Below are 72,089 nucleotides of genomic sequence, written 5' to 3'. Positions count from 1 at the left end.
CTATGGGTTGACCCACAATGCCATTGGGAGGAAATTCCAGGATTTTGACCCAGCGATAGTGAAGGAACGCCAATATATTCCAAGTAAGGATGATGAGTGGCTTGGAGGGGAACCTGAAGGTGGTGGTGTTCCCATACATCTGCTGCCCTTGCCATTCTAGATGGAAATGGTCATGGTTTTAGAAGGTGCTATCTGAAGATCTTTGGTGATTTTCTGCAGCGCATCTTGTAGAAAGTAGCAGCAGTGTGTACTGAGCGTCAGTGGTAGAGGGACTGGATGATTGTGGATGTCGTGTCAATCAAGCAGGTTGCTTTGTCCTGGATAGCGTCAAGCTTCTTGATTGTTGTACAGCTGCACTCATCCAGGCAAGTCGGGAGTATTCCATCACACTCCTGACTTGTGCTTTGTACAAGGCAGACAGGCTTTGAGGAGTTAGGAGGCGAGTTACACTCCACAGTACTCCTAGCTTCTGACCTGCTCTTGTAGCCACTGTGTTTATATGATGAGACCAGCTGAGTTTCTGGTCAATGACAACCCCAGGATGACTACAGTGAGGAATTCAGTGATGGTAACATTATTGAATGTCAAGGAGTGGTGGTTAGATTGTCTCTTACTGGTGATGGTCATAGCCTGGCAATTGTATGACGCAAATGTTATTTCCACTTGTCAGCGCAAGCCTGGATATTGTCCAGATCTTGTTGCATTTGAACATGGACTGCTTCAGTATCTCAGAAATCGCAAATGGTGCTGAACATTGTACAATCATCGGCAAACATCCCCACTTCTGACCTTATGATGGAGGGAAGGTCATTGATGAAGCAGCTGAAGATGACTGGGCTGAGGACATTACCCTGAGGAACTCCTGCAGAGACGTTCTGGAGTGAGATGATTGACCTCCAACAACCTCGACCATCTTCCTATGAGTCAGGTACGACTCCAACCACCAGAGAGTTTGCCCCTAATACCCATTAATTCCAGTTTTGCTAAGGCTGCTTGCTGCCAGACTCAGTCAAATGCAGCCTTGATATCAAGGGCTGTCATTCTCACCTCACTTCTGGAATTCAGCTCTTTTGTCCATGTTTGAACAAAGGCTGTATTGAGGTCCAAAGCTGAGTGGCCCTGACAGAACCCAAAGTGGGCATCACTAAGCAAGTTATTGTTCAGCAGGTGCTGCTTGGTAGCACTGTTGTTGACACCTTCCATCAGTAGACTGATGAGGTGGTAGTTGTCCAAGTTGGATTTGTACTGCTTTTTATGTACAGGACATACTTGGGCAACTTTCCACATTGTCAGGTAGATACCAGTGTTGTAGCTATACTGGAACAGCTTGGCTAGGGGACCGACATGTTCTGGAGCACACGTCTTCAGTACTATTGCCAGTACGTTGTCAGGGCCTGTAGCCTTTGCAGCATTCAGTGTCTCCAACTGTTTCTTGATGTCATGTGGAATGAACTGAATTGGCTGAATACTAGTATCTGTAATGCTGGGGACCACTGGAGGGGGTCAAGATGGATAATCCGTTCGGTACTTCTGGCTGAAGACTGCTGCGAAAACTTCAGCCTTATCTTTTACAATGATGTGCTGGGCTCTTCCATCATTGAGGATGCAAATCTTTGTGGAGTCTCCTCCTCCAGTGAGTTGTTTAATTGCCCACCACCATTCATGGCTGAATGTGGCAGGATTGCAGAGCTGATCCATTTATTATGTGATCATGTAGCTCTGTCTATCACTTGCTTTTTGGCATGCAAGTAGGCCTGCTTCACCAGGTTGACACTTCATTTGCAGGTGTGCCTGGTACTGCTTCTGGCATGCCTTCTTGTGCTCTGCATTGATCCATTCATTCACGGGATGAGGACGTCACTGAAGACGCAGCATTTATTACCCATTCCTAATTGCCCAGAGGCCATTTAAGAGTCAACCACGTTGCTGTGGGTCTGGAGTCACATGTAGGCCAGACCAGGTAAGGATGGCATTTTCCTTCCCTAAAGGACATTAGTGAACCAGATGGGTTTTTCCGACAAATGACGTGGGCATACCCGGTCTAACAACTATGCCCTTTAGGACCCAACCAACTTGATCTGTAGTATTGCTCCCATTAATTGTTAGCGTACTCTATGCTTCTGCAGTTGGGGTGGTTTGAGCAGGCTCAGCAGCTGAGCCCATTTCGTCCTGGAGGTTTGGTCAGGTGACTCTGAAAGGTCTTGTGTTCTAGGCAGCACAGAAATTCTTACGGTTTACTTGCCAGGGGCAAGTTGACCCTCCTCAGCTTGAAGTTCCTTGAATAACTGCCATCGTAGTTGATTTTTGCATTACTGATTCATTGTCTGGAACCTGGCAGTGGTGTTGGGCTGCAAGGATGTTAGTTTGACGCTGTTGAGGATGTTGTTGATGCAGGTGGCTGAAATAATAATAATCTTCTTTTCCTTTACTGATACACTTTGCAGCATTACTGATCCATGATTTAAAAATGCTGGAAGAAAACTTGCACTGAATCTCTGAACAAAATCACCCCTAAGTGGCTGACTCATGTGGCCAATCCTCTCGACTGATATCAGAGTCTCCCCCTGACTTATTGTGCTGGGGTCCCTGTGGATATCGATGAGTTCTACTGCTGCAAGGCTTTGCAATATGGCTGCTTGCCTGCAGCACATGCAATGTGTTTGCTGCATAACTCAGATGCACAGGCTCCATAGCTTAGGGGTTACAACGCTGGTCTTGTAAACCAGAGTCACAAGTTCAAATATCATAGTCTGTCAAGGAGTTTTATCATCAAAATCTGATGTGATCATAATTCGCTAAGTTTTAAGATGGTTATTGCTCAGAATAAGACTGGTCCTCAAGTGAAGTGCTACACTGCAGTAAGGCTAATTACACCATATTAAGCAAGAACTGGAGAAATTAGATTGGGAGCAGCTGTTTAAGAGAAATCAGTAGCTAACATTTGGGTCAGAGATAGTAGGAACTGCAGATGCTGGAGAATCTGAGATTTGGGTGTCTTTTTAAAGGCCAATTGATCAGCATGTTCTCCTGAGGATGAAAGATAAAGATGGTAAGATTCAGGAACCCTAATGACAAGATATTGTAAGTGTAATCAAAAAGCAAAAGGAAGCATATGTAAGGTTTGGGAAACTGTAATCAGATAAGGCACTTGAGGAATATAAAGGAAACATGAAATAACTTAAACAAGGAATTAGGAGCATGAGAAGGGGCCAAGAAATGTCCTTGGCAAGTAGGATTAAGAAGAATCCCAAGGTATTTTACATGTTTATTAGGAGCAAGAGGGTAACTAAGGAAAGGTGGGTCCAATCAAGGACAAAGGAGAGAACTTATGGGTGGATCCAGTGGAAGTGGGCGAGGTCCTTAATGAGTACTTTGATTCAGTGTTCATCAAGGCGGACATGGATGATGGCATTAGGAAGGGGTATGTTAATATTCTGGGGCAAGTTGATATTAAAGAGGTGGTGGTGGTGTCTTTAAAAATATTAAGGTAGATAAGTCCGCAGGGCCTGATGGGATCTACCTCAGGATTCTGAAGGAGGAAAGGGAGGAGATTGCTGGGGTCCTGACAGAGATCTTTGAGTCCTTTTTAGCCACAGGTGAATAGCTAATGCTGTTCCTTAGTTTAAAAAGGGCAAGAGGGATAATCCAGGAAAGTACAGGCCAGAGTGCCTTACATCAGTGGTATGGAAATTATTGGAGAAAGTTCTTAGTATTAGGATTTACTCGTATTTGGAAAGAAATGGACTTATTAGGGATAGTCAACATGGCTGTTCGCAGGGTAACCCTTGTCTCACAAACTTAATTGGATACAAAACTGACTTGGTCATAGAAGGCAGTGTGTAGATGTGGAGGAGTGTTTTTCTGACTTGAGGTCTATGACCAGTGGAGTTCCACAAGGATCAGTGCTGGGACCTCTGTTGTTCATAATATATATGAATGATTTAGACAAAAAAGTAGTTGGTCTGATTAGTACGTTTGCAGACTACCAAAATTAATGAAGTAGTTAATAGTGAGGAAGGTTATCGAAGGACAGCACCACAAAGATCAATTGGAAAGTTGGGCAACGAAATGACAGATGTGAGATGAATCCAGACAAGTGAGAGTTGATGAGTTTGGGAGGTCTAAAGTACACAGTAAATGGCAAGACCTTAGGAGTATTGATACTGGATCTTGGGGTGAAAGTCCATAGCAAATGAAAGCTGCAACACAAGTGGGTAAAGTGGTAATGAAGGCAAACAACATGTGGTGAGTATAAAAATTTGAAAAGTCATGTTGTAGCTGTATCAAATTATGGTTCAGCCACACTTGGAGTATTATGTGCAGTTCTGGTCACCACACTACAAGAAGGATGCGGAGGCTTACCAGGATGTTGTCTGGAATGCACAGCAGTATCTATTGTTCAATAAACTTGGATTGTTTTCAATACAGCATAGAAGGCTGAAGGGCAACCTGACAGAAGTACATAAAATTATGATTGGCACAGAACAGTGGATAGTCAGAGACATTTTCCAAGGTGGTAACGTCAAATGCTAGGGGGTAAACATTTAAAATGAGAGGGGCAAGTTTAAAAGAGATTACCTTATACAAGTTTATAAAATAATGAGGGGTATAGAAAGGGTTAATAGTCACTGCCTTTTCCCTAGGATGGGGAAGACTAGGGGGCATATTTTTAAGGTGAGAGGAGTGGGATTTAAAAAAGATATGAGGGGGAAATTTTTTTTACACAGAGGAAGATTCACGAGTGGAATGAATTTCCTGAAAAAGTGGTGGATGTGGGTACAATTACAATGTTTAAAAGGCATTTGGATAAGTACATGAATAGGAAAGGTTTGGAGGGAAAGAGTGCGGGAGCAGGCAGGTGGGACTAGTTTAGTTTGGGATTATGTTCGGCATGGACTGGTTAAACCAAAGGGTCTGTTTCTGTGCTGTATAACTCTACAAGAGAGGGAAGTTTTTATACAAAGCATGGTAAGTGCCTGGACGTGCTGCCAGGGAAGGTGATAGAAGCAGATATGATAGCAACAGTTAAGAGGCATTTAGACTGTAGGGGTGACCTGTACCTAGCTATGTACACTAAGCTTACAGGATGGCAGACAGAAGCTAAGCAAAACTAAGCAGCCTACTCATACAGTGAAATACGATGGTACCTTTGAACAGAACTGCTAGAAGGTCAGTAAAAGAACACTGTATGTTCCCATCCGAGACAGTTCTGATGAAAGGATGCCTCAGGACAGATAAATGACCAATTCCAGCCTTATTAATGAAAAGATGATTGTCCCAGTAAATAACATCAGGTACTAGATTAGGTCCTTAAGGAGCTGCAAGGATAACAGCTAAAGTTATTTCGTAGAAAATAGCTGCCTCTTTGAAACTACCTGCAATATTAAAAATAGTTTCGAGCTAAAAATGCTCTAAACATGAAAGTTGGTTTCAATACATAACCAGGATGTAACACAAGCCTTAAAGAACATTTAAGCTTAGATGTGAAGGTTAACTAGCCTTAGGAGACGCTTTCTCTTATGCCGTGGACAAGATAGATTGCTCACAATCCATAAATTACAAACGGCTAACAGTAGTAGTAGTTGTATAACGCTACACTTTATAGTTAACTTTATAACAGAAGTTAACCTTTTAGCAGTTAGTTAAAACTAACTGACTTTTTATTTTTACATTATGTAATAGGGACAGTAGAAAAATAAAAGGAATAACCAAATTTGATAAAAGACAGCACCAAAATACAATGGATAATAGAATTTGAGCTGTCCTAACAGATAAACAAGCCTGAGAAAAACCCAAAGGCGTGTGGCCATTAAACTTTTGGAATGCGAATGAATAGGATGCATGGAAAGATCCCAAGGCCTACAGATTACAATGTCTAGATAACACCATAAGATCATGTGAACCTGGGGCTGTCCATAAAGTGCCTGCCACTGTTTAGGTGTTTAGATTAAGGGGAAGGACAGCGGATACACTGCATTTGATTATTGTAACACACAATGTATAAAAGTGCTGTATTTCTTTGTAAAAGCAGAGGGTCTGTCATTGATCTATCTTCCGAAGCCAGATTCGGGGAAGATCCTTTGGTCCCCTCCCTACATAAACCAGTTTCTGCTTGAATAAACATCTTCCACTTGCTTGAATCCTGCCTACTTTCTATGTCTTTGTCTCAGGTCGAGAAAAACGCTCCTACGTAGACATACATGAACAGGCAGGGAACAGAGGGATAAGAATCATGTGCAGGAAGATGGGATTAGTTTAGAATGCATCATGGTTGACACAAAGGGTAAGCCGAAGAGCCTGTTCCTGTACTGTACTGTTCTACTTAATAGTTGTGAAGGCACTGCTGCAGACAAAATGTCAAGTTAATAAACTTTAGATGTGACGTTTTCCTTTAAATCACATCTGTTGTCCTGAAAGCAGCTGCAGGAGCACAGCTTCTTATTCCTCACTGTTCAACCTCCTAGCAGTGAGCTAATTTTGCACTTACTGTATATTCAAAATAAAGACTTCATTGCACAGTGTTTCCTACATCTGCAGTCAAGCCAGACATTCTGGCAAAGAAACTGCATGATCAAAATAAACACAAACCGGAGCAATCCAAACAGGATGTGATTTAGTGAGATGTTACTCAGCAGGACGGGTGGAAACAAAGGCAAAAAATAAACAGTAAAGTTTGAAAGCATGAGTGAAATCTGTAATAACCAGATCCTGTTGTGTAAACAGTTCTAAGCAGCTAAAGGTTAAAAGGGAAAATAGATAACATTTCCATTTTTGATTACTATCATCACCAATTATATTATGCCACCCAAGGAAAGGATTTTGATTGATTATGATGCTCCCCATGGTAATCACCATCAAGGCTCACAATGAAAAATGGCTTTGTGAGTACCTATATTCAACACCAAAGAGTAGCAAGAAGAATTTATGCCAGATTGAATTCTATTCCAGTCTTGAATGACAGTTTGTCTGTGCGGAGTTTGCATGTTTTCCCCATGTCTGGGTGGGTTTCCACCAGATGCTCTGGTTTCCTCCCACGGTCCAAAGATGTGTAGGTTAGGTGGATTGGCCTTGGTAAATTGCCTGTAGTATCTAGGATATGCAGCTAGGGGGAATTAGCCATATTAAATGCAAGGGGATAGAGTGGGATGTTTCTCGGAGAGTCGATGCTCCTTTCTGCACTGCAGGGATTCTATGATTCCACTGTATATACTTTAAGAAAAACCTTTCCCTGATGTAGGAAATCATCTAACCATTAGGGTGCTAACTTCTTAAAATCTGTGTTGCAACAAAATTAACTATACCAGAACAGAAAAAAAATTGAGGTTGTTGGCTTGCTCACCGAGCTGGCTTGTTTTCATTCAGACGTTTCATCACCATGCTAGGTGACATCATCAGTGAGGCCTCCAAGGAAGCGATGTTGTTCTAAACCGCTTGGAATTTATACTGTCTGGTCCATTATGATGAGTAGTGTCATTTCCAGTTTTGATCTGTATGGGTTTGTATATGGGTGCAATTCTATATTTTTGTTGATTGCATTACAGGTTGAGAACCATGCCTCTAGGAATTCCCATGCGTGTCTATATTTGGTATTGGCTCCTATGGTTACCTTGTCCCAGTTAAACTGATGGCCTTCATTGTCCGAATGTACTAATATTAAGGAAAGTTTGTCGTGCTGTTTTGCTGCTAGCTGATGTTCATGTATTCTGAAGGTTAGTTTCCTTCCTGTCTGTCTGATGTAATGTTTGTGACAGTCGTTGCATGGTATTTTGTAAACCTTGTTGGTTTTGCATGTTGTGGGAATGGGGTCTTTAATCATTGTGAGTGTTTGTCACAGAGCGGCTGCATATATAAAGAGATCAACGGTACACCAATAGGGTCACCCATCTCAGGACTCATTGCAGAAGCAGTCATGCAAAGACTAGAACACACTGCCCTCACCCGCATTCAACTTAAACTATGGATTCGGTACATCGACGACACATTTGTCATTATTAAATGCAACAAATTAGAACAGACACACCACCACATCAACAATGTATTTGCTGGGATTCAATTCACAAGGGAAGAAGAAAACAACAATCAACTTCCGTTTCTGGACATTAGAGTTGAGCGTATGACCAACAGGGAGTTCCAAACCTCAGTATACAGAAAAGTAACCCATACTGATCAAATCCTCAACTTCCACAGCAACCACGCCAACGTCCACAAACAAGTTGTTTGTAGCCCATGCCAAACATAGACACACACGGGCATTCCTAGAGGCCTGGTTCGCCACCTGCAATGCAATCAACAAATATATAGAATTGGACCTCAATATACAAACCCATACAGATCAAAACTGGAAATGACACTACTCATCATAACAGACCAGACAGTATAAATTCCAAGCGGAGTAGAACAACATCACTTCATCGGAGGCCTCACTGATGATGTCACCTAGCATGGTGACGAAATGTCTGAATGAAAACAAGCCAGCTCAGCGAGCAAGTCAACAACCTGACCCACAACTCGAGCTACAAATCTCTGCTAAAACTTTAGAAAAAAAGAGTAAAGATGGAAATCTTTCAACAAGTACCTTTCAAATAAAAAAAGGTTTTCAATTAATTAGTGAGCAGACCAGTTGCAAATATTTTCTAATTAAATTGTCCAGGTTCTGGAGCAGATGGGACTTGAACTCAGGCCTTCTAGTCAGAGGTATTGTCACTATCACTGCACTACAACAGCCCTTGGGTGTATTATCCTAAAGCATATAAGCAACACCTTCTGTGTTAACATAACAAATACACAGAAAACAAGAGCAGGAGTAGGACATTCAAACAGTTGTGCTCACTCCACTATTGAACATGATAATGACTAATCCTGTATCTCAACAACGTACACCCACACTATTCCCATATCCCGTGATACCTTTGCCCTCGAGAAACCCATTTATTTCTTAAATAACCTCATTGTCAGCCTCCACAGCTTTCTGTGGTAGAAAATTCCACAGGATCATTACACTCCAAATGCAACAATTTCTCCTCACCTCAGTCCCCAAAACAGCCTACCCAACATCCAGAGACCATGATTCCTTGTTGTGGAACCCCAGCTCTTCATCTAGTCTGTTCAGCCTTATCAAAATATATTTCAATGAGATCTCCCCTCCAATACTTGAAAGCTCCAGAGAGTACAGGTCTAGTCGACTTAATCTCTGCTCATATGAAAAATGTGCCATTCCAGGAACAGTCCAGTGAAGCCACACTGCACTCCAATTATGACAAGTATATTTTTTCTGAAGTAAACTGCACACCATACTCCAGGTGTGATTTAAACAAGGTCCGGCTCAGGGGCAACAACACTCTCTTTCTCCAATACTCAAACCTTTTTGAAATGAATACAATTTGCTTTCCTAACAATGTTGCACCTGCATGCTTCCTTTCAGTGATGGTGTACAAGACATCCATGTACCTTTGCACATCAACATTTTCCATTGGAAATAAGAATATCACTTTTTAATAATATTCTGCCATTCTGTCTTTCCTGCCAAAATGGACAATATCACAGATAGCCACATTACATATTTCTGTCATGGATTTGTCCATTCACTCATCTTGTCTAGATAGATCTGAAGGCTTTTTCTATCCTCCTCACCATTCAAATTCCTACTATTTTTGTGTCAAAGGAAAATATAAGTCATATATTACTTATCTTCTGAACAAGTCCTTGCTTTATCATTGCTGCCAACCCATCTTCTCCTTGTATGCTCATACGTTTTCCATATTTGTGCATGCAATTAAACAACAAAGTGGTGTTCTTAACTTCCTTTTTATTTAGCTCCTAAAATAAAATAAAACTTAAAGTTAACGTTTGCAATAATAGTATAGCAAGAAACAGAAATTCTCTCTATATTATTGTTGATACACATAGTATGGAACACCATATTACATCAAGAAATCAATCATTTTTCCCCATTCATTCAATCTTTGAAATTAAAATTTTCTTAAAAATACTGCAAAAAGCAGGAAGCAAATTATATTTTCAGATTAGATTTAATCACTGCCTGGAAACCTATTACTCAACTCATGGCCAGTCTACTTGTCATTTTCAAGGCTTTTTATTTCAACTACGGTGAACGCCCAGCATTAGAAGCACCTGAGTATTTGGTATTCAAGTTTAGAGGTAGAAAACAAAAATTGCTGTGGGAGGAAACCCACGCAGAAACATGGAGAATGTGCAGACTTCATACAATCGCCCATAGGTGGAATCAAAGCCAGGTCCCTGGCTCTGTAAGGCAGCAGTGCTAACTACTGAGTCACCATGCTGTCCTAGATCTAGAGTAATCTGAGCAGTTTTGGTTCCCTATAAAGGGCATAGAACAGTACAGCACAGGATCGGGCTCTTTAGCCACCATGTCTGCAGTGACAATGATACTATTCTAAACTAATTCCATCTGTCTGCACATGGTCCCTAGCTCTCTGTTCCCTGCCTGTTCTTTTGTTTGTCCAAATGTCTCCTTTAAAAACTATTTTTCCTCTCACCTAAGACCCTTGTCCCCTAGTCCTTAACATTTCCACTGGGAATAAGACTTCGAATATCTACCCTACCCACGTCTCTCATAACTTTATATACATCTAACAGTTCACCCCTCAGTGTCTGATACAAAGTGAAAACAATCCAAATTTGTCCAACCTGTCCTTATAGCTCATACACTCCAATCCAGTCAACATCTGGTAAACCTCTTCTGCACCCTATCCAAAGCCTCTGCATCTTCCTATAGTTTCCATTTTCAGGGAACTATGGATTTGCACCCTAAGACCCTTTCTATCAATACTCCTAATGGCCCTGCCATTTACTACATGCTTTCCTCTTGCATTTGACCTCCTGAATGGTATCACCTCATACTTGTCAAGATTAAAGTCAATTTGCGATTTGGCTGCTCAACTTTCCAACTGATCTATACCCGGCTGCATCCTTTTGAAAACCCTCCTCACAATCTACAACTCCAATTTTGTGCTGTCTACAAACTTACTCATCAGACTGCTTACATTTTCATCCTGTCTTTTTTTTATGTACTCACAGATGTGCGCAGCTCTGGCTGGTCCAGCATTTATGGCCCATCCCTAAGTGCCTGAAGGCAGTTAAGAGTCAACCGCATTGCTGAGGGTTTGGAGTCATGTGTAGGCCAGACCAGGTAAAAACAGATTTCCTTCCCTAAATGACATGAGTGAACCAGATGGTTTTCTTCCCCAATTATCAACAATGGTTTCACGGTCATCATTAGACCCTTAATTTCAGATTCTTCATTGAATTTAAATCCCACCATCTGCCATGGCAGGATTTTATATATAAAAAGAGAGATGTACAGAGGTCCCAGCACTCATACTTGTGGAACATTACTGGTCACAGGCATCCAATCAGAAAAACACCACACCAACTACCCTCTGTCTTCTATGACCATGCCAATTTTGTATCCAAATTGCTAGCTCACCATGGATGCCATCTGACTTAATCTTCTGGACCAGCTTACCATCTCCCACACAAAGCCATCCTTCCTAAGTCCATTCTTTCCGGATGCAAGTAAATCCTGTCCCTAAGAATGTTCTCCAATAATTTCCCAACCACTGATGTGAGGCTCATCAGCTTACAATTTCCTGGATTATCCTTGTCGCCTTTCTTAAACAGAGGAACAACACTGGCCATTCGCCAGTCCTTCGTGATCTTGCCTGTGGCTAAAAGGAATACAAAAATGTCTAAGGGCCCAGCAATTATCTTCCTTGTTTCCTCCAGTGTCCTGGGATAGATCCCATCAGGCTCTGGGGATTTGTCTATCTTAATATTTTTCAAGACAGCCAACAACAGCTCCTTCTTAACATCAACATACCCTAGAATACCAACATATGCCTCCCTAATCTTACCATCACTCATGTCCTTCTCCTTGGTGAATACCAATGCAAAATACACATTAAGGACCTCATCCACTTTGGCTCAATTCATAAATTCTCTTCTTTGTCCTTGAGGGGTCCCAGCATTTCCTCTAATATAAGTATAAAATAACTTGGAATTCTTCTTAATCTGACTTGGCCTCTTTTAGCCCTCCTAATTCCCTTTTTAAAGTTATTCCCTGCTTCCTTTCTATTCCTCAAGGGTCTTGTCTGATTTCAGTTTCCTGATACCATACATATGTCTCTTTTTTCTCGATGACTAAAATTTCAATAGCCCATCATCAGGGTTCCCAAATCTTGTCATCCTTATCGTTCAAAAGGAAACGAGCAACAGTACAAGCCCAACATGCAGGCTTGAGGATGAAATATAGAAGCGACAAGCCCAAAGAACCCTATCTAGGTATATTCAGGACTGAATAACAATGACTGAATAACAATTTTAATAGGGCCGAAGGGAGCAAGTCAATACAGGTCCTAGTAGAATACAGAAAGTACAAGGGGAAACTTAAGAAAGTAATTAGGAGTGTTAGGAGGGGGCATGAAAAAACACCAAATGGTAAAATTTAAGGAAAATCAAAATACTCTGTAAGTAAATCTAGGAGATGAGGGTAACCATTAGGGACAAAGGATACAATCTGTGTGTGGAGGTAGAGGTTATCGGTTTGGGTGTTAAATGAGTACTTCATACCTGTTCGTACTCAGGGGGAGAAAGACGTAGATACAGAATTTGGGAAGACAGACTGTGAGGTTCTTGAGCAGATTAACAAAAGGTGAGAGGAAAAGGTTTTGGTGGGCTCAAAAATGGACAGATAGAACACAGAACTGTACAGCATGGGAGCAGACCTTTCGGCCTAAGATGTTGGGCCGAACATGATGCCAAATTAACCTAATCCCTTCTACTTGCCCTTGGTCCACATCCCTCTATTCCTTGCATATTCACATGTTTATCTAAAAATCCCTTAAATGCCCTTATCGTATCTGCCTCCACCACCACCCTGGCAGCAAGTTCCAGACTCCTACCACTCCCTGTGTTAAAAAACTTGTCCCTCGCATCTCCTTTGAACTTTCCCCCTCTCACGTTAAATGCATGGACTTCACAAGCTTCAAAATCTCCCCTCCCCCTACCGCATCCCAAAACCAGCCCAGCTTGTCCCCGCCTCCCTAACCTGTCCTTCCTCCCACCTATCCCCTCCTCCCACCTCAAGCCCCACCCCCATCTCCTACCTACTAACCTCATCCTGCCCCCTTGACCTGTCCGTCCTCCTTGGACTGACCTATCTCCTCCCTAACTCCCCACCTACACTCACCTTTACTGGCTCCATCCCCGCCTCTTTGACCTGTCTGTCTCCTCTCCACCTATCTTCTCCTCTATCCATCTTCTATCTGCCTCCCCGTCTCTCCCTATTTATTTCAAAACACCCTTCCCCTCCCCCATTTCTGAAAGAGGGTCTAGGCCCGAAATGTCAGCCTTCCTGCTCCTCTGATGCTGCTTGGCCTGCTGTGTTCATTCAGCTCTACACCTTGTTATCTTAAATGCATGCCCCCTAGTTTTAGGCATTTCAGATCTAGGAAAAAGATTCCGACTGTCAATCCTATCTATGTATTTCATAATTTTATAAGCTTCTATCAAATATCCCCCCAATCTCTGCCACTCAAGAGAAAATAATCTGAGTTTTTCTAGCCTCTCCTTACAGCTCATAACCTCTCATCCAGGCAGCATCCTGGTAAAACTCTTCTGCACCCTCTCCAAAGCCTCCACATCCTTCCTGTAATGTGGTGACCAGAACTGAATGTAATACTCTAAGTGTGGCCTAACCTAAGTCTTATAAAGCTGCAAAACGACATTCCGACTCTTGTGCTCAATTCCATGACCAATATGGAAAAGCTTGCCGTACACTTTCTTTACCACCATACTTGTGTGGCCACTTTCAGGGAGCTACAGACTTGAACCACAATATCCTTCTGTATATAAATGCTGTTCAGGGTTCTACCATTAATTGTATATCTTTCCTTAACATTTGATCTCCTAAAGTGCAGCACCTCTCACTTGCCCAGCTTAAACTCCATCTGCCATTTCTCTGCCATATCTGCAACTGATCTATATCCTGCTATATCCTTTGACAACCTTCTACACTATCCACAACTTCACTGATCTTTGTATTGTCTGCAAACTTACTCACCCACCCATCCACATTTTCATTCATTTATATATATCTCAAACAGCAGAGGTCCCAGTACAGATCCGGGCGGAACACCACTAGTCATAGACATCCAACCAGAAAAATGTCATTCCACTACTACCCTCTGCTTTCTACAAGCAAGCCAATTCTGAATCCACGTGGCAAAGTCACTGTGGATCCCATGCATTTAATTTTCTGGATGAGCCTGCCATGAGGGACATTGTCGAAAGCCTTAGTAAAATCCACATAGACAACATCGAATGCTCTACCCTCATTGATCACCTTTGTCATTTAGTACATAAGCTGCCTTGCACAAAGTCATGACTGCCCCAAATTAGCCTATGCTTTTCCAAACGCATGTAAATACCATCCCTAAAAATTCTCTCCAATAGCTTCCCAACCACCGATGTGAGACTCAGCTGTCGAGAGTTTGCTGGATTATCCCCATTTCCCTTCTTGAACAACATTAGCTACTCGCCAGTCCTCCAGGATCTCTCCAGTGGCTAGCGAGGACACAATGATCGTGGTCAAGGCTCCAGCAATCTCCTCTCTTGCCTCTCTCAATAACTTGGGGTAGATACCATTGGGCTCTGGGGACTTATCCACCGTCATGCTCTTCACGAGACCCAACACCACTTCTTTCTTGATCTCAAAATGCCCTCGCATATCAGCATGCTCCCAACTAATCTCACCATCCTTCATATCCTTCTCCTGAGTGAATACTGATGCAATGTACTCATTTAGGATCTCTGCCTCCAAACACAAGTTCCCTCCTTTATCCTTCAGTGGTCCTAACCTTCTCCCTAATTATCCTCTTATTTTTAATGTATGTATAAAATGCCTTGGGATTCTCTGAAACCCTACTTGCCAAAGTCATTTCATAGCTCCTTCTAGCTCTCCTTTCCTGCTTTATATTCCTCACGGGCCTTGTCTGATTTTAGCTTCCTGAACCTTACATATACTTTTTTCCCTTTTGACTAAATTTACAACCCAAGGGTGTCTTACTTTGCCATCCTTGTCCTTCTTCCTTACTGGAACATGCCGGTCCTGAATGCTGATCAGGTTTTTAAACAACTCTCACGTCAAACTTGCCCAATAACAGTTTCTCCCAATTAACAATCTCTAGCATCTGTATAATACAGATGCAATTTGCCCTTTTCCAATTTCGTACCTTCCTGCACGGTCCTGACCAAGTCCAGATGAGATGTATCCCAGACTGCTGCAGGAGATGAAGGATGAAATTACAAGGGCCCTGGCCCAAACTTTTTAATCCTCTCTGGCCACAGAGGAGGTACCAGAGGGCTGGAGGACAGCTAATTGGTACCAATCTTTCATGCCACACTTACTATTACTTGCATAATCTATCCTTCAGTGTAACTACTATTAGGTCACCAAAAACCTACTCCCTCTTATCTTCCAAAGTAATTCTACATCTAGTTCATTTCAATTCTCACCATCATAACAAAGTTATCCTGAATCAATGGAGTTAAATTGCTCCTTTTCCTGTAACCTTTTGAAATGTCAAATATGTTTCAATATCTAAGTCACAACCTCAGTCACCTTGCAGCCACATCTTGAGACGTGGCTTTGAGATCACACATACATTTCTATACAATTCATCTCTTCTTCTAATGAATGCTCTAAACATAACCTTTGGCAAATTATTTGAGTCTTTTTGCATCTCTTGCTTTATTTGCTATTGCACTCAAGTTTTGGCATGCTGTCACTCTGGTTATCGTCATCCAAATCAGTACCTGCTCACTGTAATTTCCCTCAAATCTATCACATCTCTCTTTACAGGATCCCGCCACCTCCCATGTGTATAAAGTCCTCTTTACTGCCTTAGTTCTATTATTTCATCAGAAGCAACAAGAGTCTTATGGTACAGTATCTACCTTTCAGCCACAAGATCCAGGTTTAAATCACATCTGCCAGAGAAGCATATTGTAACCTGTCCAAACAGGTCACTTCAAAAACAAGTACGACAGTACAGCTCCCACTTTCCCCACTAAAGCTGCCAGTGTCCCATTAATAAAAAACCATTTCTTTCACGTCATTTTTTGTCATACCATTCAAGGATATGGACATAGTGCTAGAAAAGTAGGGTAAGCATAGATTTAGTGTAGCTTTGGCATTACAGACTTGATGGGCCAAAAGGGCCCTTTCTGTTCTGTATGATTCTATGAGCCACACAGTCATCTTCCTTGTCTTATTTATCCTATGTCAATTTGCTTGAAGGGCAGGTAATAATTCAGAAATTATCTTTGAGGTTCTGTCTTTTATTTATACTCTGAGCTATTTATACTCCCTATGCTGGATACAAAAAACAGGCTGTCCAATAGAAGACAGAGGGGCCTGTACTGTGCTGTACTGTTCTATATTCTATGTTCTATGTTCACTGGTACTTGTGCTGGGAAATGGTAGGTCAAATGGACTAAGAGTCTATGCAAGGATATTTTGTAAGAGTGTACATTACATCATAAGGTTTAGACTAGTTATAAAGAGCAGACAGCAAACTAAAGTAAAACTTCCACAAGAAGAAGAAACCAGCTTCAACAGCATGAGGGGGAATTGAACCAAAGACTGACAAGAAGAATTGTACTGCAACAAAGTTGATCTTCAAAGAGAAGATAGTTCACATACAGGGTAGGTACATTCCAACAAGAATGAAAGTAAGGGTTACCAGAGCCAGGGATTCTGGGTGATAACGAAAATGGAGAATATGATGAAACAAAATCAAAGGACATTTGGTGCATGTCTGGTGAATATTTTGCGGAAAAACCAAATTAAATACAAGTCAACAGAGGACGTGAAGAGGAAGCCAAGATTAACAAACAGAAATATGATGAGAGAATGGAAATTTACATAACAGCAAACCCATAGATCTTTGAATGACATTGAGATGTTTGCTTACAGGGACAGGACAGGATAGAACACTTAATGAATACCTCATATCAGTGTTTGCTGAGGAAGAGGATGCTGACAAATCATCAAGTGAAATAGTAGAGACAGTGGATGGCGTAAAACTGAAAAACAGCATATAAAGGCTATTATACTCAGCAGATAATTCACCTGGTACACATGAATTGCATTCCAGGTTTACCAAGGAAGTGAAAGACTGATAGAAAGACTGATTCATAAATAAGTTGGAGTAAGGGTGTGTGGAGAGAAGGTGCCGGACGATTAAAGAGCAGCAAGGAAGGGTGACACACACCTTCCAAGAAATGGGAATATTTACAAAACAGCAATTAAGGACTAAGTTAAAGGCGCTTGGAGAAGTTTCAGTTAAAGACAATCAGCTTGGATTTGTGTTAATCCAAATGAACATTTTGATGCTATAACTCCAAACTCTGATGAGAAGAATGTGCTGCACATTTTTATTTATTCATTTGTGAGATGTGGGCATCTCTGGCTGGCCAGATTTATTGTCTGTCCCTTGTTGCACTTGAGAAGGGGAGCTGTCTTCTTGAACAACTGCAGACCACCTGCTATCGGTTGACCCACAATGCCCTTAGGGAGGGAATTCCTGGATTTTGATCCAGGCACAGAGAAGGAACAGTGATACATTTCCAAGTTGGGATCATGGCTCGCTTGGACAGCAACTTGCAGGTGGTGATGTTCCCATGCATATGTCGCCCTTGTCCTTCCAGATGGATGTGGTCATGGGTTCGGAAAGCGCTGTCTGAAGGTCTTTGGTGAATTTCTGCAGTGCATCTCTGCAGATAGTAAACAGTGCTGCCACTGAGGGTCGGTGGTGGAGGGAGCAGATGCTTGTGGACATAGTGCCAATCAAGCAGTCTGCTTTGTCCTGGATGGTGTGGAGCTTCTTCAATGTTGTTGCAGCTACATCCAGGCAAGTGGGGAGTATTCCATCACACTCCTGGGTTGTGCCTTGTAGATGATGGAAAGGCTTTGGGGAGTCAGGAAGTGAAATACTTGCCACAGTATTCTGAGACTCTGACCTGTTCTTGTAGCCACTGTGTTTACGTGGCAATCCAGCTGAGTTTCTGATCAAATATAAACCCCAAGCTGTTGACACAGTGGGAGATTCTTTGATGGTAACACCACTGATATTCAAGGGGTGGTGGTTAGATTGTCTCTTACTGGTAATGGTCATATCCTGGCATTTGTGTGGTATGAATGTCACTTGCCACTTGTCAGCCCAAGCTTATTTCATTTGAACATGGGCTGCTTTAGTATGTGAGGAGTCGCGAATTGTGCTGAACATTGCATAGTGAACATCCGCACTTCTGACCTTAAGATGGAGGGAAGGTCATTGATGAAGCAGCTCAAGATGGATGGGCCTAGGACATTACTCTGGGGAACTACTCCGAGGAACTTCTCCTGCAGAGATGTCCTAGAGTTGAGATGACTGGCGTCCACAACCACGACATCTTCTTACCTGCCAGGTATGACTCTAATCAGATTCCCACTGATTCCAATTTAGCTAGGACTCCTTGATGCCACACTGAGTCAAATGCAGCCTTCAATGTCAAGGGCTGTCACTCTCACCTCAAGAATTCAGCTCTTGTCCATGTTTGAACCAAGGCTGTAATGAGTTCTGGAGCTGAGTGGCCCTGGCGGAACTCAAACTGGGCATCCCTAAACAGGTGTTGCTTGATAGCACAGTTTGTGACACCTTCCATCACTTTATTGACGATCGAGAATAGATTTATGGAGCAGTAATTGGCTGGGTTGGATTTGTCCTGCTTTTTATGTACAGGACAGAACTGGGCAATTTTCCACATTGTCGGGTAGATGCCACTGTTGTAACCATACTGGAACAGCTTGGCTAGGGGAGCGGTAACTTCTGGAGTAGAAGCCTTCTGCACTATTGCCAGAAGGTTGTCAGGGCCTGTAGCCGTTGAAGTATCCAGTATCTCCAACCATTTCTGGATATCATGAGGAGTGAATTAAATTGACAGAAGACTGGTATCTGGAATGCTGGGGACCACTGGAGGAAGCTGAGAATGATCAATTACTCAGCACTTCTGGCTGAAGCTGGCTGCAAAACTTTCAGTCTTATCTTTTGCACTGATGTGCTAGGCTCTCCCATCATTGAGGATGCAGATATGTCTGGAGCCTCCTCCTCCAGTGAGTTGTTCAATTGTCTACACCATTCACAACTGGATGTGGCAGGATCTGATCCACAGGTTTAGGGATCACTTAGTTTGTCACTTACTGTTGTTAGGCACACAAGTAGTCATAGATTTATACAGCATGGAAACAGACCCTTCAGTCCAATTTCACCAACTGGACATCCCAATCTGACCTAATCCCACGTGCTAGCATTTGGCCCATATCCCTCTAAACCATTCCTATTCATTTACCCATAGTGGTTTATAGACCTTAAAGTTTGCTTTCGACTTAATTCCTCTTTAATGCCAGAAACTCCTTCTAAAGCAGAAAGGATAGAAAATTGGGACAGGGAGGGGAAGTCAGGCCAGAGGAGGGGAGAGACATGTTGCCCAGGCCTCTGAGACTTTGCTTATCTCTTACAATCTGTAGAGGTGGCTCTTTTTGAAATGCTCAAAAAAACTTCTGAGAGTTGCAATTCTGATGGATAAAAAGAAATATTTGTCCTTGTGACCTGATAACTCTTGACATGGAAGCAACAGGAAGGTTAAAAAAAATGTGCAGCCAGACACAAAGATAACAAAGAATGTACTGCAGCAAGGAACAAAGCAGATCAGCAGCAGATGGGACAAACAGAAAGCACATCAAGAAGAGGATGTGTTTAACACAGTTAAACTGGACAGAGTACTGAAGAATGGTTTGAGCATCGAACGGAATTGGTTAATCCCACTGTTGCTGCTTTAGTTCTGTCCAGACCACTTAGTGGGATGTGTTAGAGGAGATAGATAATGCAGCCTCAGTGGAATTTGTGTCACTAAAACTGTTGCAAACCCAGCTAAGATTATTGTGCAGGTGTATGCCATTTGATGATGCCTATTTCTGAAGAACTCAGATAGAATGCGACTTAAAGACTGAATCGATTGAATGGAAATGTGAGAGATTCTATAAATCAGAGATCATATTAGAGGACTCTGGAACTGCACATAATGCCACTAGTCTATGGGGATCGATGCAGGTGTCTACGGCTTTGTAAGATGTATCTTTGTTGTATCAACCACATTAAAGTGCAATTTATCTACTGATTTTAAGTATCACGTGACTGTTAGTTCAAATTTAATTTACATGGATTCCAATTCATTTTTATGTAAAAATAACAAAGCAAAATTTGGTTGTTAAATCTTCATTTGAGGTGGTGGATGATTGTTACTGCAGAACAACCCATAAGCCATATGATTTCGGAGTATGATTCTTACCTGTCTGTACCATAGTGTTGGATCCATTCCTGAGTGTTTACTTGACTCTAGACTAGGTTTTGTTTTACATAACCCCATGCAGACGTGGCTCCCCTCAGTCAACTGCCTCTTTAGTCCAAGACAACAAGGTGTAGAGCTGGATGAACACAGCAGGCCAAGCAGCATCAGAGGAGCAGGCAAGCTGACGTTTCAGGCCTAGACCCTTCTTCAGAAATTCTCTTTAGTCCCTCAGCTTGCTGGGATTACATCTTGGAGACTTGGTCTGTGTTTGCCATAATAGCATATTTCATAGAGTCCATTGAATCTTTGGGCTTGTTGGGCACCAGCTTTGCAAGGTCTGTCAAGCCATGGGCTTTTGACAGTGTGGCTGAGGCAGGAAACTTCTGTTCCCATTCCTCCCTGTCTTGTTCTTTAATCCTGTTTGGTAGCTTCACCAAAGTGACACCTTACTTTCAGGTATACCCTCCTGCACTCTCCACTGAATCACTGTTGATCCTCTGGATTGATGGTAACGGTTGAGTGGGGGATGTGCTGGGCCATGAGGTGGTAGATTGTGTTTGAGTACAATTCTGCTACTGTTGATGGCCCACGGCACCCCATGGATACCCAATCTTAAGTTGCCAGATCTGTTCTTTAATTTGGATAAACATGGGGTATTGTATTTTGGTAAAACGACAAAGGCTGTTGTTAGACCGCATGATGGCTCTGGAGCCACGGTTGGACTCACTTTGGAGCATCCGCGATGATGAGGAAGTCATGGATAGCACGTTTAGCAAATTGGTCACACCGCAGATTAGGATTGCTAAGGGAGAAAGGGAATGGGTGACCAAAAGGCAGAGAAAAAGCAGGAAGGCAGTGCAGGTGTCCCCTGCAGTCATCTCCCTCCAAAACAGGTATACTGTTTTGGATATTGTTGGGGGAGATGGCTCACCAGGGGAAGGCAGCAGTAGCCAGGTTCACGGCACCGTAGCTAGCTCTGCTGTACAGAAGGGAGGGAAAAAGAGTGGAAGGCTATAGTCATAGGGGATTCAATTGTAAGGGGAGCAGGTAGGTGGTTCTGTGGTCAAAAACGAGACTCCCAAATGGTATGTTGCCTCCCAGGTGCACGGGTCAGGGATGTCTCAGATCGATTGCAGGACATTCTGAAGGGGGAGGGTGAACAGCCAGCTGTCATGGTGCATATAGGCACCAATGATATAGGTAATAAACGGGATGAGGTCCTACAAGCAGAATTTAGGGAGTTAGGAGCCAAGTTAAAAAGTAGGACTTCAGAGGTAGTAATCTCAGGATTGCTACCAGTGCCATGTGCTAGTCAGAGTAGAAATGAAAGAATAGACACGATAAGTGAGTGGATTGAGAGATGGTGCAGGAGGGAGGGGTTCAGATTTTTGGGACACTGGGACCGGTTCTGGGGGAGGTGGGTCTATTACAAATAGGACGGTCTACACCTGGGCAGGACTGGAACCAATGTCCTAGGGGCTGCTTTTGCTAACGCTGTTGGGGAGGGTTTAAACTAATGTGGCAGGGGGATGGGAACCAAATGAGGAGGTTAGTGGACAGTAAGGAGGCAGTAACTAAAGCCTGTAAGGAAGTAGATAATGAAGTCAGTGTGACTAAGGGGAAGAGTAGGCAGACAGCAGGTGATGAAAGCAAAGGGACAGGTGGTCTGAGGTGCATTTGTTTTAATGCGAGAAGTGTAGTAGGTAAGGCAGATGAACTTAGGGCTTGGATTAGTACCTGGGAGTATGTTATTGCTACTACTGAGACTTGGTTGAGGGAAGGGCAAGATTGGCAACTAAATATCCCAGGATATAGATGCTTCAGGCGGGATAGAGAGGGATGTAAAAGGGGTGGAGGAGTTGCATTACCAGTCAAAGAGGATATCACAGCTGTGCTGAAGGAGGGCACTATGGAGGATTCGAGCAGTGAGGCAATATGGGCAGAGCTCAGAAATTGGAAGGGTGCGGAAACAATGTTGGGGCTGTACTACAGGCCTCCCAACAGCGAGCGTGAGATAGAGGTACAAATATGTAGACAGATTACGGAAAGATGTTGGAGCAACAGGGTGGTGGTGATGGGAGATTTTAATTTTCCCAACATTGACTGGGATTCACTTAGTGTTAGGGGTTTAGCTGGAGCAGAATTTGTAAGGAGCATCCAGGAAGGTTTTATAGAGCAGTATGTAAATAGTCCAACTCGGGAAGGGGGCATACTGAACCTGGTGTTGGGAAGTGAGCCTGGCCAGGTGGATGAAGTTTCAGTAGGGGATTACTTTGGGAATACTGATCACAATTCCGTAAGTTTTACAATACTCACGGACAAAGATGAGAGTGGTCCTAAAGGAAGAGTGCTAAATTGGGGGTAGGCCAACTATAGCAAAATTTGGCAAGAGCTGGGGAATGTGGATTGGGAGCAGCTGTTTGAGGGTAAATCCACATTTGATATGTGGGAGGCTTTTAAAGAGAGAGTTGATTACAGTGCAGGACAGACATGTCCCTGTGAAAATGAGGGATAGAAAGGGCAAGATTAGGGAACCATGGCTGACAAGCAAAATTGTGAGACTAGCAAGGAGGGAAAAGGAAGCATACATAAAGTCTAGGCGACTGAAAACAGACGAAGCTTTGGAAGAACATCGGGAAAGTAGGACCAATCTGAAACGAGGAATTAAGAGGGCTAAAAGGGGTCATGAAATATCTTTAGCAAACAGGGTTAAGGAAAAGCCCAAAACCTTTTATTCATACATAAGGAGCAAGAGGGTAACCAGAAAAAGGGTTGGCCTACTCAAGGACAAAGGAGGAAGTTACGCGAGGAGTCAGAGAGAATGAGTGAAATTCTTAATGAGTACTTTGCGACGGTATTCACCGAGGAGAGGGCCATGACGGATGTTGAGGTTAGGGATAGATGTTTAATTACTCTAGGTCAAGTCAGCCTAAGGAGGGGAGAAGTGTTGGGTATTCTAAAAGGCATTAGGGTAGACAAGTCCCCAGGTCCGGATGGGATCTATCTCAGGTTACTGAGGGAAGCGAGAGAGGAAATAGCTGGGGTTTTAACAGATATCTTTGCAGCAACCTTCAGCACAGCTGAGGTCGCGGACAACTGGAGAATTGCTAATATGTTGTCCCCTTGTTTAAGAAGGGTAGCAAGGATAATCCAGGTAATTATAGACTGGTGAGCCTAATGTCAGTGGTGGGGAAGCTGCTGGAGAAGATACTGAGGGATACGATCTATTTACATTTGGAAGAAAATGGGCTTATTAGTGATAGGCAGCGTGGTTTTGTGCAGGGAAGGTCATGTCTTACCAACTTGATAGAATTCTTTGAGGAAGTGACAAAGTTGATAGATGAGGGAAGGGCTGTAGATGTCATATACATGGACTTCAGTAAGGCATTTAATAAGGTTCCCCATGGTAGGCTGATGGAGAAAGTGAAGTTGCATGGGGTCCAGGGTGTACTAGCTAGATGGATAGAGAACTGGCTGGGCAACAGGAGACAGAGAGTTGTAGTGGAAGGGAGTTTCTCAAAATAGAGAACTGTGACCACTGGTGTTCCACAGGGATCCGTGTTGGGACCACTGTTGTTTGTGAAATACATAAATGATCTGGCGAAAGGTATAGCTGGTCTGATTAGCAAGTTTGCAGATGACACTAAGATTGGTGGAATAGCAGATAGTGAAGGGGACTGTCAGAGAATGCAGCAGAATAAAGATAGATTGGAGAGTTGGGTGGAGAAATGGCAGATGGAGTTCAATCCAGGCAAATGCGAGGTGATGCATTTTGGAAGATCCAATTCAAGAGCAAACTATACGGTAAATGGAAAAGCCCTGGGGAAAATTGACGCACAGAGAGATCTGGGTGTTCAGGTCCATTGTACCCTGAAGGTGGCAACGCAGGTCGATAGAGTGATCAAGAAGGCATATGGCATGCTTTCATTCATCAGACGGAATATTGAGTACAAGAGTTGGCAGGTCACGTTACAGTTGTATTGGACTTTGGTTTGACCACATTTGGAATACTGCATACAGTTCTGGTCGCCCCATTACCAAAAGGATGTGGATGCTTTGGAGAGGGTGCAGAGGAGGTTCACCAGGATGTTGCCTGGTATGGAGGCGCTAGCTATGAAGAGAGGTTGAGTAGATTAGGATTATTTACATTAGAAAGACGGAGGTTGAGGGGGGACCTGATTGAGATCTACAATATCATGAGAGGTATAGACAGGGTGGATAGCAAGAAGCTTTTTCCCAGAGTGGGGGACTCAATTATTAGGGGTCACGATTTCAAGGTGAGAGGGGAAAAGTTTAAGGGAGATATGCGTGGAAAGTTCTTTACGCAGAGGGTGGTGGATGCCTGGAACGCATTGCCAGCGGAGGTGATAGAGGCAGGCACGATAGCTTCATTTAAGGTGTATCTGGACAGATACATGAATGGGCAGGGAGCAGAGGGATACAGATCCTTGGAAAATAGGCAACAGGTTTAGATAGAGGATCTGGCTCGGCGCTGGCTTGCAGGGCTGAAGGGCCTGTTCCTGTGCTGTAATTTTCTTTGTTCTTTGTTCTTGTTCTAGGAAAGACTGATACAATTAAAAGTAAGGCCTTGAGCTGTGTCGTAGAACAGAGACCTGGATGTTCAGGTACATAATTCTTTGAAGTTTGCATCACATATACATAAGGTGGTTAAGAAAGTATTTAGCATGCTTGCCTTCATTGCTCAGACCTGAGTATACAAGATGGGACATTATTTTGAGGTTGTACAGGACATTGGTGAGGCATTTTCTGGAGTACTATGTCCAGTTCTGACGCCCTGTTATAGGAAGTGTAATATTAAGCAGGAGAGAGTTCAATGGAGATTTACCAGGATGTTGCTAGGAATGAAGGGTTTGAGTTATAAAGACAGGAGGGGTAGACTGGGCCTTTTTTCCACTACAGCGTAGGAGGATGAGGGATGAGGGATGACCTTATTCAGGCTTATAAATGAATGAGGGGTATAGATTAAGTGATTGGCAGGTATCTTTTCCCTCAGGTGAGGAATTTCAAGACTCAGAGTCAAATTTTTAGGGTGAGAGGAGAAAGATTTTGTAAACACGAGGGGCAATCTTTTTACATAGAGTGGTTCATGTATGGAATGAACTCCCAGGAGAAGTGGTGGATGTGGGCACAGTCACAACATTTAAAACACGTTTAGATAAGTGCATGAATAAGAAATATTTGGAGGGATATGAGCCAAGCACTGGCAGGTGGGACTAGTTTACTTTGGGATTATTGTCGGCATGGACTGGTTGGACTGAAGGGTCTGTCTCCTTGTTGTATGACTGTGTTCAAAGTCTGTCCAATTCAGCACGGTGATAGTGCCACACAACACAATGGAGGTTTTTCTTAATGTGAAGGCAGGACTTCATCTCCACTGGCAATACACAGTGGTCAATCTTACCGACACTGTTATGGACAAATGCATCTGTGGCTGGCAAACTGGCATAGAGGTGGTCAAGTATGTTTTTCCTTCTTGTTGACGCTCTTGTTGGTTCCCCCCACCACCTGCTGCATACCCAGTCTAGCAGCTATGCCTTTTAAGATCTGAGCAGCTCAATCAGCAGTACTGTTGCCGAGCCACTCTTGGCAGTGGACATTTAAATTCCCCACCCAAGGAACATTTTGTGCCCTTGCCATCCTCAATGCTTCCTCAAAGTGTTGTTCTACATGGAGGAGCACAGATCCATCAGCTGAAGGAGGATCCCACATGATAATCAGCAGGAGGTTTCCTTGCCCATTTTTAACCTGAAGCCACGAGACTTAGCTTGCTCTGGAATCAATGTTGAGGACTCCCAGGGCAACTCCCTCTCAATGGTATACCACTGTGCCACCACCTCTGCTGGGACTCTCCTGCCAGTGGACAGGATATATCCAGGGATGGTGATGGGGTGTCTGGGACATTGTCTGTAAGATATGATTCTATGAGTATGCCTATGTCAGCATCTTGCCTGACTAGTCTGTCAGAAAGCTCTCCCAATTTTGGCACTAACCCTCAGATGTTAGTAAGGAAGACTTTTCCGAGTCAACAGGGCTGTTTCTGCCATTGTCTTTTCTGGTGCCTAGCTTGATGGGAGCTGATGCATCAGTTTCATTTAGTCATAGAGTCCTACAGCACGGAGACAGGCCCTTCAGCCCAAACTGTCCATGCTGACCAAAATACCCATCCACGCTAACTAACCCCATTTCCGTGCACTTGGCCCATATCCTTCTAAACCTTTCTGATCCATGTATTTGTCTAAGCGCCTTTTAAACGTTGTTAATGTACCTGCCTCAACCACTTCCGCTGGCAGCTCATTCCATATGTGTACCACTCTCTGTGTAAAAAAGTTACCCCTCAGATTCCAATGTATTCTCTCCCCTCTTACCTTAAACTGATGCCGTCTATTCCTCAATTAGTGCATCCACCCTATTCAGGCCTCTCATGATCTTATGCACTTCTATATAAGATCCCTTCTCAGTCTCCTACACTCTAACGAAAAACGTCCTAGTTTGTCCAATCTCTCCCTTTAACTCAGTCGCTTGAGTTCTGGCAACATCCTTGTAAATTCCAGTTTAATAACATCCTTCCTCCTGCAAGGTGACCAAAACTGAACACAACACTCCAAGTGCAGCCTCAGCAACATCCTGTACAACTGCAACTTGACTTCGCAACTTCTGTACTCAATGCCCTGACTGATGAAGACCAGTGTGCCAAAAGCCTTCTTCATTGCCCTGTCTACCTGCGACTCCACTTACAGAGAACCATGCACGTGCACTCCAAGGTCCCTCTCTTCCTCTACACTCCTTAAGGCCCTACCATTCAGAATTAAACTCTTACGCTGATTTGACTTTCCAAAATGCAACACCTCACACTTATCTATATTAAACTCCATTTGCCATTTCTTGGCCCGCTTCCCCAGCTGGTCAAGATCCTGCTGCAATTTCTGATAATCTTCCTCACTGCCCACTGTACTACTTATTTTACTATCATCCGCAAACTTACTAATAATGCCTACATTCACATCCAAATCATTGATATAGATAACAAATAGCAATGGGCCCAGCACCAACCCCTGAGGCACACCACTAGTCACAGACCTCCAGTCCAACAAGCATCCTTTCACTGTTACTCTCTGCTTCCTACCATCAAGCCAATTGTGTATCCAATTTACCAACTCTCCCTGGATTCCACGCAATCTAACCTTCCAGAGCAGGCTACCATGTGGAATCTTATCAAAGGACTTACTGAAATCCATATAGAGTTTGTCCAGCACCCTGCCTTCTGCAACCTTGCTGGTCACTCTATCAAAGTACTGTAAGAGTTTGTGAGGCATGATCTCCCACGCACGAAGTCATGCTGACTACTCCTAATCAAATCCTACCTTTCCAAATGCATGTATATCTTATCCCTCAGAATCTTCTCAAGTAACTTACCTGCTATGGATGTTAAACTTAATGGTCTATAATTCCCAGGTTTTCTTTGCAGCCTTTCCTGAGCCGGGCACAACATTCGTCACTGTCCAGTCTTCTGGGACCTCACCCATGGCTAACGATGTTGAAAATATATCAGCCAGGGCCCCCGCAATTTCTTTTCTGGCCTCTTGCAGAGTTCTTGGATATATCTGATCACAGCCAGGAAATTTATCCACCTTCATACATTCTAATACTTCCAACACCTCCTCTACTGTGATATGGACAGTCCCCAAGATATCGCCACTAACTTCCCCAAGTTCCCAAGTCTTCATATCTTTCTCCATGGTAAACACAGAGCAGAAATATTCATTGAGGACCTCGCCCATCTCTGTGGTTCCACACAGACGTGTCCTCTTCGGTCCTTGAGAGCTCCTATTCTCTCTTTAGTTATTCTTTTTCCTTTAATATTCTTAAAGAATTTCTTTGGATTCACCCTAATCTTCTCAGCCAAAGCTATCTCATGCCCCATTTTTACCCTACTCATTTCCTTCTTCAGTAAACTCCTGTATCCCCTATGTACCTCCAGGGATTGCCCTGACCCCATGCCTGTGCCTGAACCACGCCTCTTTCTTTTTTCTGGTCAAAGCCTCAATATTGCTTGTCATCCAGGGTTCCCTACTCCTGCCAACCTTGCCCTTCACTCTCACAGGAACATACAGACCTTGAACTCTAGCTATCACAAGTTTAAAGGCCTCCTACTTGCCAGAGGTCCCTTTGCCTGCGAACAAACAACCCCTACAAGATCCTGTCTAATTCCACCAAAATTTGCCTTGGCCCATTTAGAAACTGAACCGGCAGACCTGTTCTGTCCTTCTCCATTGCTATTTTAAAATTAATAAAATGATAATTTATTTGAGACTTTGTATTAACTGGTACAACTGAATGGCTTGCTAGGCCATTTCAGATGGCAACTGAGAGTCAACCACATTGCTGTGGGTCTGGAGTCACACATCGGCCAGACTAAGTGAGGATGGCAGATTTACTTCACTGAAAAAGATTGGTGAACCAGATGAGTTTTTCTGACACTCTGCAATGGTTTCATGGCCATCAGTAGATTCTTAATTCCAAATTTCTTTTTTAAAAATTAAATTCCAATTACACCATGCGCTGTGACAGGATTCGAACCCAGTCCCCAGAACATTACCTGAGTTTCTGGATTAATAGTTTAGGCCATCACCTATATAATTTGAAGAAATCATTTGACAATGTACCAGGTAGGTGTGTCAAATTTCCAAAATAAAAGACTTCTTAACTGGGGTTCATGAAAAAAAGACGATCAGGGTCAGTGGTCTAAATAATTGGTTTATCAACAGAAGGTGGTAAATCAGACTGAAGGATGAAAGACAGTGAAGTTCTCTAAAAGCCAGTGCCAGAACCACTGTTTTTTTTGCTACGCATTTGAGTATTGAAACCCAGAACAAAATTTCAGAGTTTGCCGAAAACAGGCTAGCTAAATGGACACACATGACAGATGGAATTTAAAGGAGAAGCATGAGGTGATGCATTTTGTCAAAAGGGATAGAGAGAGAGACAAGATATAGTTAATGGCACAGTTCCAAACAGTGTGCAAGAACTCAAGAACTTCAGAGTTCAAGTTTGTAAAGGTTACCATCCACATTCGACAATAGTCAGCAAAGCAAACGGCAGAACTTAGATTTCAGTTGGAAAGCAGGGAAGTTGTGCTGAATCTTCATAAAGCTCTGTTTAGACCACGTTAGAGTACTGTATACCTTCTGCTCACTGTACTTGAAGGAGGATGTCAGGGTCCTTGACATGTTATAGAGGAGATTTATCAGACTGGTTCCAGGAATAAGAGATTTTAGCTATAAAGTTAGTGTGGAGAAGCTAAAGTTGCTGTCATTGGAGCAAAGAAAATTGAGGGGAGATTTGTTCACAGTGCAATGGGGCGGCACAGTGGCTAGCACTGCTGCCTCACAGTGCCAGAGACCCGGGTTCGATTCCACCCTTGGGTAACTGTGTGGAGTCTGTACATCCTCGGCATGTCTGCGTGGGTTTCCACCAGGTGCTGCTGCTTCTTCCCGCAGTCCAAAGGTGTGCAGGCTAGGTGAATTGGCCATGCTAAATTGCCTGTAGCGTTCAGGGATGCCTTGATTAGGGGGGGATGGGTCTGGGTGGGATGCTCTGAGGGTCAGTGTGACATGTTGGGCCGAAGGGCCTGTTTCCACATTGTAGGGATTCTATGAATAATGCTATGACAGATTTCTGCAGACAAGAGAAAAATAGTTATAGAATTTTACAGTAAAGGAGGCTATTCAGCCCATCGTGTCTGTACCAGCTACTCAGAGGTACCCAGCTAGTCCCAGGTGTTCCCATGAATTAATGGCACTTGGAGACAAAGAGTTAAGATTCTGGAGAAGATAGAGAAAATGTGAAGAAGAAACTTTTTTTTAAAAAAACACAGCAAAGGGTAATGACTTAGAACTCTTTGCCTACACAAATAGTGGAAGTGGAGATTATCTATGATTTCTAAAGGAAATTGAACGAGCACTTGAGGGAAATGAACTTGCAGAGCTATAAGGTTAGAGTAGACAAATGGAACTGACTAGGCTGCTCTAGGGAGCCAGCATGAACCTTCTGCTACTCTTCAATAAGCCAAACGATAATCTCCTCCATCATAATGATTCTAACTCCAAACACGCAGCAAAACTCTGTCTACAAGATCTACTCACCTGGACATGTCGATCCATTACTGAAACTAAAGATTAATTTTCAAACTCTCTTACCCTTAGGATGAGTTTGTTCAGTTTGTTTATCATTTGCTTGCTGCATCTGCAAGTAACAGCCTCATCACTTTCTTCTTGTAATTCTTCCAGTGACTTAAAAGTACCTTTTTTAATAGCTTCATCTATTAACTGTTCCAGCTAAATACAAAGAAACAACTTTTATAAACAGAAGTCAAGATTGTTCAGTCTATCTTAACAATCGACTTAAAATTAAGACAATACTAACATACAAAACCACAACAGCGCAGGAGATCAATTAGCACATCATATACCTGATAGATCATGATCCAACCTTAAAACCCTGTATATCTTTCTCTTCAGGTATGTACACAATTCCCTTTAGGAAATTTTCGCTGAATCTGTTTTTCTCCACTCTTAAATGCAGTGCAATCCAAACCATAACAAGAAAGTATCAAAATTAGGATTTCATAATATATAGGAATATACAGATACTGATTTCTCTTCTAAACGAGTGAATGTTAAGAAGTTGAAGGGATATATTCAAAATTATAAAGGCTTCCATCGACTAAATAGGGAAGAAATTCCAGCACAGGAAAGTAGTAGTTGGGCCACAACCTACTGCATCAAGGCCTTTCTCTTGGTTATTTTGCTGATTATACAAAATATGAGATGGTAGAAGACTAGGCAGGAAGGCTTCACTAAGGGAAAATACCTAAACCCCACTTTATGGAATCTCACTTTATTCCATCCACACTATTTCTCTTGCTCATTCTGTACCCCGTAAGGTAAAGAGATAAGGCCATTTCAGATAATTTTATCATAACATAGTAAATTTTGTGCTATCAGAAAGGAGAGGTCAAATCCGAGTGAGGCACACAGCTAAGTGTTTATTTCTGACATTTTGCAGCAGCATAGGAATTGGTGCAGAGAGGAAGAGATGCTTTCTGGGTTTTTTCTTTAGTTAATAGTTCCTTAAGGTTTTTCAACATCACAGCAAAGTGACAAGAGGATTGGCTTGTGATTTTTTTTAAAAAGTGGGAAAAGGGGATTAACTGAAAAACAACAGGAATAAGTGAAGGTCAGGGCTAATATAATAAAGAATTATATGTAAGCAAAGTAGGGGAATAGGAAGTACAGTCAGAGTAAGTGAAGCAAGTTAATTGTATTCTTACATAGGCAGAATTTTTCTCCTAGAAAAGAGTTACTACGGGGGCTTATAAGAAATCATGAAAACATAGTTGAGTGGGTTAGTAAGTTTGCAAATGATACAAAGATCAGTGGAGTTGTGGATAGTGTAGAAGGTTGTCAAAGGATACGGGACATCAATTAGTTGCGGATATGGCAGAGAAATGACAAATGGAGTTTAATCTGGGCAAGTGAGAGGTGGTGCACTTTGGGAGATCAAACATTAAGGAAAAAGTATACAGTTAACGCCAGGACCCTGAACAGCACAGATGTAAAGTGATCTTGGGGTTCAAGTCCACAGTTCCCTGAAAGTTGCCACACAAAGAAGGCATATGGCACACTTGCCTTTATTGTTCAGGGAACTGAGTACAAGAGTCAGGATATCACATTGGAGCTTTATAAGACTTTGGTTAGGCCACACTTAAGAGTTTTGCATTCAATTCTGGTCGCCACATTACAGGAAGGATGTGGAGGCTTTGAAAAGGGTGCAGAAGAGGTTTACCAGATGCTGCCTGAAGTAGACAGTACAAGCTATAAGGAGAGGCTAGAAAAGCTCCGGTTGTTTTCTCTGGAGTGGCAGAGGCTGAGGGGAGGCTTGGTAGAAGTCTATAAAATTATGAGATGCATAGATCGGATTGACAGTCAGAATCTTTTTCCCTGAGTTTAAATGTCTAATACTAGGGGGCATGCATTTAAGGTGAGAGCAGGAAAGTTTAAAGGAAATGTAAAGGGCAAGTTTCTTTTTAACACAGAGTGTGGTAGGTGTCTGGAACGCACTGTCAGGGGTGGTGGTGGGAGGCAGATATGGTAAGGGCATTTAAGGGACTTTTAGATAAGCGCATGAATATAGGAAGAATGGAGGGATATGGACTAAGGGCAGGCAGTAGGGATTACACTAATTTGGCAGCCATGTTTGGCACAATATCATGGGCTGAAGGGCCTATCCCTGTGCTGTACTGTTCTATTTTTTAAGTGTGTCCAACTGCAGTTACTGGCAAATCACATTTTGGAGGTGAATTCACTGTGCAGCATGATAATGCTGAGCAAGTCGTGTATAGCACTTTAAGTGAGGTGGTCACGCAATGCAAATTGAACAGGCAAAAAGGGTATGGGTGACCACCAGGTAGAAGAAGTACAGCAGGGCACAGAGTGGTGAAGTTCCCTGTGCTCGTCCCACTTTCTAGCAGAAATACCATTTTGAATACTGGTAGGGGAGATGACTGTGCAGGAGAACGCAGCAACAGCCAAATTCATGGCACCATAGGTGAGTCTGCTGCACAAGAGAGGAGAAAAAGAACAGCAGAGCTACAATAGTAGGGGATTCAACTGTAAGGGGAATAGACAAGCGTTTCTGAGGTTGCATAGGAGACTCCAGGATGGTATGCTGCCTCCCTGGTACCAGAGTCAGGGATGTCACGAAGGGCTGCAGGGCATTCTGAAGGAGAACCCCAAGGCATTTTACAATATATTCGGAGACAGAGGATAACTTTGGAAATGCAGGCCAGTTCAAGGGCAAATAAGGGAATGTGTGTGTGCAGCCAGAGGAAGTGGGTGAGGTCCTTAATGAGTACTTTGCATCAGATGATGCTAAGTTTGGAAAGGGGTTGTTGATACTCTAAGGCAATTCGAGATTGAGGAGGTTGTGTCGGGTATCTTAAAACATTAACGTACGTAAGTCCCAGGGCCAGATGGGATCTATCCCATGATACTGAAGGAGGCAAGGGAGGAGATTGCTGGGGCCATGAGAGACTTTTTTATTCTCTTTAGCCACAGATGAGGTCTCAGAAGACTGGAAAATAGCCAATGCTGTTCCTTTGTTCAAGAAGGTCAACACGGATAATCCAGAAAATTATAGGACTATGAGTCTTATGTCAGTGGACGTGAAATTATAGGAGAAAATTCTTAAGGACAGGATTTATTTGTATTTGGGGAAGACTTATTGGGGAGAATCAATATGGCTTTATGCAGGGAAGGTCTTGTTTCACAAACTTGATTGAGTGCGTTGAGGAAGCAACAAAGATGATTGATCACAGTAGTGGGAGAGGATGTTGTCAACATGGACTTTCAGTAAAGCATTTGACAAGGTCCCTCATGGTAAGCTGGTTCAGCAAATCAAAACGCAAGGGATCCGTGATGTTGGCACATTAGATACAAATTTGGCTGGGGCACAGAAGACAGGGGGTACTTTTGGAGGGTGTTTTACTGACAGGAAGTCTGTGACCAGTGATATTCTACAATGATCAGTGCTGGAAACCCTGTTGTTCATAACTTATAGAAATAATCTGGATGAAAATGTAGGTAGTCCGATAAGCAAGTTGTAGATGACGCAAAAATTGTGGAGTGTGGATTGCGAGGAAGGTTGTCACAGGATATAGATCAATTAGAAATTTAAGCAGAGAAATGGCAGATGGAGTTCAATCCAGACAAGTGGGCAAGATGGTAGAAAAGGCACAGGGCATTGAGTATAAAAGTTGAAAAGTCATACCGTACTATAGGAAAGATGCAGAGGCTTCGGAGAGGGTGCAGAAGAGGTCAACTAGCATATGCCTGGTTTAGAGTGTATTAGCTTTAAGGAGAAGGTGGACAAACTTAGATTGTATTCACTGGAGCATTGAAGGCTGAGGAGCAAACTGATAGAAGTTTATAAAAATTACAGAAGGCATAGATAGGTTGGATAGCTGGAGTCTTTTTACCAGGGTGGAAATGTCAAACACTAGGGGGATTTGGTTCTAAGGTGAGGGAAAGAAAGTTTAAAGGAGATGTGCAAGGAAAGGTTTTTTTTGAAACAGAGCCTGAAACACGCTGCCAGGTGCGGTGGTAGAAGATACAATAGCAAGTTTAAGAGGCATTTAGACAGACACATTAACAGGCAGAGATTAGAGGGATATAGACCATGTATAGGCAGATGGGATTAGTTTAGAACAGTAGCACATTCGGCACAGACACGGTAGGCTGAAGGGCTGTTACTTTGCTGTACTGTTCTATGTTCTATTAGAATCATATAGCACAGAAACCCTTCAGTCCAACTCATCCATGCCAACCAGACATCTGAATGTGACCTAGTCCCATTTACCAGCATTTGGCCCATATCCCTCTAAACCCTTCCTATTCATATATCCATTCAGATGTCTTTTAAATGTTGTTATTGTGCCTCCCTCCACGACTTCCTCTGGCACTTTGTTCCATACACACACCACCCTCTGCATGAAAAAGTTACCCCTAAGGTCCTTTTTAAATATTTCCACTCTCATCTTAAACCTATGCCCTCTAATTGTGGACTCCCCCACCCTAGGAAAAGGATCTTGACTATTCACCCTTTCCATGCCCGTCATCATTTTATAAACTTCTACAAGATCACCCCTCAGTTTCCAATGCTCCAGAGAAAAAAACCCCAGCCTATTCAGCCTCTCCCCATAACTCAAGCCCTCCAGTTCTGGCAACATCCTCGTAAATCTTTTCTGCACCCTCTCAAGTTTAACAACATCTTTCCTGCACTTGGTATTCGTGCAACTAGGCTTGCTAGTGCTTTGTAGAGGGTATAAACTAACTTGGAGAATTAGTAGAACCCAGAAAGAATGCTTGCAGCTGTTTTACAGGCACATCAAGGGTAAAAAGATAATTGGAGAAAGAATTAAGGACCACATTGGTAATTTGGGCTTGGTGCCAGAGGACTTAGGGCAGGTTATAATGAATATTTTGGGTTAGTGTTCACTAGTGAGAGGGACAATATGGGTATAGAAATTAGGAAGAAGATCTGTGATACAATTTAAGAAATTAGCGTAGAGAGAGAAAAGGTTCTGAGTGGTCAGGCATGCTTAAAAGTAGATAACTCTCCAGGTCTAGATGAAATGTATCTCAGGTTGTAGAAGGAGGCAAGGGATGAAATAGCAGTGGATTTGCAAAATCTTTCAATTCCTCTCTGGCCATAGGAGAGGTGCTAAAGGACTGGAGCACATCCAGAATATTACCATTAAAGAAAGGAGGAACAGATAAACCCAGAAACTACAAGCTGATCAGTCTAACCTCAGTGGTGGTGAAACTATTGGAAGCAATTCTGAGGGACAGCATTAATTTGCATACAGAAAGGCAACGATTAACTGACTAACTTGATTAAACTATTCAAAGAGGTGAGCAAGTGTGCAGATGAAGACAATGATTTATACACAGTGCACCTGGACTTCAGCGAGGCTTTTAATTCAGTCCCATGTGGGAAACAGATAGCAAACTGCCCATGAGTTAGAAGGAAATAGCACAGGTGCTTGCAAAACTTTTCAATTTCTCTCTGGCCACAAGAGAGGTGCCAGATGAATGGAGGATAGCCAATATGGTACTATTACTCAAGAAGATAGCAAGAGATAAAACGAGGCGACATAGGCCTGTCAGTCTAACGACAATGGTGAGGAAACTATTTGAAGCAATTCTGAGGAACAGAATTAATCTGCATTTGGAAAGGCAGGCATTAATCAAGGACAGTCAGCATGGTTTTGTTCAGGGGAGTTCATGTCTGACCACTTATTTGAATTTTTCAAAGAAGTGAACAGGTCATCCTTTGAGTATGATTGCCCACCTAGGAAATTCCCACATTTGGCAGGTGTTTCCAGAGGCAGAATTGGTCGTTGGTCTTTCGATTGTTGGCATTCCTTTCTCTGGTTCCTTTTCAATATTTCCTCTTCTGACAGATTTGCTCAAAGAATAGTGTCCCTTCATATAGGATTTTCCTCCAAGTCAGTTTCTTCCTCTTTCAGGCATTGACATCTATGTTGCATTTCTTCAGGGAAGTTTTCAGGGATTGTGTGTAGCACTTTCTGACTCCTCTTCTCATCGAGTTCCTTGAGCAAGGTTAAGATGATTTACTTTTGTAGTCAGAACTGTGGCATCCTAAACACATGGCCGAGTTGGTTTTGGATGATCATGGCCTTGATGCTGGTGCTGTTAGCTATTTCAAGGACACTGATAGTAGTACACCTGTCCTCCCAGGTAATGTTAGGAATTGTCTCAAACAACATTGATGGCACTTCAGACATAGTCCAAACTTTGAAGCCACATAGAAGAGACAGAAGGCTGATTGCCTTACACACAAGGATCTTGGTATCAGCACGATGTCACAGTCAAAGATTCTCATCCCTAGGCATCTGAAGGCAGCGCTCACAGACTTAATGTTACATTGAATCTCTGCATTGATGTCGGCCTTAGATGAAAGGTAGCTTCCCAGATACAGGAAATGTTCTAAATTTGGGAGAATTTCTCTGTTGATGTTAACGGAAGGGTGAACGGGAGCTTGACCTGGGATGTGTTGGTAAAGGATTAGTGGCTTCTTGAGGTTGAGGCTGAGACTAATTTTTTTGGTATGCTTCTGTAAAGGCATTAAGTGAGACTTAAAGATTCGTTTCCCAGGGAGCAGAGATCACATTGTCAAACGCACACAAGTGAAGTCAGTATCATTTTCTTCTTCAACCAGTTGAGAGTGAAAAGTTTTCTGTCCATCCTGCAGACAATGTCCACACCACTGGGAATTTTGTCTCCAAGAAGACAAAGAATGATTTGGTAATGCAGGTGGAGAAAGGGTGGGAATGATGACATCCCTGCTTCACCTCAAAGGATTCTGTCACATTACCATCGGCGAGGGCTGCTGCCAACATATTGTCATGGAGGAGACAGAGGATGTTGAAGAAGTTCACCGGACAGTCTGTCTTCAACAGGGTCTTCCATAGCACTTCCTAATTGACTGAGTCAAAAGCCTTGACCTGATTGACGAAGGCCATCAAGAGTGGCTGATGTTGTTCCTGGCATTTCTCTTGAGGTGCTGATCAGTGAAAATCATGTCCATTGTTCCATGGTTTTGACAGAAGCTGTACTGGCTTTCAGGACAGATTCCTCTGAGACTAGGAAAAGGTGCCTAGTAAGGATTCAGGAGATGATCTCCCTGGCAATGGAGGGTGGGAAAATTCTCAGTAATACTCGGAGTCCATTTTGTCTACGTTCTTGAAGATTGTGGCAATGGCAGCATCCCTGAGGTAGGCAGAGATTTCTTCTTTGTCCCAGATTTTCACAACAGTTTATGGAGATGACAGAAAAGCTCCGCTCCTCCAAGTTCTCTTTATAGGAGGCTGATCTTTTATCTGTCTTTCAGAAGTGTGCCATCCTTACTCTGCACTGGTTTGAGACCAAGGGTGTTGGATCTGCATATTGCCTCGGTGGAACTGAAGAAGTGTCAGATGTCATGCTTGTCACGAGTTGCAGATCCTTAGCTTTCTCATTCCACCATTGGTTTTGATTTCCCTAGGGTCTTCTTTGTAACTCTGCCTTTACTGTTTAATGAGTTCTCCTCTTTGCCTCACTGGAGATGTTGTTTTGCCAGCCACAAAGAATTTTTTAATCAGCTCGTCAGTGAGGTCTTGCATGATGTCATTCTCCCCAAACCAGTATCGATATTTCTTGATCTTATAGCCAATGGTTTCTTCACAGCCTGAGATAATCGTCATCCTCAGGTCTTTTCAGATTCTGTCCCCACCCTTCCCCATGCCCAGCAAAATGAACTCTGGGGATTTTGGTGAACAGTTGGACATTCGCTAATCTGCCTGGTTCTTGAAGCTGTTTCCGCTGGTATTAGATGAAAATCAAGGAGCGGAAGCTTTGGTAATGACATCTTTTTGTTCTTGGGACTGAACAATGACATAGTCAACCATCCGCCAGTGCTTTAACCATTGATGCTTCCAAGTTTTGAACTTGTCTTTTTTGTGGAACAATGTATTGATGATGACTAACTGGTGTTTCACACATTTGGTGTGAAACAGGAGAATTCCATTGTTGTTGCAATTTCCAACTCATTTATTTCCAATGGCTCTTTTCCAGAGTTGAGAGTCCTTTCCAACGCTGGCATTGAAGTCTCCAAGGAGGATAATTTTATCTTCCTTAGGGATGTTGGTGAATGTGGTCTTTAGGGTGGAGAATCCTTGTTTGTACTCATCTGTGACGTAAAGATTTGGAACAGAGACACTCACAACTGTTGTCTGTTGGTTTATGGCAAGTTGTAAAAGGAGAGTCAGGAGGCAATCTTTGATGCCAACAAGGAACTCCAAAAGTCAAATGGTAACAAGTCCAATTCCATGCATTCCAGGTTGATCCTTGTTTTCCTCTCAACCATATTCTTCCCTCAGCTGCCCATGCCTGCTCTTCCAAGTGTCCTGCAGGGCAGCGATATCAAGGTAGAAGTACCTGAGTTCATGGGAGCAAGGGAAGTTCTTTGTACCAGATAACTGTTTTGCTCATTGGCCATGAGGGTTCGTGCATTCCAGGTTACAAGACTGAATTTCACTTTGGTTTTCAGACTGCAGGCAGATGAGCCCAGTAGATGCAGTTTTCCAGCCAAGTTGGTGACAGAACAGACTATTTTTAAGGCACCTTTCTAGCCCTTTCCCCAAGCGGGGTGAACAGAGTAGATCCTGAAGAGGGCTGTTCAGCCATGAAGAAAGCTGCCGAAATACTCTCTTGGTTCTATTCAAAGAGCAAAACAATTGAGTTCAAACTCCACAGCATAAGTGCTGGTCCAAAGCTAGGGACACATTCCTGTTTCCACAAACTCACACCATTTGCTGCAGGACTTGTGTTGTGTGCATGTGTGGGGAAGTTGAATTCCTCCAGGTAGATGCTTTATGCAGGATATCTTTTGAAGTGGGAATGCTGTTGTACATCAGCAGACCAACACGATCTTGACAGAAAAGATAGATCCAGTTCCAGTATCAAGGCAGCCAGGTATGTAGATGAGGGGAATGCTTTTGATGTAGTCTACTTGGCTTTAGATAAAATCCCACATGAGATACTGATAGCAAAGCCAAGAGCCAATGAGATACAAGGAAATCAGCTAAGTGGCAGGAAGCAGAATGTGATGGTTGTGGAGTGTTTCTCTGACTAAAGTCTGTGTCCAATAAGGTCCCACAGTGGTAAGCGTTTGAGCTCTTACTGTTTGCATTTTAAATAAATTATTTATATAATTATTTAGATATAGGAGTGTACACTAGTAAACTTGAAGGCGATACAAAAATTAATGGGGTGATACAATAGTCAGGAGAATAGGCTTAGACCACGAGAGCATTGGAGTAACACAGAAAATAGGTGTAGGAGTAGGCCATTCTGCCACTCAAGCCTGCACCACCAATCAACATGATCTTGGCTGATCATGCAATTTCAGTATCCCACTTCTACTTCTTCTCTATACCCCTTGATCCCTTTGGCCGCAAGGGCCATGTCCAGCTCCCTCTTGAATATATCGACACGGTGGCTCAGTGGTTAGCACTGCTACCTCACAGCACCAGGGACCTGGGTTCAATTCCACCCTTGGGCTGTGTGGAGTTTGCACATTCTCCCAGTGTCTGCGTGGGTTTCCTCCGGGCACTCCAGTTTCCTCCCACAGTCCAAAGATGGTTCTGCTCCACAGGAGGGCAGGAAAAAGAGTGGCAGAGTGATAGCATATTCAATTGTACGGGGCATGGATAGGCATTTCTGCAGCCACATACAAGAGTCTAGGATGGTATTTTGTTATCCTGGTGCAAGGGCCAAGGATGTCTTGGAGGCGCTGCAGGACAATCTGGAGGGGTAGGTGAACAGCCAGCTGTCGTGGTACATATAGGGACCAACGATATAGGTTAAAAAAAAAGGGTGAGGTCCTACAAGCTGAATACAGAGTTAGGAATTAAACTAAAAAGTAGAACTTCAAAGTTAGTAATCTCAGGATTCCTACTAGTGCAATGTGCAAGTCAGAGTAGGAATGACAGATTAGCTAAAATGAATGCGTGGCTTGAAGGATGGTGCAAGAGGGAGGGATTCAAATTCCTGGGACATTGGAACTGGTTCTGGGGGAGGTGGGATCAGCACAAACTGGACGGTCTGCACCTGGGAAAGACTGGAACCAATGTCCTAGGGGGAGTGTTTAGTAGTGCTGTTGGGAAAGGTTTAAACTAATACGGCAATGCAGGAAGTCAGAAGGAAGTAGGGACAGAAACAAAGGACAGTCAAGGGAAAGGTGAACGTGGAAGGCAGAGAAACCAAAGTCAAATATCAAAAAGGGTCACATTTCACAATGATTCTAAAAGGACAAATGTAAAAAAAAATGAGCCTGAAGGCTCTGTGTCTCAATGCAAGCAGCATTTGTAATAACGTGGATGAATTAGCTGCGTATGGTATGCTGTAATTGGGATCACAGAGACCTGGCTCCAGGGTGACCAAGGATGGGAACTCAATGTCCAGAGTTATTCAATTTTCAGACAATATAGACAGAAAGGAAGGGAAGTGGGGTAGTGCTGCTGGTTAAGGAGGAGATTAACACAATAGTAAGAGAGGACATTAACCTAGACGATGTGGAATCTGTATGGGTGGAATTGCGGAACACCGAAGGGAAAAAGACGTTAGTGGAAGTTGGGTACAGGCCACATAACAGTAGTTGTGATGTTGGGGACAGTATCAAGCTGGAAATTAGAGATGCATACAGTAAGCATACAGCAGTTATTAAGGGTGGCTTCAATCTACACATTGATTGGACTAACAAAACTGGTATCAATGTGATGGAGGAGGATTTCCTAGAATGTATAACGGATGGTTTCCTCGACCAATATGTTGAGGAACCAACTAGAGAGCAAGCCATCCTAGACTGCGTACGTTGTAATGACAGAGGATTAATTAGGAACCTTGTGGTGCGAGACCTTTCATGGTAGAGCGACCATAAAATGGTACAATTCTTCATTAAGACGGAGACTGACACAGTCAAATCTGAGACTTGGGTCCTGAAATTAAAAAAAGCTTACTTTGATTGTATGAGGCATGAATTGGCTAAGATAAGCTGGCCAAGGATACTTCAGGGGTTGATAGTGGATAGGCAATGGCAGACATTTAAAGAACACGTGGATAAACTTCAACAATCGTACATCCCTGCCTGTCATAAGAGTAAAACAGGGAAGGTGGTTCATCTATGGCTAACAAGGAAAGTCTGGATAGTGTTAAAGCCAAAGAGGAGGAATATAAATTAGCCAGAAAAAGCATCAAACCTGAAGACTGACAGAAATTCAAAATTCAGCAGAGGACAAAGGATTTAATTCAGAAAGGGAAAATAGATTATGAAAGTAAGCTTGCGGAAAACGTAAAAACTAACTGCAAAAGCTTCTATAGCTATGTGAAGGGAAAAAGACTGGTGAAGACAAAGGTAGGTCCCTTGCAGTTAGAATCAGGTGAATTCATAATGGACAACAAAGAGATGGCAGACTAGTTGAACAAATACTTTGGATGTCTTCATTAAGGAGGGCACAAATAACCTTCCAGAAATGCTAAGGGACAGAGGGTCAAGCATGAAGGAGGAACTGAAGGAAATCCTTATTCGTCAGGAAACAGTATTGGGGAAGTTGATGGGATTAAACCTGATAAGTCCCCAAGGCCTGAGGCTCTGCATCTCAGAGTATTTAAGGAAATGGCCCTAGAAATAGCGGACATATTGCTGCTCATTTTCCAGCATTCTGCAGACTCTGGAGGATAGTTAACGTAACCGCACTCTAAAAAAGGAGGGAGAGAAAATGGGGAATTACAGGCCAGTTAGCCTGATATTGGTAGTGGAGAAAATGCTAGAGTCAACTATTAAGGACGTAAAACTGAGCATTTGGAAAGCAGTGACAGAATGAGTACTAGTTAGCATGGCTTCACTAAATGGAAATCATGCTTGACAAATTTTGTGGAATTTTTTGAGGACATGACCTGTAGAGTGGACAAGGGTGAATCAGTCAATGTTGTGTATCTGGACTTCCAAAAGGCTTTTGACAAGGTTTCACACAAGGGATTAGTAAGTAAAATTAAATTTCATGGTATCAGAGATAATGTATTGACATGGATAGAGAACTGGTTGGCAGAGAGTTGGAATAAATAGCTCCTTCTCAGAGTGGCATGCAGTGACGAGTGGAGTGCCACAGGGTTTAGTGCTGGGACTCCAGCTGTTCACAATATACATTAACGATTTGGACAAAGGAATTGAAAGCAATATCTCCAAATTTGCAGATGACACTAAGCTGGGTGGCAGTGTGTACTGTGAGGAGGATCCTTGGAGGCTGCAGGGTGACGTGGACAGGCAAGCAGAGTGGGCAATACTTGGCAAATGCAATACAACGTGAATAAATGTGAGGTTATCCACTTTGGTCACAAAAACCAGAAGGCAGATTATTACTTGAATGTTGGCAGTTAATGTACAGCGTAACGAGACCTGGGTGCCATGGTGGAACAGTCGCTGAAGGTTGGCATACGGAATGAAGCAGGCAGTGAGAAAACCTATCAGAGATAGTAGGAACTGCAGATGCTGGAAAATCTGAGATAACAAGGTGTAGAGCATCAGATGAAGGGTCTAGGCCCAAAACATCAGCCTTCCTGCTCCTATGATGCTGCTTGGCCTGCTGTGTTCATCCAGTTCTACACCTTGTTATCTCTAGTGAGAAAACCTAATGGCTTGCTGGCCTTCATAGCGAACGGATTTGAGTATCGGAGTAAGGATATCTTAATGCAGTTATACAGGGCCTTGGTGAGGCCATACCTTGAGTATTGTGTGCAGTTTTGGTTGACTAGTTTGAGGAAGGACATTCTTGCAATTGAGGGAGTCCAGTGAAAGTTCACCAGACTGATTCACAGGATGACAGGACTGACATATGAAGAAAGGCTAGATCGACTGGGCTTGTATTCGTTGGAATTTAGAAGAATGAGGGGGTGGGATCTCGTAGAAACATATAAAATCCTGATGGGACTGGACAGGCTAGATGGGGGAAGAATGTTCCCGATGTTGGGGAAATGCAGAACTCGGGGTCACAGTCTAAGACTAAGGGGTAAGACATTCAGGACAGAGATGAGGAAAAATTTCTTCACTCAGAGTTGTGAGCCTGTGAAATTCTCTTCAACAGGAAGCTATTGGAGCCAGTTCATTAGATTTATCAAGAGTGATCTGGGCATGACCCTTACAGCTAAAGGCATCAAGGTGTATGGGAAGAGGGTGGGAATGAGTTACTGAGATTGCATTATCAGCCATGATCATACTGAATGGTGGTACAGGCTCAAATGGCCTATACCTGCACCTATTTTATATGTTTCTATCCAATCTCCTATTTATGCTAATACGTTTCCCTCAACACCATGAGCGGTTATTTTCTGCAATAACTGATGTGATTCATTTGTCAGGAGAACAGAAAGTGACTGCATGACGGTGTGTTGCCTCTTTGTGCCAGGTTCAAGGATATCACTGAGAGCTTAAGGAATCCTGAAGGGGAACAGTGACAAAGAAAGAGGTTGTGGTATACACTGATGCCAACAATATAGGTAAAATGAGGGTTGAGATCTTGCATCAAGATTTCAAGGAGCTAGCAGTAGAATTAAGAAGCAGGGCCTCAAAAATTGCAATCCCTGGATTATTCCCAGTGTCATGTGGTGGTGAGTATAGAAATAGGAGAATAGGACAGATGGATGTATGGCTCAAACACTGGTGCAGGAGGAAGGGAGAGTTTTAGATTTTTGCATTATTGGGACTGTTTCTGGGGAAGGTGGGACCTCTACAAGCATGACGGTCTGCACCTGAATCAGGATGGGACCAGCATCCTTGCAGGAGAGTTTGTTTGTGCTGTTGGGAAGAGTTTAAAGTAGTTTGTTAAGTGTAGGGGAAGACCATGCATCAGTTCAATAGTGGCACAGCATTGCTTTGCAGAGGAACCCAGGTAGAGGAAGTTCAAACATGTTCAGCCTCAAAGGAGTAAAGCTCTACTTTAATGTTAGGACTGTTATAGATAAGACAGATGAGTTAAAAACATGGATTGACAAATGGAATTGTGACGTTGTTGGCCTCACAGAGATGTGGTTGAGGGAGGAACAGGACTGGCAACTCATCATTCCAAGGTACAGAATCTTCAGACAGGAGAGGGGGACAGTAGCATAGGAGGTGGTGTCACATTATCAATTAAGGACTCAGTTACTGCAGTAAGGAAAGATTTCTGGGAAGGGTCATTAAATGAGGCTTTGCAGGTAGAGCTCAAGAATAAAAAGGGGTCAGTCACAACGTTAGGAGTGCATTATAGGCCCTCCCAAAGTTAGCGAGCAACTGAAGAATAGATAGACAATTCACTGAGGTAAGAGTTCGCTGAGGTAACACACCCAGCGACAATGAGCTCCCTCACAGGGCAGCACGGTGGCTCAGTGGTTAGCACTGTTGCCTCACTGCGCCAGCAACCCGGGTTCAATTCCACCCTCCGGCAATCGTGTGTGGAGTTTGCACATTCTCCCTATGTCTGCATGGGTTTCCTCTGGGTCCTCCGGTTTCCTCCCACAGTCTAAAGATGTGCAGGTTAGGTGAATTGGCCATGCTAAATTGCCCGTTGTGTTCAGGGATGTGTTGATTATGTGGATTACAGGGGGATGGGTCTGGGTGGGATGCTCTTAGGTTTGGTGTGGACTTGTTGGGCCGAATGGTCTATTTCCACACAGTAGGGATTCTATGATTCAGAAGAGTGACAAACACCCAGGACCTGATGTTTTCCTTCCACGGGTGCTAAATGAGGTAAGAGAGCACATTGTCAGTGACCTAACTATAATCTTTTAGAGTTCCCTGGATTCAGAAGTTGTACCTCTAGGAGTGGAAACTTGCTCATGTCACTCCATTCTTTAAGAAGGATAGCAAAGGGAAAGCAGGAAATTACATAGCAGTAAAGACGGTCTGACATTCCCGATGGGGAAAATTGATGGAGTCTATAATCAAGGATAGGACAGGGTGATCTAATTGAGGATTTCAGAATATTAACAGGGAAAGATGGGATAGATAAAGATCACCTCAGAAAAGTTCAGTTAATTAAGGAGTCAGGGTGGATTCATAAAGAGTAGGTCATGTCTGACAAACCTCGTTTTTTTGAAGTGGTGACAAAGGTGTGGGCAGAGGTAAATCGATGAATGGTATTTATATGGACTTCCAGAAGGCTTTGAATAAGCCCCATACAAAAGACTGTCAGCTAAGGTGGAATCCCATAAAACCGAGGGCGAATTTGGTCTGGGTGGGATGCTCTTAGCAGGGTTGGTCTGGACTCAATGGTCAAGTGGCCTGTTTCCACACTGCAGGGATAAAAAGTATTGAAATTTGCTGACAATGCGTGATTGTGCAGCATTGTAGAGAGTGCTGACAACGGAATAAAACAACAACAGGATATTAATAGATTAGATGAATGAGCAAAGCTGTGGCACATGGACTTTAAAATATACTAATGTGAAGTTATCCATTTCGTACTGGCAAAGGATAGATCAGGGTATTTTTCTGAGGTCACAAAGTTAAATTCAGTGGATATCCAATGAGATTTGAGGAGTCAGGTACATAGCTGTTTTCAGTGCCATGAACTGATGCAGAAAACAGTCAAGGCAGCTAACGAAATGCTGGTCATTGTATCTAAAAGGGCTCAAATGTAAGTATGCACACATTATGCTGCAGGTGCACAAAATCCTAGTTAGACCCCACTTAGAGAGTATTGCACACAGATATAGACACCACACCTCAGGACAGACTTTTTTGGCCCTGGAGTTCAACGCAGGTTTACAAGAATGGTACCTGGACTTCAGAGTTTATGTTACGTGGTTAGACAAATTAGCCCGTTACTGTTTAGAATTTAAAAGGTTAAGGGGTGATCTTATTGAGGATTTAAACATATTAATTGGGAAAGACAGGTTAGATAAACTATTTTCACTAGCTGCAGATCCTAAAACTACGGGCATTGTCTAAGAACTAGGGCCATGCCATTCAGGAGAGTTGTTAGAAGCACTTCTACATGCAAAGAGTAGTGGAGGTTTGAAACCCTCTTCTTCAGACAGCTGCCGATTCAATTGTTAAATTTAAATCTGAGATTTTTGTTTAGTAAGCAAAGATGTCAAGGGATTATGGGCCCACGGCAGTCATCTGGAGTTAGGCCACGGATCAGCAATGATCTTATTGAATGATGTAGCAGTCTCGAGGGATGAATGGTCTAGTCCTGTTCCTATGCTCCTTGGTGTGCAAAAATAACAATGTTTCAACTTACCAACATGACTTGGGATAATCATGCTAAAAAGCGTTTAGGGGTAAAGTTTTCTTGGAGTTGTATTCAGGAGGACTATTTATTTTGACATGAAGAAGGTCCTACAATGGAAGACTCTGATCTGCCCTAATTTTGGGGAACGAAGCCAGACAGGTAATTGAGCTGCCAACTGGGGAGTATTTTAGCAATAGCAACTATGACATCATATGTTTTAAGTTTTTTTATGGGAAAGGAAAAAGATAGCCTGCAAAAAGAGAGTTTTGGATTGTGACGGGAATATATTGTTAAATTAAGGCAGGATCAGGCTAAAGTGTATTGGCAAAAGAACTTAAGAGTAAATCTACAAAACAGTGGGAGGTGTTCAAAAAAGAACTCAGGAGAGCACAGGCCCAACATGTTCCCTCTAAGGTAAAACTTAGAAGCAACAGGCCATGAGGACCCTGGATGTACAGGAATATTGAGGACTGGATGAAAAGGAAAAGAGAGGCACATAACAGGTACAAAGGTTGCACATCAATGGAGGCCCAAATGGAGTATAAAAAGTGAAGGGGGATCTTAAAGAAATTAGGAGAACAAAGAGAGGTCATGAAAAACCTTTGGCGGGCAAGATTAGTGAAAATCTTAAAATATTCTGCAAACATATCAAGAGTAAGAAAATATCAACAGAATAAGTCAGCCACATTTGGGACCGAGGGGGATGTCTGTACGGGCAGCTGGAGGACACTGGTGTGGTGTTAAATGAGTACTTCACAACCGTCTTCACTTGGGAGAAGGAGAATATAGGTACAGAATTCAGGAAGAGGGACTGAGAGGTTCTTTAGCTGATTGGTATTGGGAGTGAGGTGGTATTGGGGGTTTTGGCAGACTTAAAAGTAGATAAATCCCCAGGTCTGGATGAGTTGTATCCCAGGCTACTGTGGGAGATAGGGGTGGAAAACACACAGGTCCTGGCCAAATTTTTTTTAATTCCACTCTGGCCTTGGGAGGTCCCAGAAAACTGATGCAGTTTATATGGTCCCACTTTTAAAGAAGGATGGTAAAGATTAACCAAGGAATTACAAACCAGTAAGTATCACATCAGTGGCAGGGAAAATATTGGAGAAAATTCTAATGTAATGAATTAATCTCTTTTTAGAGAAGCAATGTTTGTTCAAGGTTTTGTCATTGGGAGGTCATATCTAAATTTTTTTTTAATTCACTCATGGGAGGTGGGCACCCTGGCTGGCCAGAATTTATTGTCCTTCCCTATAGCTGTACTTCTTCCATTGTAGGACCTTCTTCATGTCAAAATAAATAGTCCTCCTGAATACAACTCCAAGAAAACTTTACCCCTAAACCCTTTTTAGCATGATTATCCCAAGTCATGTTGGTAAGTTAAAAAAACATATTCTTGCACACCAAGGAGCACAGGAACAGGACTAGACCATTCATCCCTCGAGACTGTTACACCATTCCATAAGATTCTCAAATCCCTGCAGCTCAAGTGCTATGGCTTGACCCACAATGCCCTTAGAGATGGAATTCCAGGATTTTTACCCAGCGACAGTGAAGAGACAGTTATAGATTTCCAAGTCAGGGTGGTGAGTGGCTTGGAGGGAAATTTGCAAGTGCTGGTGCTCCTATGTATCTGCTGCTGTTGTCATTCTAGATGGAAATATTTGAGAGTTTGGAAGATGCATCTAAGGAATTTTGGTAAATTTCTGCATTGCTTCTTGTAGGTAATACACGCGGCTGCTACTAAGCATCGGTAGGGGAGGGAGTGGATGCTTGTGGAGGTAATGCCAATGAAGCAGGCTGTTTTTCTCCTTGCCAGTTTCAAGCCTCGAGTGTTACTGGGCACTCAAGCAAGTAAGGAAGTAGACAGTATTCCATCACACTCCTGACTTGTACCTTGTAGATGGCAGCAGGCTTTGGACAGATCAGTTTGAGTGAGGTACTTGCCACAGTATTGCTAGTCTCTGATTTGCTCTTGTAGCCGCTGTGTTTATGTGGCTGAGTTGAGTTGAGTTGAGTCAATGGTGACCCCCATTGAGACTGGGGGAATTCAGGGATGGTACCAGCATTGAATATCAAGGGTTGGTGGTTAGATTGTCTTTTATTGGAGATGGTCATTGCACTGCATTTGTGTGGCACAAATGTTACTTGCCATGTGCCAACCCAAGCCTAGACATTGTCCAGATCTTGCTGCATTTGAACATGGGCTGCTTCAGTATCTGAGGAGTTATAAATGGTGCTGCACATTGACAATCATTGGCAAACATCCCCACTTCTGACCTTATGATGGAAGGAAGGTCATTAATGAAGCAGCTGAAGATGGTTGGGTCTAGGACACAACCCTGAGGAACTCCTCCTTCACATGGAGTGAAATGAATTGGCTGAAGACTTATCTATAATCCTGAGGACCACTGGAGAAGGCCAAGATGGATAATCCACTTGGCACTTCTGGCTGAAGATTGCTGCGAAGGCTTCTGTCTTATCTTTGGCAATGGTGTGTTTGGCTCTTCTATCATTAAGAATGGGGATATTTGTGGAGCCTTCAGTGCATTGTTTAATTGTCCACCACCATTCACAACTGGGTGTAGCAGCACTGAAGAGTTTAGATCTAATCCGTTGGTTACGGAATTGCTTATCACTCACTGTATGCTATTTGGCATGCAAGTGGACCTGTTTGGTTGCTTAACCAGGTTGAGATTTCATTTTAGGTATGCATATTGCTGCTCCTGAATCCTCTGGCTTGATGGTTATGGTTGACTAGGGATATAGAATCACCACAGTGCAGAAAGAGGCCATTTGGCCCAACAAGTCTGCAGTGACCCTTTGAAGAGAATCCCAACCAGGACCACGGTGAGCTCGTAACCATGTATGGGGTTTTCACCATGGCGAACCCATGTAACTTGCGCATCCCTGGAAACTATGGGACAATTTTTAGCACGGTCAATCCAACTAACCTACACATTTTTGAACACTGGAAGGAAACCAGAGCATCCAAAGAAAATTGTTGCAAACACGGATAAACGTCCAAACTCCACACACAGTCACCCAGTGTTGATTGGAATTGAACCATTGTTCCTGGCGCTGAAAGACAACAGTGCTAACCACCATGCTGCCCCAAATGAACACTGGGCCAGGCCATGAGGTTGCAGATTGTGCTGGAATACAATTCAGCTGCTGTGATAGCCCACAGTGCCTCACGGATGCCCAGTGTAGAGTTGAAGATCTATTTGAACTCTGTCCCATTTCGTACAGTGATAGTGCCACACAACAGGATGTATCATTGATAGCGAGGAAGGCTATCAAAAATTAGAGGGGTTTTGATCAGATGAGGAAGGAGGCTGAGGACTGGCAAATGCAATTCAATATAGATAAGTATGAGGTGTTGCACTTTGAAAAGTCAAACCAAGGTAGGACTATACAGTAAATGGTAAGGTCCTGAGGAGTGTTGTGGATCTAGGAGTATAAGTACATAGTTTGTTGAAAGTAGCGTCACAGGTAGACAGGGTGGTGAAGGCGGCATGCTGGCCTTCATTGGTCGAGGCATTAAGTATAGGTGTTGGAATGTTATGTTACAGTTTTATGTCATTGGTGAGGTCAAACTTGGAGTATTGTGTACAGTTTTGGTCACCCTATTATTGGAAAGACATAGTTAAACTGGAAAGTGTGCAAAGGTGATTTACGAGGATGTTGCCAGGACTCGTAGGCCTGAGTTATAGGGAGAGGTTCGCCAGGATCGGACTTTATTCCTCGGAACATAGGAGAATCAGGGGTGACCTTATTGAGGTGTATAAAACCATGAGGGACATAAATAGGATGAATGCATATAATCTTTTTCCCAGGGGCAGGGAATTGAAAACCAGAGGGCATAGGTTTAAGGTGAGACGGGAAAGATTTAAGAAGGACCTGACGGGCAACTTCCTAACAAAGAAAGTGGTGCATATATGGAATGGGCTGCCACAGAAATTGTTGAGGCAGGTACAATAGCAACAATTAAAAAACATTTGGATAGGTACATGGATGGGAACGGTTTAGAGGGATAAGGACCAAATGCAGGCAATTGGAGCTAGCCGAGTGGGCACCATAGTCAGCATGGACCAATTTGGGCCAAAGAGCCTATTTCCATGTTCTATTATTCTATAACATGAAGAAGGGTGGTCTCAATGTAAGGCAGGACTTACCAATATGGTCATGGACAGATGGATCTGCAGCCAGCAGATTAGTAAGGATGAGGTCAAGTAGGTTTTTTCCTCTTGTTGGTTCCATAACTGCCTACCACAGACTCATCTAGCAGCTTTGTCCTTTAGGATCTGACCAGCTAAACATTATCCAAATGGTGAGAGGTTCCAGAACTTGGGTGTCTGATTGCATGAATGTAAGAAGAGTTCTCATTCAGGTTCAGCAAGTAATCAGGACAGCTAACAGAATGTTATGTTTTATTGTGAGGGGAATTGAACGTAAGAGTAAGGAGGTTATGCTTTAATCGTGCAGAGCATTCGTGAGATTGCTTCTGCAATACTGCGTACATCACTATTTGCCTACTTACAAAAGTATGCTTATGAGTTGGAAGCAATTCAGAGGTTTGCTAGACTAATGCTTGAAATGAGCAGGTTACCTCATTTGGAAAGGCTAGACAGATTCGGCTTGTATCTTCTGCAATTTAAGAGTAGGAACTGACTTAACTGAAATGTAAGGTCCTGAGGGGACTTAACCAGGTAGATGTGGAAATGTTGTTTCCTCTCGTGGGAGAGTATAGAACTAGGGATCATAATTTAAAAATAAAAGATAAGAAATGTTCATATGTTCCTTCAACTTCACAACCTTACCCTGAATCCCTGAAAATGCCACCTAACTAATAACTGCATTTTCAAAATCCCAATAATCTAGCCTTTAGCACACAATTCACCATAACATGTGCAGTAACTGATTTGTTCAACCCAAATGACCTCCACTTCTGATGTCCTTGGTCACTATAAAACCATCACTCTCTCTCTCTCCCACATTGTCCACTTCCTATAGGCTCCGACTCTCATCTGCTAAAACAACTTTCTAAAATCAACGTTCCCTCTTATTTTCTTACCAGCTGTGTGGGCCTCCAAGGCCCATGCGTGGAAGCATTTTCTGGAACCGGAAATGAATGCTGCATTTGGCATGCCGACACCAATGTGCGTGAAACATTACAGTGATTGCACATGCACAGAGCCTTGCAGTTTACAGGGAACCTTTACTGGGATTTCACAGAAAAGCAAGGGTATCCTCTAGTTTCTTCCATAAACTACAAACCATTTTTTCAAATCCATCTCCCTGTCCCCTCCACTCTCAACTGCTACAATAGCAACAAGTTCAACTTATTAACATGAAGACCATCCGTTCAGTTGCCTGTGTTATGACATTCCCTTTTCACTAGTCGACTCAGCCAAACTTTACTTAATACTCCACCCTGCCCTAGCACTGATCTATAGCTTCTCTTTTTTCTTCATGCACTTTCAGAGGTAACCTTGTCCATGAGATTCAGCTCTTGCTCCCTCAGTCTTATTCCCACCAAAGTGCAGATTACCAAATCTCCTGGTCTCTATTATTTTCTTATTAATTTGCTCATGAGATGTAGGCATCACTGGCTAGGACTGCATTTATTGCCCATCCCTAATTGCCCTTGAGAAAGCAATGCAGAACCATTTTCTTGAATTGCTACAGTCCTTTGGTGTAGGAAAACCCACAATGTCATTAGCGAGGTAACTCCAGGATTTTGATCCAGCAAAAGTAAAGGAACAGCAATATTGAGTTTTAAGCCACTGTGCATCAGTGGTAGAGGGGCTGCACGTTTAAGGTGACGAACAGGTTGCCAATCAGGTGGACTACTTTGACATGAATTGCATTTGGAGGCGCACTCATCCAGACGAGTGTAATGAATTCCACGACACTCCTGACTTGTGCTGTGTCGATGGTGGACAGGCATTGGAAAGACAGATGATGAAATACTGGCTGCAGAATTCACAGCCTGTGATCTACTTTTGTAGCCACAGTATGCATTTGGCTGATTCAGTTCAGTTTCTGGTCAATAGTAAATTCCAGGATGTTGATAGCCAGAAATGCAGCCATGGTAATGCCATTGAACATCAAGGGGTGTCCATTCGATTCCCGCTTGTTGGAGATGGTCATTGTGTTGTACAAATGTCATTTGTAATTTCAGGTCAAGCCTGGATGTGGTCAATGTCTTGCTGCAAATGCACACAAACTACTTCATTATCTAAGGAATTGTAAATAGTGCTAAACGTTGAGCAATCTCTGTAAACCTCCGCACTTCAGAATTTATGGTGAAGCAAGGGTCATTGAAGAAAACGGTTAGGCCTAGGTGAGGAATTCCTGCACTGCTATCCTGCAGCCGAGATACTTGACTGCTAACAGCCACAATTACTTTTCTTCACACTAGTATAATTCCAAACAGTGCAAAGTTTTCCCACAAATACTCTTTGATGGCAGTTTGCCAGGGCTCCTTGGTGCTCTGCCATTTCAAATACTCCACTAATGTCAAGGCAATCATTCTTCTCTCACCCATCTCTCCATGTAATGTCCGTTGTAATAAGGTCAAGAAGTTAACTGGCCCTGGTAAAACTCAAACTGATCGCGAGCAAGCAGGTTATAGCAAAGCAAGTGCCACTTGATAACATTGGCCTTCTCCTCCAACTAGTTATGTTGTTAACCACAATTCATGACTGGATGTGTCAGTACTGCAGAGCTTAAACTTGACCTAATGGTTATGGGATTGTTTACCTATTAGCAAATATTGCTTTCACTGTTGAGCGTGCCTCACCAAGCCAACACTTAATTTTTAGATAGGATTCTGGCTAATCCAAGATGGAGGACAGGAAGAAATTGTGGCTGCAAGAGCTGCTCTTTTTGAGGTATTTTCAGTGTTGGAGCTGATTGCCTCGAATTTTTGGAGCAGTAATCACTGTTTTATAAACTGTTGCATTGCTTTGGAATTTCGGGAAAAAGTGATCAAAACAACAGCACTTTAAAATGGAGGAAGAGAGAACAAGCAGGGACCACATGGGAGGTGAAACAGACGGAGAAGTAAACCTGTACAGCTGTGTGACCGAACAGTGAACCTGTACAGCTGACTGCCTCTGCTGCTTAATTTTAAGTATCTCTGGTCTTTGGAGTTCGTTCTAAGAATAACAAACAAACAGTGAAATTCAGAGATGACCCTGGAGAAAACTGTGTGGGGGAGATCACAGCAGGGAAGCAGCTAAGTGGCTTCTTTTTAATAAAAGTGTAACATTACCGTTTTTTTTTGTAAATCTACAATAGTCATCAGAGTGGGTTTTTTTTTTATTGTATGTTTCATTGAGATCTGTCCTAGAACATTGTTGTTACAGCAGTAAGACAATGCTATTTTCTGAGTCTGTAGATTGTTAAGGTGCAAAGATGACCTTCAGTGGAGTGATGTGCTCTTCCTGTTGGACGTGGGAGAGTTTCCATGTTACGGATGATTATGTCTGTAGGAAGTGTGTTTGGTTGCAAATCCTATCGGATCGCATGGATTGGTTGGAGCGGCAGTTAGAGGCAATGAAGAATTTACAAGAGCCACGAGTGTGATCGATGGCAGTTTCAGGAAGAGATAAAAAACACAAATACAATCGAGTAGATGAGTTATTTCCAGGAAAGGTCGGAGGGGTAGGCAGATAGTTTAGGAGTCTCCTGTAGCTATCACCATCTTAAACAGGTATACTGTTTTGGAAAATATAGGGGGTGATGGACTCTCAGGAAAATATGGAACTGACAGCCAGGTTTCTGGTACTGAGGCTGGCGCTAATGTAACAAGGAGTACATTAGGTTCCAAGTGATCAACTATGATAGGAGACTCTCTAGTCAGAGACACAGACTGACATTTCTGTGGCTGCCAGTGAGGCATCAGAATGGTGTGTTGCTTCCCTGGTGCCAGGATCAAGGATATCTCAGAGAGGGCACAGAATATTCTCAAAGGAGAGAGGAATCAGCAGGATGCCATTGTACGGTTTGAAACTAACATAGGAAGAGAAATGGATGAGGTTCTGAGTCGAGAATGTAGGAAATTAGGAAGGAATTTAAAAAGTAGGTCTTCAAGGGTGGTATTATCTGAATTATTCACTGCCATAAGCTAGTGAGAGTAGGAATAGGAGGATTGAGCAAATGAATGTGTGGCTGAGGAGCTGGTGTAGGGGAGAAGGATTCACATTTATGAATCATTGGAATCTCGAGGTAGAAGTGCCTGTCAAAGAAGGACAGATTGCATCTGAATTGGAAGGAGACTAAAATACTAGCGGGGAGATTTGCTGGAGCTGCATGGGAAGATTTAAATTAGCATCTGTGTCAGTAGGTGTGTGGGTGGGTAGAATCCAGGGAGACAGAGGGGAAAGAGATCAGTCTGAGACTGGTGCAGTTGGGAAAAGGAGCAAGTCAAACAGTCAAGGCAGACAGGAACTATAGACTCATAAGCCTGACATCAGTGGTAGGCAAAATGTTGGAGGGAATCATGAGGGACAGGATTTACATGTATTTGGAAAGGCAAGGGCTGATTAGGGATAATAAACATGGCTTTGTGCGTGGGAAATCGTGTCTCGCTAAAGCAAGTTTTTTGAAGAAGTAACAGAGGATTGATAAAGGCAGAGCAGTTGATGTGATCTATATGGACTTCAGTAAGCCATTTGAAGAGGTTCCCGGTGGTAGACTAATTAGCAAGGTTAGTTCACGTGGAATACAGGGAGAACTCGCTTGGATGCAGAACTGGCTAAAAGGTAGGAGAAAGACGGTGGTGGTAGACGACTGCTTTTCAGACTGGAGGCCTGTGACCAGCGGTGTGCCACAAGGATGGGTGCTGGGTCTACTGTTTTTTGACATTTATATAAATGACTTGGATGTGAACATAAGAGGTTTGATTAGTAAATTTGCAGATGACACCAAAATTGGTGGTGTAATGGACAACCAAGGTTACCTCAGAGTAGAACGGGGCTTTGATCAGCAGGGCCGATGGACCGAGGAGTGGCAGGTGGAGTTTAATTCAGGTAAATGTGAGGATCACAACAACCTTGCTGGTACAAAATCCCCACAGACATGTCTCACCCACCTCTCTAAATGGTCTGGTGGACCCCCATTTGCCCAGCAGCAATGGGTGCTATTGAATCCACAATATTTCTCACTTCCTGTCTTCACTGTGTCATCCTTTCTGGCTGTAAAACTCATGCAGTAACACTGTCTTTGCTCCATTCTCGGAGATCTGCTTAACACCAGAGTCACGTTCAATAATGCCAAGTGAAAAAATGATCCATTTGGAGACAGTTTTGTCTGCCTCTCTCTTTGACTAAATTCCCAGTGTTCTAGACAGCCAAACAGAGAAACATCAATAGGGAGGGTTTAGAGGGATATGGGCCAAATGCTGGGAAATGGGACGAGATTAATTTAGGATATCTGTTTGGCATGGACAGCTTGCACTAAAGGGTCTGTTTCTATGTAGAGGCTTATGTAGAGATGAGGCGTGAAGGCTCAGTTAGGGCGCTTGAGAGTTACAAGTTAGCCAGGAAGGACCTAAAGAGAGAGCTAAGAAGAGCCAGGAGGGGACATGAGAAGTCTTTAGCAGGTAGGATCAAGGAAAACCCTAAAGCTTTCTATAGGTATGTCAGGATTAAAAGAATGACTGGAGTAAGATTGGGGCCGGTCAAGGACAGTAGTGGGAAGTTGTGCGTGGAGTCCGAAGAGATAGGAGAGGTGCTAAATGAATATTTTTCGTCAGTATTCACACAGGAAAAAGACCATGTAGTCGAGGAGAATACTGAGGTACAGTCTATTAGACTAGACGGGATTGAGGTTCATAAGGAGGAGGTGTTAGCAATTCTGGAAGGTATGAAAATAGATAAGTCCCCTGGGCCAGATGGGATTTATCCTAGGATTCTCTGGGAAGCTAGACAGGAGATTGCAGAGCCTTTGGCTTTGATCTTTATGTCGTCATTGTCTTCAGGAATAGTGCCAGAAGACTGGAGACTAGCAAGTGTTGTCCCCTTGTTCAAGAAGGGGAGTTGAGACAACCCTGGTAATTATAGACCAGTGAGCCTTACTTCGGTTGTGGGTAAAGTGTTGGAAAGGATTATAAGAGATAGGATTTATAATCATCTAGAAAGGAATAATTTGATTAGGGATAGTCAACACGGTTTTGTGAAGGGTAGGTCGTGCCTCACAAACCTTATTGAGTTCTTCGAGAAGGTGACCAAACAGGTGGATGAGGGTAAAGCGGTTGATGTGGTGTATTTGGATTTCAGTAAAGCGTTTGATAAGGTTCCCCATGGTAGGCTATTGCAGAAAATACGGAGGCATGGGATTGAGGGTGATTTAGCGGTTTGGATCAGAAATTGGCTAGCTGTAAGAAGACAGAGGGTGGTGGTTGATGGGAAATGTTCATCCTGGAGTTCAGTTACTAGTGGTGTACCTCAAGGATCTGTTTTGGGGCCACTGCTGTTTGTCATTTTTATAAATGACCTGGATGAGGGCGTAGAAGGATGGGTTGGTAAATTTGCAGATGACACCAAAGTCGGTGGAGTTGTGGATAGTGCGGAAGGATGTTGCAGGTTACAGAGGGACATAGATAAGCTGCAGAGCTGGGCTGAGAGGTGGCAAATGGAGTTTAATGCGGAAAAGTGTGAGGTGATTCACTTTGGAAGGAGTAACAAGAATACAGAGTACTGGGCTAATGGTAAGATTCTTGGTAGTGTGGATGAGCAGAAAGATCTCGGTGTCCATGTGCATAGATCACTGAAAGTTGCCACCCAGGTTGATAGCGTTGTTAAGAAGGCGTACAGTATGTTAGGTTTTATTGGTAGAGGGATTGAGTTTCGGAGCCATGAGGTCATGTTGCAGCTGTACAAAACTCTGGTGCGGCCGCACTTGGAGTATTGCGTACAGTTCTGGTCACCGCATTATAGGAAGGATGTGGAGGCATTGGAAAGGGTGCAGAGGAGATTTACCAGGATGTTGCCTCGAATGGAGGGAAGGTCTTATGAGGAAAGGCTGAGGGTTTTGAGGCTGTTTTCGTTAGAGAGAAGAAGGTTAAGAGGTGACTTGATAGAGACATACAAGATGATCAGAGGATTAGATAGGGTGGACAGTGGGAGCCTTTTTCCTCGGATGGTGATGGCTAGCACGAGGGGACATAGCTTTAAATTGAGGGGTGATAGATATAGGACAGATGTCAGAGGTAGGTTCTTTACTCAGAGAGTAGTAAGGGCGTGGAATGCAAAAATAGTAGACTCGCCCACTTTAAGGGCATTTAAATGGTCATTGGATAAACATATGGATGATAATGGAATAGTTTAGGTTAGATGGGCTTCAGATTGGTTTCACAGGTCGGCGCAACATCGAGGGCCGAAGGGCCTGTACTGCGCTGTAATGTTCTATGTTCTATGCTGTACAGCTCTATGACTGCCGTTACTCTTCCTATGCCCCAAGGATGAGTTCCTAGCTTGATTTAATAGAGAAGTAGTGAATATGCAAAGCCTGAGGTTACTGCTCAAACACAACTCTGCAGCTGATAATGGCCCACAGTACTTCAATAACACTGCATTTTGAGTTGCCAGACCTATCTGTCCTGTTTAATGTGGTAGTACAGCCATACAACATGATGAAAGACATTTTTCTGAAGATCGTGAGATAACACAGTGTGGAGCTGGACGAACACAGCAGGCCAGGCAGCATCAGAGAAGCAGGAAAGTTGATGAAGAAGGGTCCCAACCCGAAACATCAACTTTCTTGTTCCTCTGATGCTGCCCAGCCTGCTGTGTTCCTCCAGCTCCACACTGTGTTATCTCTGACTCCAGCATCGGCAGTTCTTACTATCTCTTTCTGAAAATCATGTTTTGTCTCCACATGAATATTGTGGTGTCATTCCTACCAATACTAACATGGACATATACATTTTCAGTAGGTTTTCTGTAATTCATTGATAGAACATTGGTGTCACATTTGGTGAAAGTACCCCCACAATACTGTTAGGTAGGGAGTTTCGGGATTTTAACCCTAACCGTCTGTAAGGTATGATTCCTTAAGTATGACTGTCAGGCTGTTGCTTGGCTAGTCTGAGAGACAGCTCTCCCAATGTTAGCACAAGCCCAGAAACATTACAGAAGACTGGGCAGGGTCAATAGTGCTGGGTTGCCATTGTTGGTTCCAATACCTTTGTTTCACTCATTTTCCCAACTATTGTAGCAAATCAATACAACTTAAAGGCTTGTTGGATCACTTCAGTGAGAAGTTAAGAGTCAATCGCAATGCTTTGGGACTAGATTTAAATGTTGACCAGACCAGTTCAGAATGACAAATGTCATTCCTTTAAAGCTCATTAGTGAGCAAGGTGAGCTTTTATGGCAATTGTCACTAATTACACAGTCACCATTTGATTAATTGATTTACTAATTTCATTAAAATTCCACCATCTGCCATGATGGGACTTGAACCCCAGACCTTAGCCCGGTTAGGGTTAGATTACAAGTCCAGTGACATTCCTAGTCCAGTTTCCAACCATTAATGTACCAGACTAAATCGTGTCATAAATGACACCTAATGGGACAATTCTTTCCCAATTGTTCTTGACATTTTTGTCATCTCTTCCAACTATACAACTGAACTTTGTTTCCTGGAAAGTAGTTGGACTTGATGCAGCTGTATTGCAGTGTAATTTGTATTGAGAAATGCTTTAAAAAAAAAAAGATACCTGCAGGTCTTTTCCAAAATGCATCCTTACAATTGCTGTGTTGACAATTCTCCTACCAATCACTGAAAATTAAAAATTATCTGCATTATTTTTGTACCATTCCATCTCAGAGGTATTCTTACCACTGACATCTCAACTGCCACCATCCCATCCTCTTAATCAACTCTCACACCCGTATCTTCTTCCCTATCCATCCACGTTGACTTGCTCCACTCCTACCTCTCACCTCCATTTCCTCAATCCACTTCCTCCAACTTGCCCTCCAACTGACATGTTATCTCTCACTTCCTGATCAACTCTCCCCTTTACTTAATCTTTGCAAATTCCGCAAGTCTACCCCACCTTTTCCTTTAACCCAACCATCTCTTTTACCTCCATCCCCAGCTTCATGTTCAATAACCCCTCACCCTCTCCCCTTCTATGATCTTTCCTTCCTCACTCCTCCCTGCATCCATTTATCCCATTCTCCTCCAGCTCAATCTCCCACCATCCCACACTTCACATTCACTTTCCTCTCCTTTCCCTTCTTTATTCCATCCACTCCTCACTACATCCCATATCACATTGCACTCTCCCTCCCTCACCTATTACTCTCATAACTTCCCTCTCACATGCACATTTCCATCCCATTCACTCTTGTACTTACTCCCCTTTCACTACACCCTTCCCCTTTCTCCTCATTGCTCCCCTCCTCGTTCCTCTCTCCCACCCTCCCTCCTGTCAATCTTCACCCCATCTCCCCGCCTCCCCTGACCCCACTCCCTTTCTCCAAGTCCAACGTGTGCAGGCTGTATGAATTGCCATGGGAAATGCATGGTAACAGGGGATACGATGAGGTGGGGACTGCTCTTCGGAGGGTCGGTGCGGACTCGATAGGCCGAATGGCCTGCTTCCAAAGTAATCAGTGATGATTCCTTACCCTCCTCCCCCTCACGTTCCTAGACCCCAGTGCCGTGCCTTCCCTTCCCTGTCCTGTCCTGTTCTGTTCTGTTCTGTTCTGTTCTGTTCATTCCATTCCATTCCATTCCCTTCTTTCCCCTTCCACCCCACCTCCTCCTCGCGTGCCGCTCCCTCTAACCGTTTTCGTCGCGCGACAAACCGCCGAGCGCGCGCGCGCGCCACCTTTGATGGAACGCCATTGGCTCAGCAGCCGGCCAATCGTTGGAGGCAGTGTGCGGAGCCGGCCAATCGTTGGAGGCAGAGTGCGGAGCCGCGGCAGAAGCTGGGAGCGGCCTGTACCTAACTCCCCGCCACCTCAGACGTTCTCTTTTCTCCTCAGATTTTCGCCCCTTCGTACCATTTTGCATTTTTTCGTTCCAAATAACCGCTCACGTTTATTCCGAAATTCACCCTCACATCTTTCCCCACAAATTCCTGCTTATCTTCTCCCAAATACCCCTTTACATTTCTCCCCACTCACACCTACACAAACCCTCTCTCTCCCATCTAGCACAAACCCACTCCCACATAATCCGGCCCCAAACTATCCCTTCCTGCACCCGGCCCCCATTACTACACAAGCTTGTGTTTCAGAGTTTGCGTTCTGGCTGGAAAAGCATAAAGCTTACGCTAACCTGATAATATTTAAACTGGCGTGTTTGCAGATGTGGCCACTCCACAACATAAAAATGTACAGATAGAGTGGGAATGAGTGACTGCCAGAAGAATCATGTGTAAACCTCATTAAAACTGTGAATTCACTGAATGGTTACAGCATAGAAGGAAACCATTTGGGCCATCATGTCTCTGCAAGAGCAATTCATCTCATCATTTCTCCATAAAAGTGCAAATTCTTCTATGCGTAACAATCAAATTCTGTTTTGAATTTCTTTTCCTCCATAAAGAGGTCAGCCCAGCATCTTCAATATTCCAGTGAACTTCAATGCAAACTTGAAAAACAAAATCTCAATTTCCACTTAGGGACCCTGCAGTTGGTTAGAATCATATAGATGTATGGCACAGGAACAGACCTTTTGTGCAAGTCGCCCATGCCAACCAGATATCCTAAATAAATTTTGCCCCATTTGCCAGCATTTGGCTCCTATCCCTCTGAACCCTTCCTATTCATATACCCATACAGATGCCTTTTAAATGTTGGAATTGTACCAGCCTCCACCACTTCATCTGGCAGCTCATTTCATACACGCACCACCCTCTGTGTGAAAATGTTGCCCCTTAGATCCCTTTTAAACCTTTCCTCTCTCACCTTAACCCAATGCCCCCTAATTTTGGACCACCCCAACCCGGGGAAAAGACTTTGTCTATTTACCCTATCCATGCCCCTCATGATTTTATAGACCTCTTTAAGGTCACCCCTCAACCTACCACGGTCCAGGTAAAACAGCCCCAGACTATTCAACATCCTCTCCCTATAGCTCAAACCGTCCAACCCTGGCAAATCTTTTTTGAACCCTTTGCAGTTTCACAACATCCTTCCTATAGCAGGGAGACCAGAATTGCACGCGGTATTCCAATAGTTAAATAAATATAGAGCCTGATTCCATCCTTCCCATGTCCGATCGTGTTATGACGTGTTACTTTTAGCGCAGTCATCCATTTCCACATACTCCCAGGCCCATTATCCCACTGTATGGCATTCAGCACAGCTAATCCATTTTCTCAACCGTAGCTCTTATTAGCTCTTATTCAGCTGTTTTTCTGTCCTAGGCTTTAGTAATATGAACATATAACTTTGGAGCAGAAACATGGCAATCAACTCATCAAATCTGCTCTGCATCCAATGAAGTCATGTCTCATCAGTTTGTATTTTGACTTCCATTGACCCATCTATCCTCAATGATCCTTGGTTCCCCTGCCTAACTAATCTATCTGCAGCATTGGATATCTCCACCAAAAACGGAGGCTTATGAGGACTCAAAACAACAACAGCCCTAGAGGAATATAGGGTGTGCAAGAAGAAACTGAAAAGGGAAATGAGGAGAGCTAAAAGGGGATATGGAAAGGATACTGGCAGGTAAAATAAAGGAAAATCCTGTGTTGTTTTACGGTTATATTAAGGGTAAAAGAATAACAAGAGAAAGAATAGAGCCATTAAGGACCACAGTGGTAATTTGTTCTTCAGGCCAGGTGTCATAAAGTAAGTTATAAATGAGTACCTTTTGTCGGTGTTCACTAGTGAGAGGGACAATATGGGTATAGAAATCAAGGAGAAGGTCTATTATACAATTAAAGAAATTAACATGGACAGAGAAAAGGTTCTGAGTATCTTGCAGACTTTAAAATAGAAAAATTTCCAGGGCAGGTGAAATATATCTTAGGTTGTAGACGGAGGCAAGGGATGAAATAGCAGGGGAGTTGCAAAACTTTCAATTCTTCTCTGGCCATAAGAGAGATGCCAAAGGGCTGGAGGACATCCACAGTGTTATCATTATTAAAGAAGGAAGCAACACATAATCTGGTAAAATACAGGCCAGTCAGCCTAACCTCAGTGGTGGTGGAACTATTGGAGGCAATTCTGAGGGACAGCATTAATCTGCATTTGCAGAGGTAAGGATTAATCAATAACAGTCAGTATGGTTCTGTTAAGAGCGGATCTGAATTCTGAGGAAGGGTCACTCAACCCGAAGCATTAACTCTAATTTCTCTGCACGGATGCTGCGAAACCTACCGAGCCTTTCCAGCAAATTTCTGTTTGTGTCTCTGATTTCCAGCATCCACAGTTCTTTCAGTTTTTATCATGTCTGACTAATTTGATTAATTATTCAAAGAGGTAACCAGGTGTGCAGATGAGGATGATGCTTTATAAGTAGTCTACGTGGACTTCAACAGGGCTTTTGATTCGGTCCTACATGGGAGACAGATTGCAAACAGCCCATGAGATAGAGGGAAATTTGGCAAATTGGATTCACATTTGGCTGAGTGGCAGGAAGAAGAATGTGGTGATTGAGGAATGTTTTTCTGACCAGAAGTCTGTTTCCAATGATGTCCCACAGGAATCAGTGTATGGGCTGTTGCTGTTTATCATTTACAAAAATAATTTAGGCTTCAATGTAGGAAGGTTGATCAGTAAGTTTGCAGATGATATGAAATTGGTGGGATGGTAAATAGTGAGGAGGATAATCTTAGATTGCAGGAGAATATAGATGGGCTGATCAGATGGGCTAATCAGTGGCAAAAGGAATTCAAACAGATAAATATGAAGTGACACACTTAGACAGGACAAACAAGGCAAGGGAAAACATGATGAATGGTAGGGGTCTGGGAAGCACCAAGGATCAGAGAGACCTAGGTGCACATGTAAGCCAGTCCCTTACGTTATCAGGTCAGACGGATAAAGTAATTAAGAAGGCATGTGGTATGCTTGTCTTTCTTCGTTGATAGATTGACTTTAAGAACAAGGAAGTTATGCTGGAACTGTATGAAACACTGGTTAGGCCACGGCTACATTATTGTGTGCAGTTCTGAAATCTACATTAAAGGAGGGATATAATAGCACTGGAGAGGGAGCATTGGAGATTTCCCAGGATGTTGCTTGGGCTAAAAAGTTTCAGTAATGAAAAGAGATTGGACAGACTGCAGTTGGTTTCCTTCGAGTAGAGGAGATTGTAAGGGGACATGATTGTGATGTATAAAATTATGAGGGGCATAGATAGAGTAGACTGGAAGAAATCTTTCCCCTTAACGGAGGGAATCAATGACCAGGGACCATAAATTTAAGATATAGGGCCGAAGGTTTTGAGTAGATGTGAGGAAAAACGTCTTCACCCTGAGAATGGGAGGAATTTGGAATTCACTGCCTGTAAGGGTGGTAGAGGCAGAAACCCTCGTAACATTTAAGTAGTATTTAGATATGCACTTGCAATATCAAGGCATACAAGGCCATGGGCCAAGTGCTGGATAATAAAATTAGGCCAGTTAAGTGGTTGGTTTTGACTGGCATGGACATGATGAGCCAAAGGATTTTTTTCTGTTCTGTAGGACTCTATGACTCTACAATTCTGGTTGCTCTGCTATTGGAAGAATGTTATTGAACTGGAAAGGGTACAAAACCGATTTACAAGGATGTTACCAAGGTATAAGGAGAGACTGACAGGCTGGGACTTTTTTTCCCTAGAGCGTAGGAGAGTGAGGGGTGACCTTCTAGAGGTTTATAATTTTTTACTCAAGACATGGAGTCACCTGTAGGCCAGTTTTCTTCACTAAAAGACATTAGTGAACCAGATTGATTTTTCCTACAACCAACAATGGAGTCATGCTCATTATTAGACTCTAAATTCCAGATTTTTATTCAATTCAAATTCCACCATCTGCCATGGTGGGATTTGAACCTGGGTCTCTAATTAACAGTCCAGTGATGACATCACTAAGCCATCATGAGGGACATGGACAAGGTATATCATGAGAAGCATAGATAAGGTGAATACTGAAAGTCTTCTCCCTAGGGTAGGGCAATCCAAAACTACAGGGCATAGGTTTAAGGTGAGAGGGGAAAGATTTGAATGGGAGCTGAGGTGCAACTTTTTCAAACAGAGGGTGGTGCATATGTGGAATGAGCTGCCAGAGGAAGTTGTAGAGATGAGTGTAATTAAAACATTTAAAACACATTTGGATGGATACATGGATAGAAAATGTTTAGAGGGATATGGGTCAAATGCAGGTACTTGGGATTAGTTCAATTTAGGAAACCTGGTTGACATGAACAAGTTGGGTAAAAGAGTCTCTTTCCATGTTCAATAACTCTATGACATTATGAATCTATGCAAAATGTTCCTAGAAAATGGCTGTAATAATTGCTCTGGGTAGGTTGAGTGTCTGCTTGATGAGCAAAAGCGTGGGACCTTCTTATGCTGGACAATACAATAATGCAGTGACAAATACATGAAGCAGCCATTTGTAAAACCCAGCTACAACTAATTTGTCCATTTGCTTGTCCTGTAATGTGAAGGACCTTAGGATACAGATGCTGGTCAAAGGCAGTTGGCAACTTTCCATTCATATATGTAAATTGAACTTGCACATCTCAATAACATGGAACTGAGCAGCAATGATGTTTCAAAAGCCCATGCTGGTTAAAGGGTCCTGTGTGAGCCACCCAAACTCACATCCTCATGTAACATTTAAGTGTTATGATGGTCTGTACTGAATGCAGAGAGAAGTTGAGCATTTGACATAGATCCAGGTAGGTAGAGTGTCAGAGTGCTGCTGCAGGTACTCCCTCCTCAATGATATTGGGTGATCACTCAGCCAGCATGGCACCTTCACCAAACTGCTGCACAGGCTGAGCCTGAATGTGGATGGATGATGGAACCATGTCCCACATTATCCAGGCACAACATGTCTCCCTGTTGGATGAAATACTGAGCTTCATCTTCAGGGTATGCCACTGAAGACTGTTCTGAGGTGTAAGAAAATCTGTTGCCATTTTGTCTCCATTTTAGGTCCTGTCCACCAAGAGTCATGGGCCATGCCACTGGTGGGGCATGTTTGTAGCTGTGGCTTCTTACATAAGAAGGTGAAGACAGATGCAGAACCAATGCCAAGTCCAGGACCAGCATCAGAGTGGCACTGAAAACAAGGAGCACCCAGGTCACTGCCACAGGACCCCTCAGGATGTGTGGGGTGTGCAAGAGGCTCAGAGTATTTCAAACTGGACTCTATTTCCTGGGGATGAATGAGCTGTCATGCTGACACAGGCTCTGTATATCCCAGAACTCCATGAAAGAACTGTGCCGATGCTAGGGTGGCACCTGCAGGTGTGAGAGGCCAACCAATCTCAGTGTTTTATGAAGGTCACTGCCATATTAAATTCCGGTGTGACTGGCTCCTTCCTGGGAGCAAGGAGTGACCTGGCTGGGATATGAGGTTGTGCACCCACATATGCATCAGAATAATGACCAATGCCAAGTGTGCAATGTCACACCAATTAATTTCCTTTCTGCATGATGATGTCAGCAAGGTTGATAAGATTCAGGAACATTGCTGGCTTCCCCCACCTACAGGGTGTGGTCGACTCTACACACAATGGCACTGAGAGGGCTCTATCATGACTCCATGGAATTCGTCAACAGGAGGAGGTTCCATTTAATTATTGTTTAGGAGATCACTGTTACTACTTCCTGAAGGTTTGTGCCTTTTACCCTGGCAGCTGCCATGATTCCTACATCCTGGAGCATCTTTGTGTAGTTGGTGCATTTAGGAACTGGGTACATTACAAGTTTGATTTCTGGGGGCTGACAGCTACCCATGCAACCGTGGTTCATTACATAATTTCCAATCCCCCTCATGGTGTGGAGCACAGATTTGTGGCTGCCCATTCTTTGACCAGGGTAGCAGTGGAGCAGATGTTAGGGCTGCTAAAGAAATGGCTCCACTGCTTGGACCAGTATGAGAGGTGGGGGGCTTCCAGAATAGTCTGGATAGACTGTGCTACATCGTGCTGATGTGCTGTGCTGTGCACAATTGGAGCAGGCCACAAAGCAATGTACTGGATGCTGAGGAACTGGGGAAATGAGATCATGTTCATTTGTTCATTGACTCTTTGATCACTGGACTTGAAAAGTTAATTCTGTTTTTCTCTCCACAGATGCTGCCAGACCTGCTGAATTTCTCGAGCTTTTTCTGTTTTTGTTCCATGTCCAGCATCCGCAGTTTTGTTTTATTTTACAACCTCATTCAGACCCAATTCCTATAGTTGACAGCAGGGAGCAATAGGCAATCATGGATTGTAAAGATTTTGTTGCTCATGTTGCTGAAATTTAGTTTGTATTGTAGGGCAAATTAACATCTATTGGGTTTGTTTGTGTTCCTTTATGTTTTCTGTTAATAAAAGCTCAAGTTTGTGTTTGTCTGATTGCTTGCTTCTTTGTGATGTTCCCCTGCTGGACAATGATAAGCTGTGGGTCTACAATCAGCAGTGGAGTCAGGGTAGACTTGACTTAGAGGGATTTTTGTCAGGACATAGCCACAGAGAGGTAAACAATATGGTGTGGCGTTTAAATGGTAACTAGGATGAGAGAATCGAGTTGCATGTGTGAGGCAGTGTTATTCACCGAGAGAGTGAGCTGGCTATGTGCTAGCGACAGTGTGGCATTGTGACTGCTGTGCCATGACTAGCAATGTTGGATTACCAATATTGGGCCAGTGCACAGTGACCTTTCAAAGTTGGCACAGGTGCAAGGAATATCAGTCATCGGTGGATATCCACTCAGTGGTGAGTTGTTGTAGGAATGCCACATGGTAAAATGCGGCAGAAATCCTACATGAGAGACTCCAAAGTGGAGTGGTAGATAGTTCATGCAGCAAGTTTGGCCAGATATGGTGAGAAAATCTGTTGCCGGAAAACCCTCCAAAAAACTCAACACTGAATTTAAGGTTCAGCCCATAATGTTGAGTAAGCAAAGTACTCTATAACAAAAAATATTAAAAAGCGATTTCCTCCAGGGAAGAGATAGCAATGTAGGTGTCAGTGGGAATGTGCAGACAGCTGTGAACCTAGTGCCTCCTCTTAATGAGATTCTGCATTTAGCTCAGCTAACAGTTAAGTTACTTGCCTTTAAGTTCTTTCATGTTGAGACTTGAGGGTATTCTGCTATAATGCTGGGATCCTGTGGAACCTTTTAATTAATAGATTGAATCAAAATTCCACAGCAATCTGACAATACTACCAAACATAAAACTTCCAGAATGTATGGTGTGGGGAAGCACTGTCTCAAAGAGAGTGTTCACCATTCAATGCCTGAAAGCAATTACTTCGATTTTCACATTCTCTATTTGCTGTGTTCCAAGTGAACTTACATATTTGCATCCAGATACATGTAAATCAAAAAGCCCAAGGGCAAAGAAAGTCTCGGTGACATTTAAAAGCATTGTTTAACACTTAGTTCAGCTACAGTCAATTGGTGATGTGTTTATATTTTTAAGTCAATCATGGCATAAGAGTATTACTGGCTAGGCCATTTCACAGGGATTAAGAGTCAACCATGTTGCTCTGTGTCTGAATTCACATGCAGACCAGACCGGGTAACGACAGCACTCTTACATCCCAAAAGGACATTAACGAACCAGATGAAATTTTATTACAATTAGCAGTGTTTACATGATGGTCCTTTCAATTCCAGATTTATTAATTGGACACAAATTTCACCATCAGTAATAGTGGGATTGGAACCTATGTTCACCGTACCATGACATCACTGTCTCCCTACTTTTCACTGATTTAGATTGCTGATGGTTCAATGTTCAGAGACAATAATCAATGTTGACAGTGTGGGGTCTCTATACCGTTGGAAGCAGATAGGATAATCTGCCAAGGTTTTATTTTGCCTGTATAGATCGAGATGAGCAATGCCAACATCAGCCAGTGTGATCCTATCTTGGAGGACATCACGTGGAACTATACTCAAAGATAAAGCACTGCTCTCAGATAGTGGTCACTCCATCCAATCAAGCAATAATGGATTCATGGTCTGTATTGTGCCCAAATGAAGAAACTAATTTTACTGAGGTTTTAGGAGGATACACAGTGCCCCTGTATAGCACCCCCTTCTCTCACTATCTACACCTTTATTAGGGTTGCTATAACAGTTGACATTGTTTGCATTGTTTTCTCCCAGCTACAAAGGTGACATCTAATGTGAAGTCATTGAACAGATTACAGAAAAAATTCAGGGATGAGATCTTCAGTTACGCAGATAGATCAGAAAAAACTGGAACCACTTTCCTTCAAGACGAGAAGGTTGGAAGGAGATTTGATGGACTTAGAGATTTTTCCATGACACAGACAAAGCACATTTTAAGACTGTTTTATAATGTAGACTGTGTAATTTATACCTTCTTAATTTGGTTGTTGTAAGTTTGGGTTTTGATTTTTCAGTTAGTAACGTGGATTTTCTATGTGTCTGAAGTTAATTATTAATTTATAAATATTTTTGTAGCTATGGTGATTTATTTTGAAACAAGGTTTGAGGCCTAGCTTTTGAATAAATGGGTTTCGTGTACCCCTCATGGATTTGTGTTTACCTTACATTGTTTTGTGACCCAGCAAAGTAAGTAATGGGGCCTCAAGATTTGTTAGAAAATTCTGGATTTTTTTTACATGCTTAAGGGAAACAACCTTAGCTTAGACAGAAAGTTTTTTCTAGTTTTGCTTTGAGTTTGTGCAGTCCTCTGAAGTTCTTGAATGAAGATGGCTGTATAGACATAGTGCTCCTGAGAAGGGAATGATATAGTGAACTAGGTTATCTTGGCATGAAGAGTTAGTGTTAGTTCCAGACCAGAAATGTTGGGATAAACCCTGAAGAGGCTACTTAGAGATGAGTTCAGCTATATGATAGCTCCAGGAAGAAACTGTCCGGAGTTCCAATCTATTTCCTACAAGTGACCAAAATCTATCAAGGTGTGTGAAAGAGAGACTCTAAAGTGAGAACTGTATGAGTGATCTATTTGGGTACTACACAATGTGTGTGTTTTGGGTACTGTACCAGGGGCATGTTTTGGGTACTATACAAAAAGATATTGCATTTCTTTTCAATTTATAAAGGAAGGTTTGGAATTAATGGAATTATGCTTTTCCTGTGTATTCAAAAATCTTTTGAGTTTGTATTATTGGTAAATGGTTTGGCTTGACTTTATCTTCATTTATTCTGTAAATAAATGTCTATTTTATTGCTAAAGTAAACTCTGCAGCATTGCGTGCTTATGTTTCAGTGAGAAATCATTTTGCTAATACCAACACATCAGCATATGATCTATCAAGCCAGGTTTCAATCTGGGATCTGACTTGTCCAGCAAAAATATCAGCGGGATCATGAAAGTTTCCATAACGAGTTTTTTATGGAATAGGTTGTTAACCTGTCAGCAGAGGTTAAAACTAGAGAGACACCATTCTACATCAAACATGGCTGACCAGGAGTCACTCCCACTTTTACTGCCATTGGTGTGTTGGAACGATTTATGTATTGATAATCTATTTGTGTGACAGCATTATGAACACAACTACCACAGCCAAGAAGTACTAGAGGGCACTCAAACCTGAAGCTTCTGACTCAGAGGCAAGGGCATTATTCAAAGCACTAGAAACCTACTGTAGACTTGATACTTGATAGAAGTATTCAAAATCATTAATGATGTGGATAGAGTTGATAGTGAAAAATTTTTATTGGTGGAAAATTGAGAGCTGGAGAACAGATTCTAAGTACTTATGTTTTTATATATTTGATTATGGGAGGTGGGCATCATTAAATCAGCCTATATTGCCACCTCTAAATGGCCTTGATAAGATGGTGATGAGCTGCCTCTTGCACTACTGCAGTCCATGTGCTGTAGGTAGACCCACAATGCTGTTAGAGAGGGAATTCCAGGATTTTGACCCAGCGACACTTAAGGAACAAAAAATATTTCCAATTCAGAATGAGGAGTGGCTTGAAGAGGACCTTGAAAGTGATAGAGTTCCCATGTATATGCTGCCCTTGTCCTTCTAGATAGTAGAGGTCACTGGTTTGGAAAATGCTGTCAGAGGAGCCTTGGTGAGTTCCTGCAGTGCCTCATGTAGATGGTATACACTGCTGCCACTGTGTATCAATAGTGTAGGTAGTGCATGTTGAAGGTAGTGGATGTGGCGCCAATCAAGTGGGCTGCTTTGTCCTGGATGATGTCAGCTTTCTTGAATATTGTATGAGTTCCAGTATAAATAAAACAATCCTTAGATTGGCATAGAGTTGAACAAAAAAAACTTAACATACTCTGTTAACAGTGACGAGAAAGGAGCACTATAAACTGAATTAGACCACATTGAATACCAGAGGAGCAAGATTTGTGAAATTTTGGAAGACTTGAAGGCCAACTCTTAACTCACTACTTATATTATTTAAAAACATTTCTTTTAACAGTAGAGCTCAGAAAGAGAAGAAGGATATCGACACCAAGGTTAATCTTGTGAGTTTCAACAAGTTCTTAGGATTATCTAAGAACAAAAGATCATGCCATCAGAGCATATCTGTAGCCAGTTTAGAGACTTACTCTCAGGATTTCTGCAGCCATGTGAGCTCTGAAATGGCTAATCATAGTGTGGAAAGTATTGATGAGAGAACTTTTTTGGAACAGTGTAGAGGAAGCTTTATTCTGTGTCTAACCCCATACTGTGTCTGTCCTAGGAGTAATTGATATGCACAGTGTCGGTAGAGATTTAGTTTTAGTTTAAAAGAATAGCAGGTGCTCTCTCTGTATTTAATCCCATGATGTATCTGTACTGGGAGTGTTTGATGGAGACAATATAGAGGGAGTTTATCTGTGACTAAGAATGTGGAATCACAAATTTTGCTTACAATGTCATTCACTCTACCATGCTGTGTCTCTGTGACTAATGTCTGTGCTTGCTTGTTTTCCAAAAATCAATTGACTCTTCCACTTTTGAAAATGTATCCACTTGCCTTTTAAAATGTTTACAGAGTCTGATCCTGGTTAGACATTCCATGTAAGAATATTGCTCCTCAACCTTTGTTCTTTTGGTGCTTGTCTTACTTAAATGCTGCCTCAGTTTGAAATACTTTTTCTGATTTT

This window comes from Rhincodon typus, chromosome 19, assembly GCF_021869965.1.
Source record: "Rhincodon typus isolate 14 chromosome 19, sRhiTyp1.1, whole genome shotgun sequence".
In the NCBI taxonomy this organism is placed as follows: Eukaryota; Metazoa; Chordata; class Chondrichthyes; order Orectolobiformes; family Rhincodontidae; genus Rhincodon; species Rhincodon typus.
This window is presented reverse-complemented; position numbering follows the sequence as displayed.